Below are 64,003 nucleotides of genomic sequence, written 5' to 3'. Positions count from 1 at the left end.
ACCAGGTGTATCATTACACTCCCACCATATGGACACAAGCCTCCTGCTCCTCTAGTCCACCTGCTTGAGTTCAAGAGATACCAGTACCTTAACGTCTCTGTACCAAATGTCAGGTTTCAGAGTAGCAGCCGTGTTAGTCTGTATTCGCAAAAAGAAAAGGAGGACTTGTGGCACCTTAGAGACTAATAAATTTATTTGAACATAAGCTTTTGTGAGCTACAGCTCACTTCATCGGATGACGTGAGGTGTAGCTCACGAAAGCTTATACTCAAATACATTTGTTAGTCTCTAAGGTGCCACAAGTCCTCCTTTTCTTTCTGTACCAAATGGGGTCTAAACTCCACAGCGTCTCATTGATTTTAAGGCCAGAAGACCAGCTGTGATAGTCTAGGGCAGTGATCCTCAGACTGAGGCTCATGAGCTGCAAGTGGCTCTTTAATGTGTCTCCTGTTGCTCTTTGCAGCACATGATATTAAAACACAGTGTGATGTAATTATTAATCAGGATGCTTTTACTATGTTATTAATCAATTGTAGTTGATAAAATAATACTTGGTCAGTCATTTCACTGTGAGAATAATATATATAAAAAATAGTAAATGAACCAATGAATTCACACTACTGTGACTCTTTTGGGTAATGATGGATCATTAATTTGGCTCTTGAAACACAGGTTTGAGTATCACTGATCTAAGGTGACCTGCATAACACAGACCGTTAGACTTCCCTGAATTAAATCCTATTTCAAATCCAATACCTGTGGTTGAACTGCAGTGTGCGTATTTTATAGATTTTTTTCCCCCCCTAAAAGTCCAATCTTGATTTAAAAATTTCCAGTGATAGAGAATCAACCACAACCTTTGGTCCAAAGACAGTATACCGTTCCATTGTGATCCAGTTCACCCTATCCACCTTTTAATATGGGTTGGACATTGCACTGTCCTAAACCCACTCATATTCCTGATATTATTCAGACACCTGCACTTTAGCAATAGGTTGGAGATTCCTTCTTCTAAGCATCTGCTAGAGATACCAGTATATCTCATATACTCACTGAGGGAAAGGGCAGCTAGTGTATATGCTTAGGAGGGCTACCTACTTGTGCCTTTTGCTGCTTACTGCCTGTTCCTCTTTCCTCAGGGCAATACTCAAGTAATACGAAGAAAAGATGTGGAAAAATTCCTATTTGTCCATTCTCTATGTTCTATGCTGCACAAGCTATAAGACACTAGCACACAACTGTCATGTGTCCTCTACTGAGGCTTTTTGAACTCTGATCCTAAGGTTATGAGAATCTGCCTTTAACTTGTGCTTACATTTTCCTCATCTGTAGACAGACTCCCTCTCTCTGGTATAGGTAGAAAGGTTATGAGCCAATCATAAAACTAAAATCTGTACTAAGTTTTATAATCTATTCCTTAGTTGGAGAAAATTAAATTTAATCTGACAACTCTATGTTTTTTCAGTCAGTAGTGGGAGATTGAGTAGAGATTTGGTCAGAATTGAGATTAGGATTTAATTCTGACTTCCATGACTTTCTAGTATGAGGTGTTAACTATGACATAGTTGATAGGCCAGAAGAGACCATTATGATCATCTAGTCTGACCTCCTAATTCCCAAAGCAGATCCTCTAGAAAAAAAATCTAATCTGGATTTAAAAATTCAGTGATGGTGAATACACCATGACCCTTGGTAAATTGTTCCAATGGTCAATTACTTTCACTGTTAAAATTTTGTCATTCCAGTTTGAATTTGTCTAATTTCAAGTTCTAGCCATTGGATTGTTATACCTTTCTCTGCTAGGCTGAAGAGTCCATTACTGAGTATTTGTTCACCATGTAGGTACCTATAGATTGTAATCAAATCATCCTTTCTCCTTCTCCTCGCCTTCGTCCCATCTGTGTGGAATTGGCTCACAGGACTCATTTTATGGATGACTTTGGCAAAGTTTTAGGGTCAGCTGCTACCCTGACACCAGCCTTCCTTCTTTTTCCAACAGGCTTGGGAAGGGCTATGGAGGGGTTCAAGTCATCCTTTAAGCTTCTCTTCGTTAACTAAATATCACTATAAGGCAAGTTTTCTATTCTTTTAAATATTCCTCCCAATTTTTTTCCCGGTAGGCCATAAACTGACACTGGTGGGGGGAGGGGAGGTCAGGTTCAAAGGGCTATTAATTATCCACTTGAGCTTTCCAGCTGGTGTGTGTGTGTGTGTGTATATAATGTTTTTAATAGACAACATTTTCAAACTTAACTACATCTTAGTTTTTGTCTGGGACACTGAATTAAGACTTAGTGCTTCAATTCACATGGTCATTTGCAAGATGGTTATTTCTATATCATTATAAAGGTTTATTAAAATTATTTAAAAAAACACAAAAAACTTCAGAAGGTGAACATTAACATGCCAAACACTGAATATTTATAATTTAGTATAAAATTTCAATTTGATAAGTTCCTCTTCTCCAACAGCTGCTTCTGCACAATCACTCAAAAGGAACAGATCTCACTACGTATGCTTTAAATTTGTAGACTAACACACCCAGACCAAGATTTTAGGGAATAAATACTGATTCCCAAATTAATGGGTACCCATCTTGAGATGGTTTAACTGGGCTTTTTGGAAGGCTGATACTCAAATACATTTCCTTAAAATCACACCCCCCCCCATTAGGGTGACTTGAGTTGGACACCCAAAAGTACTAGTCACTCTTGAAAATCTTGTTCTCATTCTTCTACTCTAACTATAGAGTCTACAAACAGGCAAGTTTGCTCCGCTGCTCTGTACTTGGTTAAAGCCTCAGTGACAATGTATTGTCTTTTTCTACCCTACTTTTTATGATCGGTAAAGAAAACTCACACCTGAAATGTACTAATCAACATCTATGCTGCTTCCCGGTGTGAGTCATCCAAGCCCCCCTCCCGCCTACAAGTCTGGGATCCTTTCTCAGGCTACAGACCAGGGATGGCTAACCTGTGGCTCCGGAGCCACATGAGGCTCTTCAGATGTTAATATGTGGCTCCTTGTATAGGCACCCACTCCAGGGCTGGAGCTACAGGTGCCCACTTTCCAGTGGGTCAGGGTGTGCTCACTGCTCAGGAGTGCTCCCCTGAGCCTGCCATGCCCTCGTTCCTCCCCCTCCCTCTGAGAGCCTCCTGCACGCCACGAAACAGCTGATCAGGAGCTGCTGGGAGGGAGGGGGAGGCGCTGATCGGTGGGCGGGAGGTGCTGGGAGCCACCGGTCACTGGTCCAGAGGTGGTAAATTTGGAGGGATGGGGTTTTGTGGTCGAAAACACTCACAATTCCCTCCCTTCTTGCTGCCTGTATAATTTGCATCTGTATACACATGGACACAAATACAGGGAAGTATTTTTCAAATTTTAAAAACTTTATTATAACCTGGTATATAAATAAATAGCTTTTTGTTCAAAGATGTTTTTAACAACTATTTACACATCATGTCATTTTTCTGATAAAGAACTGAACTATGCACTTTTTTTGCACTTGTATTCTTTCTTCTCGTCAGTGAGGATTTCGTGATTGGTTCCTTCTGGAATGCAGGGCATAGGTGCCCACCTCTTGCAAGAATCACACTGGATGTTTGATAAGTAACAACTGAGAAAATGAAATCACAGAAGTTATAATGTTACACATACTTTCCATTCACTCATGCTATTCCTTCCACATGTAAGCATTACCTAAGATATGCCTATCACAGGGGTGGGCAAACTTTTTGGCCTGAGGGCCACATCGGGGTTCTGAAACTGTATGGAGGGATGGGTAGGGAAGGCTGTGCCTGCCCAAACAGCCTGGGCCCTGCCCCCTATCCGCCCCCTCCCACTTCCCACGCCCTGACTGCCCCCCTCAGGACTCCGATCCATCCAACCTCCCCTGCTCCTTGTCCCCTAACCGCCCCCTGGGAACCCGACCTCTCATCTAACCCCCCCTGCTCCCTGTCCCCTGACTGCTCTGACCCCTATCCATACCCCGCCCCCGATGCCCCCCAGGACTCCCACGCCTATCCAACCGCCCCCTGCTGCTCCCTGTCTGCCCACCAGGACCCCCTGCCCCTTATTCAACCACCCCTGCTCCCCGCCCCCTTTCCATGCCACTCAGAGCACCAGGACTGGCAGCAATGTTTCATGGCTGGAGCCAGCCATGCCACCGCACAGTCCCGCTGTCTAGAGCACTGGCGGCATGGCGAGCTGAGGCTGCGGGGGAGGGGGGACAGAAGAGGAGGGGTCTCCACGGCCGGGAGCTCAAGGGCCGTGCAGGATGGTCCTGCCAGCCACATGTGGCCCACGGACCGCAGTTTGCTCACCTCTGGCCTATCACCATGATGGAAATGTTTCCTGTTGTGGAATTTTCACAAGAATCCTGATTCCGAAGCAGGTTATGGCATGTGTTTCTGATACAATTCTATGTTTCTTACCATTGTGCAATCCTCCACTTTTCTTTTCACAACTGACAAGGTTGCAGTATATGCAGTAGTCCTCCACGCTTTCTGAAAAATCAATATAGTGCAATGAAATGCTGATTATGTTATGACCAACACTCTAAATGCAGATCCTGAGTTATTAATTACTCTCAATATTTAAATCCAGTCACTGGTTTGAACATATTTTTTTCTTTTTCGTGAGTCGTATTTTCTCAAAGTTTTACTTTACTGCATCTGGATATAAAAGTATTCAATTTTATTTAACTGGTCTAGCAATAGCAACCATTCACCCCATTCTAATTTTTTGGTACTTAAAGATATTAATGATGAATAGTCACCATTACAGAACCAAACCCGTGAGATACCCCACTTTAGGGGTATTAAGATAACGGTCTGTTATGTAACATAATTCCACTTTTCCGGTTATCTTCACACGTGCCTAACGAGTCTATAGTACATGGGAGAAAGTTATTACCCGACTCCTTCATTAGAACAATTGCTATTTGTCTTCTAAACGCAGTATTAGCCTCTTGTGATGTTTCTACTGAACGGATGTCTTTCTGCTGCAAATACGTTTCTGCAAACTAACAACACTTCTATTTAGAAAAAAAGATCATAATTACCAGAGGTGAAAGTGGGCTGGGCCAGCACGCTGGTAAGAACTGGCCACGGGTTCCAGCTTGTACATGGCTGACCTTACAGTGCTGCTGTGGCAGTGTTTTATGCTTTCAGGTTGCTGCCCCCTTTATCTCTCCCCACATCTGCGGCCCTGCCATAGGGTCCGGCAGCGCTGCTGGATGATACCAGGGCCACCAACAGTGGGGGAGCAAAAGGGGCAGTTGCCCTGGGGGCCGACGATTTAAAAGGGCCTGGGGCTCCTTGCCACCGCAGCAGCAGCTGTCAGGAAGGGCTGGCTGGGGGAATCTGGCCCCTCAGCCCTGCACCTTCGACCCAAGACCCCACCCTACACACCTTGACAAAGATGCTGGCACAGTGCGCACCAGAAATCGGCAGCATTTACTTCCACCCCTGATAGTTACACATAAATAACAGATGATAATGGCAATCTGGTATTCAAAACCTTTAAGATGAGTGGTCCGCAGTTGTGGCCATCACTTTGTTTATTATGCTGAACAATTTTACTCTTCCAATCAGATGGGGAGTTGCTTGTTAATTGTTTGATGAAGTTTCTGAAATTTTTAGAGAGTACATTAGTGGACTGTGTAAATGAACTTTTCTTCCCCCAGCCCCTTTTTTTTCCTTCTTTCTACAGTTTCTGTACGGAGATACACATCCTTTCTATCTCTATTTACTTAATGATTGCCATGACTTATTGCTCATTTTATATATATATATATATATATATATATATATATATATATACACATACACACATACACACGCTTTCATATTACTGTCGCACTCTTACACAATGTATCACCTGCTTTGCTGTGCCTCATGTTGATAACACCTTCGCACTCATGCAACATGCTACTGTTTCGTGTCCACATTCTATGAAGTAGTTTAGCCAGACTCAAATCACACAAAGTCCACTCAAAGTCCATTAGTAAGCACATTCAGTACAAGTACATGCTGTTTCAATTTTTCTTTGAGGCTAACAGGAAGATATTAGTCTCACTATTGTTACATTCCTTGAAAATATTTTCACATTAACAGTTCATGTACACTAAAAGTAAGTATCTTAAAAATCACCTCCAATTCCTCAGACATGTTCTTTCATATCTCATCTCATCACACAAGGGGTCAATTATTAACAATTCTTTTGTTTGCATCAATGCTATCTGTGAGTTTAAATATATGTACAAGTTGTATTGGTAATGTGATAATTTCAACTATTTTATAATGACTTCTCAAAAAACAATCCATTAACATATTCTCATGTGTAATGTCTAACATACAGGAGAAAAGCATATTGTGAATTCATTGATCAAATCATTACAAACTGCATTCTTTCAAGTAACATTAACAACAGAATTTCACAGTAGCATTTTATTTTTAAATACTCAGTTCTTGGAATGTCAAGAGTTACATTCACATTCCACTTTCCTGTGCATGCACTGAACTCACTGAAAACCCACAACACAGGAAATTATACCACTGCTACCCAGGTGTGTTACAAATCTCTTATATAACACCACATTTAGTGACCATAATCCAGAAGTACAATAGAAAACATCTTACCCTAAGAACCCAATGACCTGGTGTGTGGTAAGGAAGCAATAATATATCACATTGAAGAAATCCATGCTGTATGGGGAAATAAGATTTGGTGTTGAGGACTGTGTTCTGTTACTGAATGCTAGAAAGAGAACAAGAAAAGGAGGACCACTGGAACCTAGCTATCAGGGACCATACACAATTATGACTGTTGAGGGTAAGAGAGTGAAATTACAAACCATGTAAGGAAAATTGTTAGGAACCATGTACAGTATCATGCATTTAAAACCATTTAAAGAGCCACCAACATTAGCTGCTGAAAGCACATCAGAGGAAAACATCGGAACTGAAATTGCAGTTGGTAACACTGAACCAGAAACAATCTCAGCCTGCACCAGTCCACACAAGAGATCCACATCCTGGACACACTTCCTGGACACTAATAAGCGATGGTCACATAAACACCACCCTATACTGGAAACCTACTGACCGCTATTTCTACCTACATGTCTCCAGCTTTCATCCAGACCACACCACACGATCCATTGTCTACAGCCAAGCTCTACGATACAACTGCATTTGCTCCAACCCCTCAGACAGAGGCAAACACCTACAAGCTCTCTATCAAGTATTCTTACAACTACAATACCCACCTGCTGAAGTGAAGAAACAGATTGACAGAGCCAGAAGAGTACCCAGAAGTCACCTACTACAGGACAGGCCCAACAAAGAAAATAACAGAACGCCACAGCCCCCAACTAAAACCTCTCCAACGCATCATCAAGGATCTACAACCTATCCTGAAGGATGACCCATCACACTCACAGATCTTGGGAGACAGACTAGTCCTTGCTTACAGACAGCCCCCCAGCCTGAAGCAAATACTCACCAGCAACCACACACCACAAAACAGAACCACTAACCCAGGAACCTATCCTTGCAACAAAGCCCGTTGCTAACTGTGTGCACATATCTATTCAGGGGACACCATCACAGGGCCTAATAACATCAGCCACACTATCAGAGGCTCGTTCACCTGCACATCTACCAATGTGATATATGCCATCATGTGCCAGCAATGCCCCTCTGCCATGTACATTGGTCAAACTGGACAGTCTCTACATAAAAGAATAAATGGACACAAATCAGATGTCAAGAATTATAACATTCATAAACCAGTTGGAGAACACTTCAATCTCTCTGGACACTCGATTTCTGATCTCAAAGTGACTATCCTTCAACAAAAAAACTTCGAAAACAGACTCCAATGAGAGACTGCTGAATTGGAATTAATTTGCAAATTGGATACAATTAACTTAGGCTTGAATAGAGACTGGGAGTGGTTGAGTCATTATACTAAGTGAAACTATTTCCCCTTGTTTATTCCTACCCCCCCCTCCCCCCACTGTTCCTCAGATGTTCTTGGATGTTCTCGTCAACTGCTGGAAATGGCCCACCTTGATTATCACTACAAAAGGTTCCCTCCCCTCCCCTCCCCTTCCGGTAATAGCTCATCTTAAGTAATCACTCTCTTGTTACAGTGTGTATGGTAACACCCATTGTTTCTTGTTCTCTATGTATATAAATCTCCCCACTGTATTTTCCACTGAATGCATCCGATGAAGTGAGCTGTAGCTCACGAAAGCTTATGCTCAAATAAATTTGTTAGTCTCGAAGGTGCCACAAGTCCTCCTTTTCTTTTTGCAAATACAGACTAACACGGCTGCTACTCTGAAACCAGTAATACTACAGTACTTTGTTCTGTGACTGCAGAGGTATTAACAGAGCATTGAACATGAAATGATCTTTAACAATATGTTCTTGCTACTTACATTAAAGAAATCCATTCCACCTTGGTTTAGTAGAGAGACCTCTGACTGTCAAGGTTCCTTCCCCATTCTGAACTCTAGGGTACAGATGTGGGGACCTGCATGAAAACCCCCCTAAGCTTATTTTTACCAGCTTAGGTTAAAACTTCCCCAAGGTACAAACTATTTTACCTTTTGTTGCTGGACTTTATTGCTGCCACCACCAAGCATCTAACAAATATATAACAGGGAAAGAGCCCGCTTGGAAATGTCTTTCCCCCCAAAATCCCCCCAAGCCCTACACCCCCTTTCCTGGGGAAGGCTTGATAAAAATCCTCACCAATTTGCATAGGCGAACACAGACCCAAACCCTTGGATCTTAAGAACAATGAAAAAGCAATCAGGTTCTTAGAAAAAGAATTTTAATTGAAGAAAAAGTAAAAGAATCACCTCTGTAAAATCAGGATGGTAAATACCTTACAGGGTAATCAGATTCAAAACATAGAGAATCCCTCTAGGCAAAACCTTAAGTTACAAAAAGACACAAAAACAGGAATATACATTCAATTCAGCACAACTTATTTTATCAGCAATTTAAACAAAACAGAATCTAACACATATGTAAGTAGATTGCTTATTAGCCCTTTACAGGAGTTCTGACCTGCATTCCTGCTCTGGTCCCGGCAAAAGCAACACACAGACAGAGAAAACCTTTGTTTTTCCCCCACCCCTTCCAGCTTTGAAAGTATCTTGTCTCTCATTGGTCATTATGATCAGGTACCAGCGAGGTTATCTTTAGCTTCTTAACCCTTTACAGGTGAAAGGGTTTTTTCTTCTGGCCAGGAGGGATTCAAAGGTGGTTAGCCTTCCCTTTATATTTATGATATTGACCAATAAGAATCTGGTGTTGCAGGTCCCCATAGTGCAATCTATATTTGCTTCTCCATTGTCAGTGTAGCTTTTATTTTGGTGAGTTTTGCACACAGATGCAGGAATGTGGACTTGAGCATCCAAAAGTTCTGCAGCCACTGTTCATCAGCCCAAACCTCCATTATTGCGAAAGATTTTTGCCCTTGGGAAAGATGTAAGATGACACAATATAATACACATAGTGAATATCTGTGAGTCAACTTCTACACACAAGCAATGACTGTGAACATGGGACACTAAGGGCTGGATTCACAGCCAAGATAAATGCAGCAAAAGGCAATCTTCACTGCTGGATCAAATGCAAAGGAATTGTTGAAAACAGGACAGGAAATCAGTAATACTGGAAGTCACATGACCCAACAAAATAAACTTGAGCTATTAAAAGAAAAAGAAAAAAAGGTAGAATTAAAAACTCCTAATTACAAATCAAAGTACAAAAACCATAGCAAGTGCTATAATAGAAACACAGATGGAATTCCTAAAACCAATAACAATTACTTACTTAACATTTCTTGATGAGCATTAGCTATTAAAATAAAAAATAAACAGCACAATGGCATGCACTGCACAGTGATAATACAGATAAATGATAAAGTGTTCAGAGTAATAGAAATAACATTTTTAAAGGAGCAAAACTATAATTAAAATGGATTACAAGAAGAGAGAGCAATTTAGGGAATCACATCGGCAGATAAAACAAATTTGTGAACTGTTATGAGACTTCACATAGACATATAATGATAAGAGACTCTTTTAAATACTCAAAATGTGTGACACAGAGTTTGAGGGAATGTGGGTAAATTATTTCACTGCACCAAGTCTCCTGTAGCAGTAAAGTAGCACCAGGGACAGCAGGGAGGGGGTTTGGCATCAGTACCAGGTTTACAATGGTGCCAATGGCACTGTGGCACCAGGCCCACACTGGGAAGGGGCCCATTATGGACCCCTAACCCATCCACACAGCAGGGTCTGACCCCTCGCCTCCTATTAGGGCCGGCTATTGTGGACGGGGGGATCCGGGTGTGGGAGAGTAGGTCTCTAGAGGGCCTGGGGATGGGGTGCTGGATAGTGAGGGGGTGGGAGGTGCTCAGCAGTGGGGAAGGTTTGTGTGTTTTGGGGTGCTGGGGAGGGGGTTTTTTTTGGCGGCACTGGGCAGTGGGGGGTCGGGAGATCTGTGTGTGTTGGGGGCTGTGAAGTGGTGGAGATCTATGTGTGTCAGGGCACTGGGAAGCATGGGGGGGTCTGTGTGGGGCACTGTGCAGTTGTGGCAGTGGGGCTGTGGGGGGCACTGGGCAGTGAAGAGATCTGTGGGGGGGCCTCTGGGTGGGTGGGGGTGTGCTGGGCATAGTGGTCTGTGGGAGGGCACTAGGCATAGGGATTTGTGGGGGGTCTCTGGGTGGTGTGGCACTCGGTGTAGGGGGTCAGAGGGATGTGCGGGGCGGGGGTAGCATGGTGTGGCATGGGCCCGCCCCCAAGGGGAAGAAGCAGGATGGCAGCAGCGCAGGGCCAGGCGGGCCAGTGTGCATCTGGCAGCTGCCACTTTGTAAACAGTGCCCTTGTACTGGGCTGGGTGGAACAGGGCTGTCCCTGCAGTGCCATGATCCATCTCCCATTGCCCCTGGCCAGCCCCTCATTCTGAGGACTCTGCTCCATGTCCCCATTGCCCCCATGGGGGCCCAGAAATATGTTTAGCACCGGGCCCACAAAAGGTTAACCTGGCCCTGCTTGGGGCGCAGGTCTCTGGGACGGAGTTTGGGTGCAGGAGGGGTGCAGGCTATGGGGAGTTCGGGTGAGGGGTGTGGGCTCTGACCTGGGGCAGGGGATTGGGGTGCAGGAGGGGGTGTAGACATGTGGACTCTGGGAGGGAGTTTAGCACCTCAGCACATTGTATAAGAGAAAGGGGCCGCAGTGACTCCATATAGATATAGAAACTGACAGAAGACTCTTAAATACTCCAAAGGCGTGCAGCAGAGTTGGAGGGCCGGAGTGCCTGGACAATATTTCACAGCATTCAGTCTCCCGGCTGTAGCCCGGCAGCACTTGTAGACGATAGAGAGGAGCTGCGGTGCCTAAGCGTTGACTAGGGTGACCAGACATCCGGCCGCTGCCCTTTTTCTTTTCTTTTCTCCTTTTCCCCGCTTCCCCCATGTGTCCCGATATTTTGTCCGTTTCATCTGGTCGCCCCTGGCCTGGACAGTCTCGGAATTGGGAGGCCTGGGCCTTTAAGAACCCGGCCCCCGCCCTCTGCGCCGGGGCTGGCAGGCAGCTTCCTGGGAGGAGAACGAAAAAAGCTTCCGCCCCCCTCGCCCCCCGCTATTTACAAGCACAGCAGGTGGCTCATCCCAGGGGGTCACTGTTCCCCCCCTCCCCCTCCCTACACGGGGGCTTTGTCCCCGCACAGGGCTCCGGCAGCGTCTCCCGCTGGACTGAACCCTGGCGACCACCCCCGGTTCCCCCCCTTCAGCCGCTACCTACAGTAGCTTGAGTCCCCCCGCCTCGGCCAGTCAGTGTCTGCCCCCTGCTCAGACCCCGACACCCCGCGCTGCAGTCGCCCCCAGCCCCGGAGAGGAGGCAGCAAGTCGGAAGGCGAGGCGAGCGCAGAGGCAACAGCGAAGGTCACTGCGCGGGCTCAGCGCACCCCCCGTCGGGGAGCGGGCGCTGTTCGAGGCCTCCGGCCGCGGCGCCCCGGCCCGGAAGGGGACCTGCAGGTGCGAGGGGGCTTCGCGGGGCGGCTCCCTGCAGCGGACACCAGCCCAGCAAGGAGGGGGGCTGGGGCGGGCTCGCAGAAGGGCGGGGCACGAGGGGTTGCAGCCGCGGGGCGGGGCGGGGCCGGGGGGAAGGGAGGGAGCCGCAGGCTGGGGGTCAGCGGGCGGGCGGCTCCTCCCTGGCCGTGGCAACGGTGGGCTCGGGACGGTGAGCGCGGGGCTGGGCGTACCCTGCTCCTTCTCCGCCTGCTGGGCCGTCTGCTCTGCGCCTGTGGCGGGGCGCGGCAGGCAGCAGCGGTCTAGGCTGCAGCACCTGGCCTTCGTAGGTGACTGTTACTTGTTACAGTCCCATCGTGGGCCAGGGGTCAGGGGGGCCGGGACAACTTGTATAGTGGGGGTGCTGCTGTAACCCACACGCCTCCTGGGTGTGGTGTTCAGTCCCATCCAGTGGTACCGAGACCACTTAGAGAGAGAGATTAATGAGTCTGCTCTACAGGCTTAGCTAAGAGCCAACAGGCTGTAGAGCAGACTCATTAATCTCTCTTTCTAAGTGGTCTCCGTGCTACTGGATGGGACAGAACACCACAGCCAGGAGGGGTGTGGGTCACACTGAGAGTCATTGATGCATCCGATGAAGTGAGCTGTAGCTCACGAAAGCTTATGCTCAAATAAATTGGTTAGTCTCTAAGGTGCCACAAGTCCTCCTTTTTGCGAATACAGACTAACACAGCTGCTACTCTGAAACCTGAATCAAACTGTGAACCCTGTACATGATGGAAACCACTTCAAGAGAGGAGGTGCAGCAGCACCCTCGGCACCCATAGGTCCAGCACCTATGGCAGGAGCCCTTATGCTAGGTGCTATACACAGAATAAAAAGATGGTCCCTGCCCCAAACAGTTGGCAATGTAAAATCAGCACAATTCATTTTGGAATAAGGAAAATTCACCTTTCTGAGGTGTTAATTCTTTTCTTCTGAATGCTTCATATGTAAGTAGAATTCAATTTTTATTGTTATAATTGACAGAAATCAATTATTTTTAAGCATTTTTTGTATTGGTTTAAACATTTCACAATTGCAGGAAGTTTATGTGACGGGGGAAATCAGACAACGACAATAGATGCTGAGATTCAGAAAGTTAAAACTTTATAACTGTTCTCCGGCAACTTTTTTTTTTTTTACTTTGCCTCTCAATAAATTTCAGTTATTATCAATGGAAATATATTTTCATGGGTTTGTGTGTGTGGTGAAATCAACATTTACCAACAAAAATCTAATCCTTCGAAGCCTGTTTATATGGCTGACATATATGCCCTTTCATCATAAGAACACTTCCACTTCATAGGCTGCATTTCATTGTTTTTGTGTTGTGTAGGAGAAGTCATTTGGGATTCTTTAGACCAAATTACTTATACCTAGCTCTTGTATAGTGCTTTTCATCTGTAGATCTCAAAACACATTACAAAGGAGAGAACTATCATTGTCCTTATTTCACACATGAGGAAACTAAGGCATGAAGTGATGTGACCTACCCAAGGTTATACAGTAGATGAGGGGGCAGAGGAATAGAACATAAGACTCCTGAGGCCCTGTCCAATGCTCTATCCACTGGACCACACTGCAGATGAAAGGTGCTATTTAAATGTAAAATATGACTAGACTATAAACTCCTAATTCTCCCATTATAGTCTGAAAAATTTAGTTTGAACCTCATATTATTTTCACCTGGAAGAAAGTGTGATTTGATTTGTGAAGGCTCTCCAGACCCTTCCCCCAGAATTTTCTGGACATTGGTGTGAACTCTTCTATTTTGTGTTGTAGGGGTTATGGAACTGTCTGCCAGCAGTGGGCTCTGGGCCTTTGCCTTCTTCTGCCATATAGGAATCCTGGTCTCCTCAGGTAAGCAGGATCTGGACCTGGCTCCCAAGTCAAACCCTTCTCTCTGATCTTTACCGTAGCCACATGGTGGGAGAAGGGGCCACTTCTACCCAAGAACCATGTGGACAGAATCACAACAGCACCACCAAGGCATGTGGGAGGGAACAAGAGGAGTGAATTCACATAGAAATAGGGGTTGTTCACGAGACAGCTCTTGCACTGCTGTACAGTTTGAATGGCAGCACTGCATAAGAACAGAAGTCCAGGGAAGAAAGGAAGAGAGGAAAATAATTTAATCCACATTATGAAGGGCAGCTGAAGAATGGAAATGAATAATTGTAGAGCACAAGCCCTTTGGCTTAAGGAGGAGGCTGATAGTGAGATTTGTTGGGGTGGGATTGAAGTGATTAAGGAGAGCTGGAGGATAGGCAATCAAGACCACTTGTTCAGGGAATTTAGAGACAAAGGGGAAAAAGGAGATGAAGTAGTTGGTGAAGTAGAGGGAGGGTTTCTTAAGGCTATTGAGAGCAAAGAAGAAAGGAGCTGTAGGAGAAAGAGAGGATGTAAACAAGAGATCCTGGAGGTGGGAGGTTTTTTTTTTTTTAAATATATTTTTACCAGAATGGGAGTGAAAGGGGTAATTTTCCTTGTATATATTTATTTAGGTGAAACAAACAAGCAAACAAAACCCACAAAAACATAAAACAACATATGATGTTAGGTCCAAGTGCTGGTGTACGATATCAAGAACTAAAGCTGATCAAACTGTTTGTCCCTAATGTAGGCCCCTTTCTGATCAGATCCATGCATCAATCCTGTTCTGTAGCAAGGTTGAAGCAAATAACGCACATGCAAACAAACTTTTGACAGTTTGTCGTGTGATTGCTCACTTAACTCACGGCCTATTGTTACTGCCTACTGATGTTGCGAATGAACTCTTTACGTGGAAGAATAATAAATGACTGGTAAATAACCAGTAACACACCTCTACTGTGAATTTTCCGATGAATGCTCACTTATGTTAAAATTCATGACACTTTCAGGCTAAACAAGCATTTTTGCAAATGTCTGGCACTTGTTTGAATACTCGTGATTGACTGAATTTTACCCCATGAATACGAATGGCCCAAACTCTGTGCTTTTATTCCTGAAAATCAGTAGTGAATGAGTTTTCTCAATATTTGTCCATCTTTATCAAGAACCTTAATTCTTTACCAATCACCCATTCACCTCACACCTGGACATAGATCATAAACACACCTGGCTCAGGAATCACATGGCTTATAGTATTGTTGGAATTGGGCTGTGGAGCCTTTTACTCCTAGGACATTAGTTCCAAATTGGGGTGAGGAGGTGGGAGTGAATTTGACAGAGAGGATCACCCAATAATTTTACTCCATGTATCTCCTAAATGGGACAGAGGACATTTTCCTGTTCACCTGTCATTGTGAGTCTCCTAAATCAAGACAGGTGCTGGAGAATGGAGTCTCTAGAAAAAGTTTGCAAATATAGGGCTCGATCCTGAAAAGTGCTATGTGCACTTGCTGGGGGGATTGTCCAGTGCTCTTGGCTCTCCATTTTAGGAATGGGGCATACTGGTTAGTGTGGCTGGGTGGGAGAAACACATTAGTGAGCAGGAAATCTGCCTGGACCATGGCAGTGGTAACAAAAAATGTGAGAGTTGTGAGTGGTGATGTATGGGCTGTCGGCACTGCTGCTGAGTGATGGTGGGTAGGGGTGGCGGTAAGCAATTCTTGTATTTTCAGGTTATGCTCCTTCCCAGTGCTATCAGATTTAAAAGGAGTAGCTCCCACTCCACCTGTTGGATGCTCGGTTTGTCCAGGATGCTCCTCCGCATGATTTGCCCCTGTGTAATGGTGGTCATAGTCTCCTTTGTCACTCTGTTGGAGTTTTGTTTTTTGGTGATGAAGATGGTTGGTAGTAATAGCGAGGAGAACTACAGTGTTGGGAATGCAGATGGTTATAATCCAGAATGTGGTGGAGGTGGGGTTTGGCGATGTTGGAACTGAATAGGGAATAAGGTGCTGGTGTTAATACCTTTCATGATATCCCTTTCAGAAAGCTTTACCCTGAAAGGATCAGATTCTCCAGTGATTGCCACAGTTGGCACAGATGTCATCCTTCCATGCCAGCTTTCACCTAGGACCAATGCCAAACAGATGGAAGTGAGATGGCATAGCAGTGAGATTGCTGGCCTGACCCATCATTATGTGAATGGGCATGATGCCCTGCAGAAGCAGAACCCACACTACCGGGGAAGGACAGAGCTGTTCAAGGAGGAGCTTCCCAATGGCAATGTCTCTCTACTGTTGAAGAAGGTTCAGGTGGCAGATGGAGGCAGCTATGTCTGCTTCATTGGCAACAAATTGAATTATTTGGAAAGCCTTGTGGAGTTAAAGGTTGGAGGTAAAGTAGGCTCTTCTTGTCAGTGAAATGCTCTCTGTTTTAGCAGGTGACATGTATCCCTTCACTGATGTGTATCCCCCGCAAACACACACATTTTCCTCTGGCATTTTTTTGTTTCATTTCAAATCTCTGCCAGGTATCTAAGCAGTTATTATCCAGTTCTAATCACCAAGATGCCATGGCAGCTGGCAGCAGTTACTGAGAGGCCTTGGTGACTGGCTGTGGCTATAGAGGGCCATGATGTTCCCCTGCTGGCTACACATTATCATAGAGCATCAATGCACATGCTAGTGATACCAACATGGTGAATCCTTTCCCTCCCAATGGGAACAAAGTAGTGGGGTTTCCATGTTGAGTAAGCTAATACTACTTGGTTTGCTTTGACACAGCTGTTGGCACAGGCCCGACAATCTCTGTGCACCGTTCCCAGGACCAGGGAGTGACACTCACTTGCAGTTCAGAAGGGTGGTATCCAGAACCAGCAATAATGTGGGCTGACAGGCATGGTCAAAGACAGAACTCAACTATGTTATCTGTAAAAGATGTTCAAGGTCTACACAATATTCAGAGTCACGTGGATGTGAAAGATAACAAAAGCCAGGTCCTGGTGTGTCGGCTCCAAAGCAACTTCTGGGACCAGACAAGACAGTCGGAGCTGCAACTTTCCAGTAAGGCTTTCCTATTTCAAAGAGTTTGTCTGGGCAGTAAAAGACAGGGTAATGGTTTGCTGAACATAACTGGTTAGGGCAGGACAGAACCACAGGAAGCAGGAGCTTTACAGTTTGCCTTCTTGGAATTTCTTGTTTCTCTGAACATCCCCTCTTTATTTTGTGTATGGTATTTAAAATACATAGTATCATATGTTGTAGCTGGGGCTTATGGTGGATGAGGGAATCTAGATGAGATGCTTGTAGTTTGGGGGAGGATGGGGGAACTTTAGAGCCGCTTATGGAGCGTCCTAGATGTGGACACCTGGCATGAAGGATGTCAGTGAGACACCCTGAGACTCCTTCCAGTTCTAAAGTTATTTTCTTCCTGAACTAACAACCCCATTCTCTTTCATTTCAGGTGATTTATTCCCATATGATAAACACCCATATGTAGTCACCACAGTAATATTATGTCTATCGCTCGTTATATTTGGTGTGGTTACAGGCTTCATATTCAAAACAGAGAGAGAATCCAAAGGTATGTTCCTGGTCCTTTCCCAGTGTAGAATATTCTCCATAGACAAATGCATCCTGAGCTAGAAATTAAAAGCAAGAATTAGGTATGGAATGTGTGATGGGAGAAAAACATCAATAAAATGTTACTATTTTCAGCTCCTGTGAATGATTGGTTCTGCCCCTTGGCCCTGAGAATTTTCTCTGTTACATTTAGATTTCCCAGACTCACCAAAAAATGCTTATTTTTTCCAACATTTGTCCTATTTCGCTGAAATAGATCTCTGTGGGAAGGAGACCCTTTGGTGATGGGAATGTAGCATCAACACAGGATGAGGGTATTGCATAGGTTGGCTGAGGATGGACACATTGGTGTAGGTATAATACCAGTTGATGATCTCTTTGCACATTCATCTCTTCTCTTTTTTCTTCCCTCAGGAAAGCTTCAAATTGCAAAAGGTATGGAATTTGTTTTTCTAGAATGGACTTCTTTGGTCTCTCTCTGCATCTTCCTCTCTTTTCATTACTGTCTGTCTCTCCCAGTCCTTGCTCTTCTATTGTGTTTGTCTGTGTTTCTCTCTCAGGAGCCTGAGGATTCATTCAGAAGGATAGTTGTCTGTCTCTTCACTAGTGGGTGCATCACCCCCCTCTTGGGTTGTTGAGTGAGACAGTTGGTGATTCTCCTTTTCAGTGTGGGATAACAGGTATAACTTGTAACATGTTCAGGTTCACTAATGTTTTACACATGCCCTGCTGATACGCACCCCAACCACACTTGGAGCACACGGGTGTCTTGGTATTGCTGCCTGTGACTGGATTTCTATGATCCTGTCTTTCTGATGTGGTGTTTTGGAGCTGCTTTAGTGACACCATAGTTAAGGTTCTAAGACAGTTGTCATTACGTCTATAACTTCCTTAAAACAAACAAACAACTCAAATTTACTTTCTTCCTGAAATTTGGCATATGTGATCTCGTAGCATGAAGGTGTGTTTTTATGTATATTTTTGAAAGTTTGAGGTTAATCTGATAAGGCAGTTTGGGGAATCTGAGACTTTGATTTGAGTGATGACAGCTGTTCTACTTTTTGAAAAATCTAACATTTTGTATCTCACTGTGATCTAGAAACTGCACATTTCTTTTATACGCTAGTTTTTAGTGAACTCTATCAGACCTTAGAAAGTCCGCTCAGAGGTGTGTGCATGTGTGTGTGCGCACGCAAGGGGAGGATATGTACTTCTCCCCATGCTGTCTTGACTTCTCTGTTCTTCTTGCTCCCACATACTCCTCCATAAGAGTTGCTCAAAAACGGGGGGGGCCTCCTTCTGGCATATGTCAAAGTGATCAGTAATAGTGGGCAAAGTGCACGCTGGATAAAGTTGGGGGCAAGGGGAATTGCAGCATGCTGAAAATGGCATTTCTTCCAACCTGCTCCCTGAGTTCCATGCAGGAGACATGGGGAGTGAAGAACTCCTTCTCTGGCTGCTTCCTGCTGCTCCCTGGTTTGGTCTCCAGAACTTCCTATCATCTGAACAGATGTGAACATTCCATTCTGGAGAACTTTATTTAAAATATCAAATTTAAAGTAATCTTTGGTCCTGTGCACTAGATCTCAACTAACTGAATTCAGTAAATTATGTTTTATCTCCCTGCCTTGTTCTGTTTTCTTGATAGATAATACACAGATATTTCTATATCTTTATTTAACTCAACACCTAAGGACCATATTTTTAAGTGGGTATGTAAAGTTAAGTTTCTAAGCCCATATTTAAATACCAAAATAAGAGGCCCAACTTTTCAAAAGTACTGACCACCCAGCAGCTCCCATTGACTTCAGTGAATCTGCTGGGTATACAGCACTTTAGAAAGTCAGGTCATTTATTTAGGTATTTCAGTGTGTGTGTATAGGTGGAGTCTAAGTGTAAATATGAACTTTTGGAGTTGGCCTTTTAAAAAAAAAAAATATATATATTTTTTAAGGTGTCACAACCAATGAACTCCTTGTCCAGTTCATTTCAAATCTGGCAGAAGAATTCTATCTCAATGACATACCTAACTTACCAGTTTTGAGACTGATAGTTCTTTTTCTGTGGATTGTAAGAAAAGGGTCACAATTGGGTTTAGAGTGCAAACTCCGTTAACTTTGGTATTCTTTCCTAACTTCTCTTGTTTCACATTTCAGAGCTATTGAAGGCCCGAAACTCAGCTGGTGAGTAACCAAAAAAACAGTTACTTTATTTATTCTTCGGTATCTCAGTGAAATTACCTCCTTTTTAGTCCAGCACCATGTTCTGAAGGTCTGTCTTCTGCTCAGTGTACATGAAGAACTTACCTCAGTAATGGAGGTGGACAAGCTAAATCCAGTGTCTTGCCTTCTTGTTGGAGAGGAATGATCATTCAAAGAATGGGTGGGAGGGAACTATAAAAAGGAGAGGAACTTGTGAGCCTTCCTGAAAGCTGTGGCTCACAGTCCCAGTCTCTGTCACCACCGTGTCAAATTCCTTTTTCTTATTATTGGAGTTATTGGGGACCTGAGTAGACCTCATTGCAGAGGGATAAATCCACATGAAATTTAGTAGTTACTCTAATTTACATTGGTGTCACTGAGAGCAGAGTTTGTTTCTAAATGTGTGTGAAATTGCACACTACCTCCCAGAGTGACTGAAAGGGAGTCTCTGCCAATCAAAGTGTGATCCCTCCCCCTCCCCCCCCAAATTGTCTTTAAAAAATAGTCCTGTGGGATTCCATAGTTACTGTCTGTCAATGATTTCCAGAGGAAATTTACTTATTTTACAAATAAAAAGATACCTTTTCTAGCCACCAATTATAAAATACAATCTGGGCTTCCTGCAACCTGAGTGTCTCCAAATTTAAGCCATCACTGACACCTGTGCAAACCCCATTCAATGGATTTGACCAGGTGTAACTGAGATTTAATGAAGACTTCTGTTGTTAAACTACAAGAAGGAATGGAATCCAGCTAACTTTCTTATCTGTGTGGCACTCACAGGCAAAACCCTGCAAATCTGCAGGTATCCGCTTTATATCTGCCAATCATGTTTGCGGATCATGGATTGGATGCAGATATAAATTTTGATCTGCGCAGGGCTCTACCCACAGGAGCAAGAAGCAGTCTTAGTCAGTAAAGTAAGCAGATATAAATTTGGATACACTCAGGGCACAATTCTGATGAGTAAGGAGAAACAATGCTTACTTAAAATGTGTTTCTAATCTGAAAATGATTTAAGGCTGTAGAGGGACCTCAGGGAATCAGGAAGACAGGTAGTGAATGTAGGGGATGCTTCTGTGAATTGGGTGATGCAGGAAGTGAAAGTTCACCCGTGCTTTTTTGTTTTGTTTTTTGTTCTCCCCCCTTCCCCTGCCACCATGTGTCTCCATTTAACTGTACAGTGCAAATCAGAGCGGATCCTAACACAGCCCATCCCAACCTTCATATTTCATCGGATTGCCTACATGTAAGCCACAGTGACCAGAAGCAAGAGGTGACCGATACTCTGGAGAGATTTGATGGATGGGCCTGCGTGCTGGGATCTGAGACCCTCAGAGCTGGGAAGGAATATTACTGGGAAGTGTATGTGGGAAATAAGACAGACTGGGATCTTGGAGTTACAGATGGGAAGGCTAATAGGAAAGGCTGGCAGAATTTGAAGCCAGAGAATGGGTACTGGGGGATACGATTTTTTAACAGTACTGATTATATAGCCTTTGAGGATCCTGAAGTTAAACTAAAACTTGGCAAACAGCCTAAAGTAGTTGGGATTCACTTGGATGGTAAGGCTCAGAGGTTAGATTTCTATGATGTTTCAGACATGTCTCACATCTACACTTTTAGCCTGAAATTCCCTCTGGATGTATACCCCTATTTCTGTCCTGGTCTGAACAAAAATGGGAAAAACAAAGACCCTCTCAATCTTTGTTTTCTCTCGCATGACTACTCTGACCTGATGTCTTCAACTTCCATTTCTTCACCTCACATCTCCACTTCAGAGCTCTTGGAAGGCACTAATGGAAAGGATGTGGCCGTAGAACACTCCAACCTCAAAAATAGTGACGATGCCACCCTTCCATTTCTACACCAGGCTCCTTTCATACAGAAGCAGGAGCCATCCCCTCAATCTGGCAGTATGCACAAACTCTGTATAGGTTCTTAGTTCTTTAGTTAGCTGTTGGACTGTGGGGTTTATCGTCCACCCCAAACGTGTTTCTTTGTGGGGGCTTAAATTCCCAAGTCCCAGGGGTTTAAGGCCTGCAAGTCCTGCAATCAACCTATGCCAATGGGCGACGCCCATGACGCTTGTTTAAAGTGTCTGGGGGAGGCTCATCGAGCAGACAAGTGCAGGATTTGTAAAGGGTTTCACCCCGGAACAAAAAAGGAGCAAGACTTTCACCTCAAGCAGCTCCTTATGATGGCGGCACTCAGACCACAACCTCCAGTGGCATGGCAAGACCCGGCACTGAGCTCATTGGTGCGCAGTGCCCTGGTGGCAGTGGTGGAAGCAATCTGGCAAAGACCCATGGCACTGCCACTCCCCGGCACCAAAGCCGGCAGGATTCACCTGGCAATGCTCCCATTCCCAGGCGCAGAAGCAGCACAGGAAGCAAGGGAGGAGTGGATCTCCATCCCAGAGACCCACCTGTGATGTTGCATCCTATATGTTTTAAGGAAATATGCTTATGAGTGTAAATCATGTAACTGGACTATGCTTTATGCAGAAGGTCTCTTGTAAGGTATCATTACAAAGCTTATGATCTACTGCATGTGTTCATCCTGTTTGTTTGCATGTATTATTTCTATCTCTGGAGTTAGGATAATAAGATATAAACGTCTATTACTGATGTAAACATGTTAAATGGAAGCCATTAAGGGTGCTTCAGAATCAATGACCTGTGAAAGGGTTTGTTTACCTGCAAGCCTTCCTGGGTAGTCGGCCTGTTACCCGAAACTGGGCCAGCTGGTAAGCTGAGGGAGGACTAATGACCCACCAGAGTTTGGGAGAAAGCAGCACGTTTATTATATTGATAGCTAAGCTCAAAAGAAGAGAGGTGGGGGTCACACTCACGTGCTCACGCTCCCAGGACAGGCACAGCACTGGAGATTTCAGGATCCTTCAAGGTAAGTGTCCCACAGTGCAGCGATGGATGGTGCGATGAAGGTAAGTCTTCCCAAGGCACGATGGAATGCAACGCAGTGAACCACTGGCCAGGTGGTCCGGGCAAAGGGCCTTCATGGGAGGTACAAGCTTGTGAGTGCACTCCTGAGCATGTGGCCCCTTCCCCTTTTAAGGACTTGCTCCTCAGGGCCTGCGATGAGAGATGACTTGGCCGCGTCTGGTTGGTCACACTCCACCCAGGGCAGTGTCCATGCATTGGGTGTGTGGGTGCTGCCTAATTAGAGTCCCAGATGCCTTGTCTACCTGGGAGCTCTTCTGATCTTCCAGCTATTCAACCAGCCCATTCATCTCACAAGCATTCCACGAGGGAGGGGGAGGGGGAAAGCTACTTCACAGGTATTCAAAGTGGGAGAGGAGACAAAATGGGAGTTGGGAGAAGTGTAACAGACCTTTTGAGCATACAGGTTACACAAAGCATAGTCTTACAGAGCATCCAGATCACTGCTGCTCCTATAACACTCCGCCCTTTGATCTATGATCATTACAGTTGTTTGTTTATATGTCAGAGGTGGTCAGCTGCAAGCAAACCAAACAATCATAACCAGGTGAATATAACTAAAACCATTACAATTGACTAAACACCAGATATAACATAAACAATCACAATCATACTAATTGGGAATATAGTAAAACCATCATCATTACAATAATTGGGTACATTGACAAACAAAATGAGGCCCAAGTTTGATGCTGCAATAGCTATCAAACAATAAAAGTCAACCCTAACCCTTAAGTACACACAACAAATAAGATTTGTAGGAGTACCACAGTTGTAGAATGGAATTAACAATACAAGAAAATGTAACTAACAGTACAAATGTAACAATAACAAAACTTAACAACAAAATGATTATTAGAGAACATAACAAAAAATAAACCTGATGTATTGGGGACTAAAGTCTTTTGGACAGAGATGGATGTGTTTGGTAATTTGGGTGGAGACGGGGCACATAGAGAGTGGAAAAGGCATTTACCCTGCCTAGCATAGTATTCCCCTCTCTCTCTGGACCCAGTGCTAGCACAGGGCACTTACCAGAGGCAGACACAGAACATGGAACACGCAACACTGAACACAGACTTTGTCATGACACTATAACCATGGTATTTCTGTAACTCTTCAGCGGATACCCGCTCTCCTGATGTTCTGGTTCAGAGGCTGAAAGATAGAAGCTTAGAAACAAATTAGCACCATGCTCCCACTGCGGCAGACCCTGCTCGTTTAAGTTGTCCGTGGTGTACCCGTTTTCACTCCAGGGTCCCATGGCCAGTCAGGGTATCCAGGGTGCTAGTCATGGCTTGGTGGGCTAGCATGGGGGAACTGTGGAAGGCCTGGGGAACCCAGGTGAACATATACTGGGTATTGCAAAAGGTAAAGGCAAATTGGTCTTGGCTCTCTGGAACCAGGGGCAGGGGGAAGAAGCCATTTGCTAAATCAATCACTGAAAACCACTGTGCCTCAGGCAGAATACTTTCCACAAATGCAGTCGTGTCTGCCACTACTGGAGCCCACTGGGGGGAGTGCAAGCCTTGATCTGGTGGTAATCTATAGTTAATTGCCAGGTCTTCCCATCTGCCTTGCGGACTGGAGCACCCACAGGGAAAAATTAGTGGGTATTCTGCACCTAGCAGCAGCCAAGGTCCCCTCACTCCCCTGCCCCACTTCCTCCTCCCCTGAGTGCGCCATGTCCCCTCTCCTCCACCTACCTCCCAGTGCTTCCTGCCCAGCTGCCACCAAACAGCTGTTTGGCAGCGTTAACACACTCTGGAAAGGAGGGGGAGGAGCAGGAACATGGCGCATTCAGGGGAAGAGGCGGGGCTGGGGTGGGGATTTGGGGAAGGAGTTGGAATGTGGGTGAGAAGAGGTGGGACTGGGATGGGGCCTCATGGAAGGGGTGGAGTGGGGGTGGGGCTGGGGCTGGGGCTGGGGCTGGGGGGCAGAGCTGTCATGGGAAAGAGGGGAAGTCGGCGCCTATGAATTGTGGCACCACTCCCTGGGCCAGCTCTGCTCAGCACCACCCTGGCCATCATGGTCCTGGTCCATGTCTTTGGACTCAGAGACAGAGTCTAGATACTCAGAACGGGTCCGGCACTGGTCAGTCCGTGGAGGGCCTGAGGTGGGAGCTGGGCCATGGCCTGCACAGTGGCAGGGACCAACGCAGTGGCCATTTTGGATCCCATGGGCATACCACCAGGCACAGGGCACCCAATCTAAAGGTTCCTGATTGGTGACCTCTGAACTGAGGGTGCAGGAGGCTTCAGTCAGTCGCCCTACCCCTAGGGGTGGGGAGGAGGTACCATTTCCTCATACACACCCTGGAGCCAACCCCAGTTCCTGAGCCTGATCCAGGTTTGCCTGGCCCAGTCAGCGAGACAGGACAGGAGGTCACTGGAGAGCAAGAGGGTCAGAAGAACATTGTTCCCCCATAAGCCTCCTCATCTTCCTTCCCAGACAAGGTAGTTGCAGGCACCTCTGTCTCAGGACCACCCCCCATAGACAGATGCACCCACCAGGACCTCCTTCCCAGGGAGGCGTGAAACATGGGCCTGCAGGCCAAGGAGGTGGTGGAGTCGGAGGCCCCGATGGTCGAAATCCTGGCCCTGGAAGGCCCATTGAGGGTGGCTCTACCCCTCATCAAGACCATACAGGCCAATGCTAAGACCATTTGGCAGACCCTGGCCTCCATCCCTCCCACCGTGAAGGGCGTGGAGAGGAAGTATTTTGTCCCATCTAAGGGGTATGAATACCTTTTCACGTGCCCGCAGCCTTACTCGGGGGTGGTGGCTGCGGTGAATGAGAAGGAAAGGCAGGGGCAATGAGCCCCAGCACCTAAGTCCAAGGACGCCAAGCGCCTGGATTTATTTGGTCACAAAGTGCACTCTACGGGGGGGGTTAAATATCAGGGGGGTAGCCGTATTAGTCTGGATCTGTAAAAGCAGCAAAGAGTCCTGTGGCACTGTATAGACTAACAGACGTATTGGAGCATAAGCTTTCGTGGGTGAATACCCACTTCGTCAGATGCATGTACTCTATGGTGGGGTTGCAACTCAGGATTGCCAACCAGAAGGCAATTCTGAGTAGATACAGCATCAACTCCTGGAACTCGATGCTCATATTTAAGGAGCTGATGCCAACTGAGTCCAGGGAGGAGTTTGGAGCTATAGTGAAGGAGGGCAAGGTGGTAGCACAGACCTCTTTACAGGCCTCACTGGATGCTGCAGACTCAGTGGTGCATACCTTGTCCTCCGGTATCGCCATGAGGCATAGCTTATGGCTGCAGCCTCGGGACTCCCGCCTGAGATTCAACAGATGATGCAGGACCTGCTTTTTGATGGGTCAGGTCTGTTTGTGAAGCAGGCTAACTCTAGGCTCCATAGCCTAAAGGACTCAAGGGCTACCATTAAATCCTTGGGTATGCCCACCCTGGCAACCCAACACAAACATTTCAAGCCTCAGCAGCAACAGTAGCAATCCTATCCTCCTCGGCCGAGGCAGGATTTTTATAGGAGAAGGGGCAGGAATGGCAGAAGAAAGCTTTCCAACCCCCTGGCTAGAGAGAGCCAGGGCCCAACTAACCCATTGCTGGGTTCCAAGCAGGCCTTTTGAAGGGGCGCCTGAGGATGGTACACCAGCCTCACTTCCGCATCCTTCCCCATCCTTTTTTAATCGTTTGTCCCACTTCTCCATGCTTGGTCCCAAATAACTTCGGACCGTCGGATCCTCCATATGGTGGAAGTGGGATATTCTCTTCAGTTCTGCTGCTGCCATCCGTCCCACCCCCTTTTCCCGTCTCTCTTCAGGGATCCCTCTCACGAGCAACTCCTTATTCAGGAGGTGCAGGAGCTCCTCGCCATGGGAGTGGTGGAGGAGGTTCCTCAGTAGCATGTCTCCCCTCTCTACCAGCTATGCTATTTACCAGTTATTTAATATATTACAAGTCAAAATCTCCCACTCATCACATTTCCTCCTCCCCCATATCTCCTTTAGTGCACCCCAAGTCCCTGTTCAAAAAAAGTATTTGCTGTTTTCCTAAATCAGGGCGGGCAAACTTTTTGGCCTGAGGGCTGCATCAGGTTTTGGAAATTGTATGAAGGGCTGGTTAGGGGAGGGGGGTGTTGCCCGGCCCCCATCCTCTATCCACCCTTCCCCCTGCTTCTGGCCCCTGATGCCCCCCCCCTCCCCTGGACTCCTGCCCCATGCACCCCCGCTGCTCCCTGACCATCCCCGGAACCCCTGCCCCTCACTGCTCCCCACCACCCCATCCAACCCCCCCCCTTCCTGACTGCTCCCCAGGGGACTCCTGCCCCCATCAACCCCCTGTTCCCCACCCTCTGACCGCCCCAACCCCTATCCACACCCTCGCCCCCTGACTACCACCCCAAACTCCCCTGCCCTCTATCCAAATCCCCCCCCCCCACTCCTTGCCCCCTTACCACGCTGCCTGGAGCACCGGTGACTGGCAGCACTACAGCCGTGCTGCCCAGTTGTAGCCAGCCACGCACCGCGCAGCACAGAGCACCGAGTCAGGCCAGGCTCTGCAGCTGCGCTGCCCCAGGAGCTCGCTGCCCCGCGGCCCAGAGTATTGCGCTGGTGGCACAGTGAGTTGAGGCTGAGGCGGAGGGGGAACAGCAGCGGAGGGGACGGGGGCTATCCTCCCGGGCCAGGAGCTCAGGGGCTGAGCAGGAGGGTCCCACGGGCCAGATGTGGCCCGCGGTCTGTAGTTTGCCCACCTCTGTCCTAAATAGTCAACATTGTGCAGCTATCCAAGCGGGGAAGGAATGCATTACAAAGCTGAGGAGCACTTATGGAGAATGTCCTTCCAAACTCCTTATCTTAAAGATCAACAGAGCTCCAGTTTGAATGCCTCCTCTGTTCACAGTTGCAGGAGCATGACACCAGAGAGAAGTGATCCCTCATAAAGGGAGATGCCTGTCCTTTTAAGGCTTTGTTACAACAAACAGAACCTTCACATGAATGTGTATAGGCCACCAGTGCAAAACTAGAACACTGGTGTCATGTGCTCATTGTGAATTAACCTGCTTAACAATTGAGTTACCACATTCTACACAAGTTTCAGTTCACAAATGGATTTAAGGTGTAGCCCTATGGAGAGTGCATTGGAAGAGTCCATCTAAAAGGTGCCCAAAGCACGGGTTATGGAAGGGAGGTCTGCATTTAAAAGGTCACAACTAGAGCTGTATGAGAATGGGATTTTCTCTTCCATGAAAAATTCAGAGGGTTTTTTTTTTTTTGAGGGTGGGGAAAGAAGGGGGGATATTTCTGTAGTGAAACAACAACAAATCTTGGAACTTTTCATGGAATGGCTGCTCAGCTGCCTGCCCTCCAGGATGGCTCCCAGAGCATCTTGGCTTTTCAGTGGTCTACCAGGTAGGCTGCTAAGGAGCCAGGGCCTTGATGCCCTGGGAACTTGCGCTTCTGGGATCTCTGCTTCCCATCAGGTGAGCTGCCAAGGAGCCAGACAAGAAATCAGGCAGGTTTCCATGGCACTACTAATCAGAAACCTGCCAGTATTTTGACAAAATTGACACATTCACCAACAATGCTTGAATTTTAATAAATTGGCATTTTCCAGTAGAAAAATGTTCGATCAGAAAATTTCCAGCCAGCTCTCGTAACAACCCATGGACTAGATTCAGATAGAAAAACAAAATAGAACAGCCAACCAACCAGCCAAAATCATCTCAAACCAAAGTTCCTGGCCAGTATTTGGTCATTTTAATGTAGCTGGGCATCTAACAATGCTTTTCTTGGGCACCTAGGGAAATGGTGGGCAGTGACGTCAACGTACTGTTTAATGTATGAAAGTTACTAATAAAGCCATCACTTTTCACCTCAGATGTAGGATGGGATGCTCACCCTTGTTTGTATTACTGAGGTCTGGCTGGCTGAAACAAATAATGATTTGGCATAGCTCTGTCCAAGAGCATACTCACTTCAAATTAATTTGCTGAAGGGCCAGGGAAGGGGAATGGATTTACTATCTGAATTAGACTTTGGGATTAGGGATGTCTCAATCTGAAGGTGGATTCATTGAGGTGTGTCCATCTACTCTGAGAGTTCCAGGACAAATTTAATTTAAGAATTACATACTATCCTCTTTTGACCCTCAGGATTTCAATCAAATCTAATTGAGTTGTTTACAGGCCTGAAGAAGTTGTAAATTATTAATCATTATTTTAAATGCATTTTGTGGTAGCATCTAAACATCTCAGTCAGGCCATGTCCCCATTGTGGTAAACATATCAGAAATGACAGTCTCTTTCTCAAAGACCATTACTGTTCTCAGTAATTTCACTATCTGTGCTGATGATGACTCTTATATGTTGCTCTTAAACCACATATGGTTGCTCCCATAACAATGAAGGTCCTCTCCCAGGTGGCTTCTGACTCAGATTTGGTTGATAGCTAATATTCATGGTGGGACTGGAAATACTGAATACAGGAGGCACAGTGATGACACTTCTAACATGGGCAGATCATTACAACTGGGTGGAGGTTAGGTTCTCTGTTTGCTCCAACTTGAGGTGCTGAACCTATTTAATGGTTCTCTTTTAGGGCCAGATGGTGATAGCCTTATACCTGGAGAAATCCTACTGAAGGCACTTGGACTACTTATGTAGTTAGATATTTTTCATTTTGTCTAATGGTATCACATACTGTTCCTCAGAGACTGATAGACCATATTAGGGTTCCAAAACATTCAAAGGGATAATGTTGTCTAGCCTTGACCAGTGTAAAACTTAACCTGGATGATTTGTTTCCAGAGTAACATACTCTTATTTGGTTACTTATTTTTGTAAAAAAAACATTTTCCAATCCCACCACATTTGTCACTGTGATGGTCGCAAATATTGTTGATTTAACTCCCTTCCTTCCTCAAAGAAAAATATCTCAACTTCTTGTTTAGCTTTTCTTGACAAACTAATCACTTTTTGTGATATTCTAACTAAATATGTCAAGCTAAACACAGTTTACTCAGAATTATTCCTAAAAAGATATACATTATTGCCATCGAAGACAAACTGTTTCCACTTCTAAATAGCTGTACATTTTTGCTACCAAAGAATGGCTGCTGAGCTTTCCTCACAGCAATGGTATTTTGACTGTATACATTTTAGATAGCATGCATCCTATTTTTTTTTTTTTGGCTGAAAATATCTAAGTGCTATACTTGGATCTTCCGGTAAGATGTTAAAAAGACATTAATTATCCCCTTTTTATTCACGTGGGAGCAAGCAGCAAACTAAATACAAGTATCTCATTTATGGCAAGATTCATGCAAGGGGGAAAAAAACCATTCTACTCTGTTCTCCTTTTAATCATCCTTGAATCAATTATTTTATAATTAACTAGATATCCCACACCACACCAATGTGGAAGGACCAATTATTACTTCCGCGGACAGAAAAGCATTAAAACAGTCTAGGAGACACATACTCAAAGTACATACTGTAAAAGAAAAGCCTCAGGTTTACAAAGACAGGTTAATCAATTAAGAAGAAAAGGAGTACTCGTGGTACCTTAGACACTAACACATTTATTGTCACTACTGAGGGCCGTTTAGATGAAGCGAGACAGCCTCTGAGAAGGGCGGGACGGGGAGGGGGCGCAGAGGGAGGAAGGGTAAAATTACAGTAACTACTGCCTAGCCATTGGTCAGATTCAGATCCGCATCACCATTGGTGGAACAGACCATATTCATTTTTTAGCCAATCACAAATTACATTAAGAGTCACACGGACAGGATAAAAGGACAGAAATCGAGGGGCTACTACGCGCTCAGGGCAGGTTTATCAGATTGTGGGCGTGGTAGTTATTGCTAGAGAGCGAATTACAATGTCGGGCAGAGGAAAGCAGGGAGGTAAAGTGCGGGCTAAGGCAAAGTCTCGCTCCTCGCGGGCTGGGCTGCAGTTCCCCGTGGGCCGTGTGCACCGGTTGCTTCGCAAAGGTAGTTACGCGGAGCGGGTGGGGGCTGGCGCCCCGGTCTATATGGCTGCGGTGCTGGAGTATCTGACCGCTGAGATTCTCGAGTTAGCCGGCAACGCTGCTCGGGACAACAAGAAAACCAGGATCATCCCCCGTCACCTGCAGCTCGCCATCCGAAACGACGAGGAGCTCAACAAGCTGCTGGGGAAAGTCACGATCGCTCAAGGGGGTGTCCTGCCCAATATCCAAGCTGTGCTGTTGCCTAAGAAAACCGAAAGTCATAAAGCCAAGAGCAAATGAAACTGACCAAGAAGAAAGGTGAATCCTTCAACTTCAGAGCTAACCCAAAGGCTCTTTTCAGAGCCACCTACTGTCTCAAAAAAAGAGTTACATCTCATTAAAACAGAAGGAGCAGCCTTGTTTGTTAAGTAGAAACCGCCCGCCCCTTTAGTAGGGATCGCCAAAAACTTAAGCACTTAGTGATTCTCCTCTCCTTCGCCCACCCCCATTACTTTTCATGAGTAACGGAAACCCCTTTTGGGGAGGGAAAACAAGGCACCAAGCCTTTGTTCTTCCAGGTTCCATAAATATCGATGGGGCAAAAACAGATTGTAAACAGTGTGTGTATATATAATCATAGGAAACCACTGAGAAAAATAAATATTCAATAGCACCAAGTGATTATGGTGCATTCTATGTTGAACCCATCCTGTTCTCTTAGAGACGAAAGCATTTTTTTAATGTTGCTGTGACAAATCAAACAAATATACACAATTTTATCCAAGTTATCTTTCACCTGCCCTGGGGTTCTTTATACTCATATTTAAAGAACTGTCTCCCAAATATTGATTGGTCCCTTTGAACCCAAAATAATAGTGAAACCCTAATTCCTTTAAAAGGGGGTTTCAAATTCTTCAAGTACACAGAACAGTTTTTAACACGTTTAATTTCGAACACATACAGCACATCATACTGTCTAACCCATTCCCTCTGTAGTTTGGATAAATTAGGGGTTTGTGGGAGATTGAGGATATTGCCAGTTACTGACTGGTTAATTTGATATAGCAAAAGAGATTTGGCCCCCATTTATGATTAGATATTGCATATGAAACTGGTCTGTGGGTTCAAAAATGTCACAAATGGAAGGAAAAAGTAGTAACAGGAAAAATACCTTTTTAAATGGCTACTCTTGATTTAAAATCTAATCTCATATAGTACCATTAGGAATCACTTGTAACAACACAAGGCAGAACCGTGTGATTTATTAAAGGGATGTGTCCTTACCTATTATGGAAGAGCTCTGCATTTGATTTAATAATATAAGGGAATGTTTTCTTCTATTTCTTCACTGTGTGTGTTAACGTTATTGTATAATTTTGTTGTGAAAGTTTGCATCAAGCCTTTCTATCTTGTAAGAGAGATGTGTGATTGTTATTTCTATTTTAAATTGTTCCTTATTAACATAAATCCATCACTAATTGAACAATAATGTGTAATATGCAATGTTCTAGTCCTAAAGCAAAGATACATGTCAGTGGCAATTTGCTGAAGTTTGTAATGCACAAGAATGAAAAGACCTTAGCAATAGCCATGCCCTTTAGACAATGGATCAGGATTTCAAAAGTTGATTACTGGATCAATTCAGAATGCAGTGTTGCGTTAATGAATGTTAATATTTTCTTCATAGTCTAAGAAAACCTCGCCAATAATTCTTCCACCTGAAGTTACTATGACCTTGTCTATTAGGATAATGAATGTTCCTGTTAACACAGGACTAAGATATAGCTAGCAGCTCTGTATTGTACACAGAGCAGCACCCTATGAACCACTCTGCTTTAACAAGTCATCCACTTTTGGGGCACAAACAGTCCCTCACGGGACTTCAATCTGCTTCTCGCATTGTTCCATGGTGTGCTAATTTAACATTTCATGTTTTAAGGAGGGTAAAAGATTTTGGTCAAAGAAGCTAATTTCTAATCCATATTCAACGCTCATGGACGAGTTTGTGTTACTTCCTTCTCTTTGAAATCAATTTACTATGAAAACATTGATTCAAATGTCTGGCTTTGAGCCTGGAGTGGGAGAAGACCCTTTAAAGAATAACGTTTCATTACTTTGGAAATTTCATTGAGCACGGTGCAGTTTTTATTTAGAAGGAAAAACAAAAGTTTCTGTCTCCCGAGGTCTCTCCAGGTCCAGGACTCACGGTTTATTGACTCTTTTAAAACTCATCTTTTGTTTCTCCAACGGGAAACTCTACTGAATGAAAATACCCTCTTTCCCCTTCAGCACGCTATAAAGTGGGGGTGATTCGGTGGCGGATATACTGCAAAAAACACACTTTTTTGACTTCCAAGAAACACAAACTGAACGGGAAGAAGAGTACTTTCTGGCTTGCAGCTGGGCGGGCTCTTTAGTGCACCAATCACAGAGTAGCTCTTCTCTATAAATACCAGGCATCTGACTTACTCTAGCCCAATTGTTTTCTTCTGATTCGTGGAAAACGTCTGCTAGAATGTCGGAAACTGCGCCTGTTGCCACTCCTGCTGTGTCCGCTCCTGGGGCTAAAACCTCTGCTAAAAAGCCGAAGAAGGCGGCAGGAGGTTCAAAAGCCCGTAAAGCCTCGGGTCCCAGCGTGACCGAGCTGATCACCAAGGCGGTGTCCGCTTCCAAGGAGCGCAAAGGGCTCTCTTTGGCCGCTCTTAAGAAGGTTTTGGCTGCCGGAGGATACGATGTGGAGAAGAACAACAGCCGTATCAAGTTAGGACTTAAGAGTCTGGTGAGCAAAACGATTTTGGTGCAGACAAAAGGTACCGGTGCCTCTGGTTCCTTCAAACTCAACAGGAAGCCGGGTGAGACCAAGGAGAAGGCGCCGAAGAAGAAGCCAGCGGCAAAGCCTAAGAAACCAGTTGCCAAGAAACCCGCCAGCGCCACCAAGAAACCTAAAAAGGCTGCGGCTGTGAAAAAGAGCCCGAAAAAAGCCAAGAAACCAGCTGCTTCCGCAGCCAAGAAAGCGGCCAAGAGCCCCAAAAAGGCCAAACCTGCCAAGCCCAAAAAGGCAGCTAAGAGCCCGGCTAAGGCCAAGGCGGTGAAGCCCAAGGCTGCCAAGCCCAAGCCCACCAAACCTAAAGCAGGAAAGGGTAAGAAGGCAGCGCCCAAGAAGAAGTAAAGGGATTTGAAAAAGAAAATAGAGTCTAACTCGTGCAAACAAACCCAACGGCTCTTTTAAGAGCCACCCACCTTTTCTAAAAGGAGCTGAAACATTCGTGCAGTCACCGTCACAGCAGTAATAAATTTCCCCCCCTTTGTGACTAAATGTTGGAAATAATACAAAGTAACTTAAAAAGTTACTTTTGTCGTTCTGAGGGAAGCTAAGAGGAAATATTTATGGATACTGTTTCTAAGCGCTTACTCCTCTTTGGAATACTCCCCCCTACATTTCTAAGTGGTGCTCAGGTCATTCTTTGTTCTGCCTACAGGGGGGGAGGGTAGGAGATCTAGTGAGGGGACAAAGAGTAAATGTTTGACTTAGAAAATCACCTGACTGGCTGCGGGAAGCAGGACTAAATTGGTGGAGAGTTTGAAAAGCCCGCGCTGTGCAATGATTGGTCCGTTTCCCGCCCTGGGTTTAAAGCAGGGCACCGAGAGCTGACATACAAGTTTAAAAGCTGAACACGTATATCTTGATGGGGAGGGTGCACGTGAGTCTTTCGTAGTTTTGTTTTCACTGTTTAATACACAGCGCGTTTAGCCATTATTTTATGTTTTGTCTCCCTCCCCCCCCCCGTGTTAGATATGCCTTCTCCCGCTCCATGCCTATGGCGGCCTAGTTAATATTAGAAGATCAAAACCTTTTTTCGGTTCGCTAACCGATAGTGACGTAGTGAACCATGCTGCCATTTACTAATTTAAAGCATTTATAAAGAGGACATGTAGGGTGAAGAACCTTAGAGTGCCAAGGTTTTAAAAGCCCACAAATTAGGAATCACTGCACAACTGACTCATTTGAAGGTCACATCTACCACACAGAGGATGAAATCCCTATATACATATGTGCAATGCAGGCGTCGTTTCAGGAACGCTTCAGGATCACTACACATTTACTGCACAGCTGTGCTCTTCACCAACCAGTTTTCACTGTGATACTCTAGACACATCTCCTCAGTCGGGTTTTACAACTGTTCAGCGTACCTTGCAAGGATATGCTTTTCAGTAGTCGTGAGAACAGCCTCCCCGCCAATTTCCCTAATGCTCAAAGATGCCGAAAGCAGTCTGTGTATTAGCTATAACTTTCAGAAAGTTATGAAGTTGAGAACAATAGAAAATCTTTTGTTGGGTATACACAGTAAGTCTATACTAGAAGCTCTAAGCAAAGTTATATGGATTAAACTCTCCTGAACTGTTTTTAAAAACCTGCTCATTTCCCACTCTAAATATTCAGTAAAAGGCTCTGGAGAATTCCTCAAATCAGGAACTGGAGGAAAATGAAGGAATAAATTAAGTCAGTTTAGACTTCAAAGACCTTATTCTTATCCGCACTTGCCTGCTCTACAGTATTTCCACTACGATATACCCTGGAGATTAAGATCAAACACAAACCTGTAGTGCTAGAAGGTTGCCTTCGTGCTCCTTGGTGAGGGGTGGGGTAGCTTTTGGAAGGGAAGTTTTAGTGTTCTTTAAAGCAGTACACACATTTAACCATCCTATTTAACCACCAGGAAAATTAGTAACTGAAATAGAGCAAATAAAGCTTTAGATTGTAGTAAAAGGTCTAGTTAGTGTTTGTCTGAAAATGAAAGCCTACTTTTTCTATACACTAGTTCTACGTAGGAGATAAATAAAATAGTAATACAGCTCCTCCGTGGAGAGAGTGGGTGGCTCTTAAAAGAGCCTTTGGGTTATAGCCGAAAAAAAGATTTGAAAGTTTACTTAGAACTAGTGTACTTTGTGACGGCCTTAGTGCCCTCAGACACGGCGTGTTTGGCCAGCTCCCCGGGCAGAAGCAGGCGCACAGCGGTCTGGATCTCCCGGGAAGTGATGGTCGAGCGCTTGTTGTAATGCGCCAGACGAGATGCTTCCCCAGCGATACGTTCGAATATGTCGTTTACAAAGGAGTTCATGATCCCCATCGCCTTAGAGGAGATACCGGTGTCAGGATGAACTTGCTTCAATACCTTGTACACGTAGATAGAGTAACTCTCCTTCCTAGTCTTTCTCCTTTTCTTATCCCCTTTCTTCTGAGTCTTGGTCACAGCTTTCTTCGAGCCCTTTTTGGGAGCAGGAGCAGATTTTGCCGGCTCTGGCATAGTAGCAATTTCTCGTTTGCTGTATAGCTCAAGAACAATAGCATGCGGATGGCACAGCTACCCTTGTATATATAGGGAGCGTATGCAAACGAGTAGCTTTTGCAGTCTGACTTCCTATTTGATACAAGAAACAAATGGTGTCAGCACCGGCACATACGACTTCATAATTGGTCAGCTTCAGATACCATGTCACCATTGGTTGTTATTTTTTTCAGCCAATCAAAAAGCAATTTATCAACCAATAGTTGGAAGCAATATTTGCAAATGTTTCGCTCTAGGTGCAGTCCTACTAAAGCTTTTAAAACTGTAAAGCTAGAGCCGAAGTCGAATTCAGGAATGGCTTATAGCTGTTTATATTATAGGGGAACACAAATCCCTGTAGACGCTACTCTCAATCCCCAAGGATCATTGGGGTCTACTCCTAAATTAGTAATGAAACTAAAAAAAAAATTATGATCTTTCTCTATTAAAGGTACAAATTATACAAATGTACTCTAAATAGTGCATTTGTGAAAAGTCATTATAAAGTTCCATATTTGTTTATCAATAATCTTGAGGTTAAATTAATCCAGTCTACAGGTTACTTTTTAAAATTAGGTTTCAGAGTAGCAGCTGTGTTAGTCTGTATTCGCAAAAAGAAATTGTGACTAAGGTGCCACAAGTGCTCCTTTTCTTTTTTTAAAATTGTGTTTCCTTAATACTTGCCAGTGGGATCTAAAATTCACCTCGATTCTTTCCTTGTTTGTTGTCACTGGTAATTATATGTTTTTACAGGCCAAATCTGTGGCTTCAGTTGTAGCTGCACATGAAGACATTGTAGGCTAATGAAATCACACAATTATAACTGTGATCAGAATTTGGAGATGAGGTAACACAAGAGCAATTAAAGAAATAATTTGGACTGTAAAGTATTCATTATTGTTGATGATCATTGAGAATAAAAAACAAAACTATAAAAACAGTTTTTCAGAATAAACGATGAATTTAAAGTGGTGGCAGTTGGGTGAAAAAAATTGTAAACAACAAATTTGATGTGGAAATATTTGAGATGCAATAAAATGGAAATCCTTCATAAGAACAATAGGTGAAGGTTAAAATGACAAAATGATACTATAATTAGGACCACAGGGGTCTGCCTGTGTGTAACTCATTGCAGGACCAATGAGCCAGGGAATATCTAGCTTTATTGAAGTCAATGAGTTTTTGGCCTTGACTTCAATGAGGCCAGAATTTCACCTCTTATCTTGCAAAGACAAAATGCTTAATGCTGTACTTTCCTATTGACTTCTTGTGATTAAAATTAAATACATCCCATGTGCTTTCAGGATACAGCTTAGTTAGCACACACTTGGTATTTTCTTTTGTTTTATGTGGACTGTGTGCGTCATGTAAAACAAAGTTAGATTCAAGACCTCTAGATATTACTAATCAAAATGTAAATTTGTTTATTGAAATCTATCACAGGGTAGCTGTGATAATAAAAATAATCTGTAAATTCAACATTGAATAATAATATTATTATGAATAAGAAAATGTAATGATTTAATACAATCAAAGTATCTTCAAAGTGGACATCTATATTTTTATTATGGAATTGTGGAGAGTTGATTTTATACAAATATATATTCTTTAATGAGTCATTCTAAACCATAGTTGGGTGTTGTTATCCTACACTTTCAAATCCAAAGGTTAGAGCCATTCCAATTTTCAGTCAAGCACTGTAGCAATAGGTTAGTCTATTTTATCTACTTTCTCTACATTGTAAATTATGTTTAAATTGTTTAATAAAAGCCACTGCTGTTTGGTTCAGTTGTTTACATTTGTCAAACAGAAACTGAAGTGATCTAACATTATTATTGGACTATGCACATTTTCCTTTCTTCCACCCAATTTTTCTAGAAAATAGACTTTGTCCTTAACCACAGTAAATGCTCATTGCCTACATCATTAGTAATTCATGTTCATGATGCAGGTTTGTCAAAATCACTCACCTATAGACTAAACTCAGTGCCAACTGAACTCAATAGAATGGGATTTTTTTTTTTACCAGTTACTGCAGTTGAAGCAGTTAGGCCACATCTCAGTGCTTTTGAGGAAAATCCCACCCTAAAATCCTTAAGTGATGTTATCAAACCAATATGGAGTGAAAAATCTATTTACAAATTGAGGTTACTGTTTCCATCACCTTTCTTTTTTTAATTTATATAGTTTACAAAGTCTATTAGGATTTTCTATAACTTCATCCTGAAAACATGTGTTTAATTTTCATATAAATAATACCATTTACTTCATAAAGCTTTTTGTTTAGTGCCTTGTTTTGAAAGAGAATTTAAAAAATATATAATAAATGTGTCTGAGGAAGGCATTATTTGGTGATAACACCCAAAATTGTAAGAAATGTTGAGAAACATAACTTCTGCCCCTTAAATTAAGGGCGGCTGAGAAAGCTTCTGTAAAAGTTTTCTGCTGATGCAAGGAAAACAGGGACAAAAAGATTAAAAATTAGAAAATGCACAAAGAAAATATGATACTAACAAATTATATGACAAATATCTTTTAATTGAAAAAAAATCTGTGACACCTTTATCTACCTCTGGTTATATTTACTTCTATCTTTATACTGTAAACTCTCAGGAATTATATAAATAATCCATCACTATTTTGATCAGCTGTAAATATTAAATATTTTTTAAATAAAATCACTGTTTTCAAAGGTGAAAGTGGGATTTAAAAAACAAAAACAACAATCAATAACAAAACCAAGCAAGCAAGCAAACAAACAAGCTTCCCTGGGCTCTCTTTATATAACAAATACTATATCATAATAAGGCGATAAATCCCCTCCCCAACTCTTTCTACTCCACTTTTTTTTAAAATTACTCTTCTAGGTTACATTGTTGCATCAAATTGGGGAGAAAAAACCAATCAACAACAAGAAAAAACAAAACAAAATGCAGAGATAAGGAAAAGTAAAAGTCCTGTATATTTCATGACTGATTTCAAGAAAATCAATATCACTTGTGATTTGTGGTGATCAGCAGCCAAACGCTAGCCTGGGAGTGGGACCAGTTTGCTGCCCCCCCCTCACCTGTAGGGTGGGTTTTACCTTGTGATTCTGCCTTGATGTGCCAATCTAGTTGGTTTGTGCCCTGGGCCCATCACTACTCCGGTAGGGCAGTGTGGTGGCTGGACTGATCACCCTGATCTGGAGCTAGGGCTGACACCCCTTGGCTTGGTTCTTGCTTCTGATACAGTTGGAGACCCTTTCTATTTGAGCATTCCCCTATGGTTGCGATCTCTCCCTCATCTTCTCTGGGACACTAGCCATTCTTGCAGCCTGAACCTATACACAACATAGCAACTGGTATTTGTGGAAGTGAAAATGGAAACCTTCAACCACTGGCAATAGGTGGTATGCCCAGTGTTGATGCTGTTGGCGACTTTATCCCTCTGACATGTCATCTGATATAATGAGAAATCTATTGAGGAGCGGCCCGTCCCCCTCCACATATAATATTCAACCAGGGTCCTTTCCTACAGCAGTTTAATGGATTGAAGCCCTGCTTCAGCCTTATAAACTTTAGTTTGAGGTTTGCACACTTATAGCTATATTAGGGCAAAGCCCTAACTGGAGCAAAGGGGCAGGAGTCTTTATCCATGAGAGTGCAGCCTTTTACATTCTAATGTACAATACAAGCTAGGGGAACACAATAAACAGTTACTATTTCCACACCTGGCTGAATCCCACGCTTCCCAAAGGAAACCAAGACAATGAGGGTATGAATAGATCATCTAATGAAAGGTGCTTGAAAAACCCTGTGAGAACAGTACACTAAGCAGACACTGGTATGAGATGTGGGAAGGGGCTTGTATGTGAAGCTGTGCAGAACTGTGGTTTTTAGTTTATGTTGTCTGATGTAATGTCTCAAGAGAGACTTCTCTTTGCTTACAGAGCTAAAGCAACTTTGCTTTTCAGTAAGGAGCCACCTCTATGTTAATATTTCTGTCATGCTGGAAATATGGATAAACATGGTAGCCCCTGATGTCCTCTGTTCCTCCATGGTCATGAGACAGTAAGCCATGTCTCCAAAGCATGATAAAGCGCAGCCTTCAGCTTTGCAGGCCTGTAGTCTTATCTGTTAAATGGGAGAATCTAAAGTAGAATCCACTGAGCCTGATGGCCTAATTGAGTCCTCATGGCAAGGCATTAGTGAAGGTGGTAGTTTAACCCCTCCTCCCCCCTTCCCTGCCAATGTCTGGATTAGTAGATTATGCCTTAGAAGGTATTAAATGGGTCCATTAAATGAGAGCACCAGTCACTTACTGCATGAATTGAACACTCTTTACAAGATTCCTGAATGGGGAAAATGGCTCAAGTTTGGAATTTCTTCCGTATCACTCCTTGTGTGCCCTCAAGTGGGCATCAGGAGTGCAGACCTCATGCTGAGCTGAGCAGAACTACCTTTGGGATGGAATCCTACTTGCCCTAAATGGTCCATACTTATGACGTGCACACTGTAATATGAACAGAGGCTTGTTTGACCTCCCTGACAGGAACTGGAATATACTTAACTCCTCTTGGTGGAAAGATTTAAGGGCAGGACACCAGGGCTTAATCTATCTCATGTCTTACCCTGTGGAAGTGAGAGATTCCGCTTCCTAGCATGGGGCACAGCAACCTTTACAGGGAGGGGAAGGAGTCAGGCATTATCCTATAGGAACCACACTGCCAATACGCTTGATGTAGTGCTAGCTGGGGTTTGAGGTCCCTTCTCATCTCAACGACTGAAAGAGAGAGGGATGCTAGTGGGTGAGTGGAAGTGTCCAGAGACCTTTCTAGTGCGATTGGCTTCCTGAGCAGTGGAGGGTCCAAGAACTGGCAAAGGATCAGTGGAGTGGGAGTGACTGTGGTGATCTGTTTCCCCATGGGGACCTTGGATGTAATTTGAATAATAAAATTGCTGCCTGGTTAAAACTCATACACTTCCTTGTTTTCTTCCATGTGGGGAGCACACCAAATGAATGAATTGGGGAGGGGGGAACCCAAACCAACCAACCAACAAAACCACCACCTCCCACGATGGAAACAAAGGAAAAATAAAAATAAAACAGTGCTGTATTTCATGACTGACTTTAAGAAAACCTTTATCACTCGTGATTTGCAGAGATCAGCAAACCAAAGACAACCTGTTACTATGTAATTCATTAATTACCGTGTACGTGTACCTGGGCAAATATACATAGATTGCATAATTTTCGGTAGATGTGGATATTTTTCCCAGTACCTTGGTTCAAGTAAAAACCTAGCCCTTACAAAATCACACACAACCCCCCCTCCTTTGTGCCCACTTTATAAAAGAAAGGCTACCTATATTCCCCCCACACTCCCACAACTCCCTTTGTGAAACAGATTAATTAGATTTCATAGAATCATAGGAGTGGAAAGGACCTCAAGAGGTCATCCAGTCCAGTCCCCTGAACTCAGGAGAGGAGCCTGCTTTTCTGAGTGCCGGTTCTGTAACCATTCAAATCAGTAGTCACACCGTGGCAGCGACATCATTCACATTATGTGAGGAGACAGAAAAGAGAACCAACGTAGGTGCTCAGCCTCGTCGCTTATGATTAGATCTGAATGTAGCAGATTTTAAATTCTCCTTTGTTCAAATTTTGGAAAATGGCGACGAATGTCGGAGAGGCTTAGAGAGAGGGGGAGAAAGAAATCTGTCAGTGAACCCGATTGGTCATATTTTGCCGCAGATTCCTACTTGAAACCGGGAAGGAGGGGAAGCTTTACAAAGCCACACAATAGCAGCCACCCGCACCCCACGGGCAGCCGCGTTATCGAAAGGGAAAATATTCAAAAGACAAGCAGAAAAGATATTGTAAAGAGATTCCTAATTTGACCAGCAGCACGCTGAGAGAGGCCCAGCAGTGTCAGGAAACGTGGGCTTCCAGGGCAGTTATAATGATTAGCGCTAGCCTGAGTCTCCTAATCCTAAAGCTGTTAATTTTTTTTAGGCTGCTTGCTAAGGGAAACCAGTGGGGAGAAAAAAAAAAAAAAAGCTGGAATGTTTTGCCTGCCTAGCGCCGTCCCATCCCAACCGCCGCATGCATGGACAGCGAAGAGCGAGGGGGGAGGAAAGGTGCAAATAGCCCGCCCTTTTTCCTCTGCAGTTCTCAATCAGGTCGTACTTCAGGCAATATACGGAGACGGTCACCCGTTCTCGCTACACAGCTTTGTCTGTAATTCTAGCGAACATGTCTGGTCGTGGTAAGGGAGGCAAGGGTCTCGGAAAAGGAGGCGCTAAGCGTCATAGAAAGGTGCTAAGGGACAATATCCAGGGCATTACCAAGCCAGCAATTCGCCGTTTGGCTCGTCGTGGGGGTGTAAAGCGCATTTCGGGTCTCATTTACGAGGAGACTCGGGGAGTGCTGAAAGTATTTTTGGAGAACGTGATCCGAGATGCTGTTACTTACACCGAGCATGCGAAGCGGAAGACTGTGACTGCCATGGACGTTGTTTATGCGCTGAAGCGTCAAGGTCGTACTCTGTACGGATTTGGAGGTTAAACTCGTGCCTGTAATTGACTGTCAGAAAACATTTGTAACCCAAAGGCTCTTTTCAGAGCCACCCACACTTTCATGAAAAGAGCTGTTGTTGTCGGAGAACTCTTGGCAAGTGGTATTCATGCCCTTGTTTATATATTCCTTAACCAAACCAATAATTATCTAAGGTAAAGTGAAACTTACAGAACGATTGCACTATTTGCACTATAAATAAAGTGTAAGGTAGTCCTTTACTTTTCAACTGGGGAAGTACTTGCAACACCCCCCCCCCCCCCGTCAAGACTCCGTGAAAGCCGCACACACGGCTCAAAACGTAGGCGAGCGTACCTACATGCAAGAGGAACGATGGAAGGACGATGTTGTATGTTAGCCTGCGGGAGTTATAAAGAGGAACTACCCCGACCCACGAACTACAGGGAAAAAAGAGGGTTTCCGATAATAAAGCAGAGTATAACACCTTAAGTGTTCGTGCATTAAGCTTAAAAAAAAAGCGTCCATGAATATCCTAGGCCAACAGCGAGCTGTTTTACCTTCCACAAGGATAACATACTATGTATGTACCTTTCCAAGCCACTTAAAATATTAAAGCAGGGATACAGCTCTTTTCCGTGTAAACGTGGTGGCTCTTAAAAGAGCCTTTGGGTTTTTAAGTGGTTGCAAAAGAGGGGCTTTACGCTCTTTCCCCACGGATGCGCCGGGCCAACTGGATATCTTTAGGCATGATCGTGACTCTCTTAGCATGAATAGCACACAGGTTGGTATCCTCGAAGAGACCAACCAGATATGCCTCACTAGCCTCCTGCAGGGCCATAACAGCCGAACTCTGGAAGCGCAAGTCGGTCTTGAAATCCTGGGCGATTTCACGCACCAGGCGCTGGAAGGGCAGCTTGCGGATGAGCAGCTCAGTAGATTTCTGATAACGGCGGATCTCTCGCAGGGCCACAGTACCGGGGCGATAACGATGGGGCTTTTTCACTCCCCCAGTGGCAGGCGCGCTCTTCCGAGCAGCCTTAGTAGCCAACTGTTTACGAGGGGCTTTGCCACCGGTAGATTTACGGGCGGTCTGCTTGGTCCTGGCCATTCTGCACAATCACTTCTCTTAACTCTGAAAACAAGAAGCAAAATGAATCGAGCCGAGCGCGCTGACCGCTCTTTATAGACAAACTCTGTCTCATGATTGGATGAGAAGGAGACGACAACTCTCATTGGACTATTCAAAATAAATTTGAAAAGCCCGCGTTATTCACAGAAAGCTCCGATTAAGGCACGGCAGTAATACCCCCGGAAGTGTGGATGGGGTAGCTGTAGAGAGGTATTTCTTAAGTGACCGATCGATTGAATTATATTATATTATATTCATGGATCTCATAAACGCATGGCCATCACAGAAAGCTCCGATTCCAGCACTCCTGGGAGTGCTGTGAGGGGGACACCTCACGGAATTGCCTCCCTGCTGCCCTACTTTCTGGCTCACAGAATCTTCTCCCCGCCAGTCCGCTCTGTTTCAAAAAACACTGGTTCATGCGGTTTCTTTCCATTTGCAAAATAACGAAATTATCACCCTTGAAATCAGTCTTTAACATTTAAAATAATTTTACTCCTTTCTCCTTCCAAATGTTCAGTGAGGAGGCGGTCAGAAAAAAAGTGGCCATGCGTTTATGAGATCCATGAATATAATATAATATAATTCAATCGATCGGTCACTTAAGAAATACCTCTCTACAGCTACCCCATCCACACTTCCGGGGGTATTACTGCCGTGCCTTAATCGGAGCTTTCTGTGAATAACGCGGGCTTTTCAAATTTATTTTGAATAGTCCAATGAGAGTTGTCGTCTCCTTCTCATCCAATCATGAGACAGAGTTTGTCTATAAAGAGCGGTCAGCGCGCTCGGCTCGATTCATTTTGCTTCTTGTTTTCAGAGTTAAGAGAAGTGATTGTGCAGAATGGCCAGGACCAAGCAGACCGCCCGTAAATCTACCGGTGGCAAAGCCCCTCGTAAACAGTTGGCTACTAAGGCTGCTCGGAAGAGCGCGCCTGCCACTGGGGGAGTGAAAAAGCCCCATCGTTATCGCCCTGGTACTGTGGCCCTGCGAGAGATCCGCCGTTATCAGAAATCTACTGAGCTGCTCATCCGCAAGCTGCCCTTCCAGCGCCTGGTGCGTGAAATCGCCCAGGATTTCAAGACCGACTTGCGCTTCCAGAGTTCGGCTGTTATGGCCCTGCAGGAGGCTAGTGAGGCATATCTGGTTGGTCTCTTCGAGGATACCAACCTGTGTGCTATTCATGCTAAGAGAGTCACGATCATGCCTAAAGATATCCAGTTGGCCCGGCGCATCCGTGGGGAAAGAGCGTAAAGCCCCTCTTTTGCAACCACTTAAAAACCCAAAGGCTCTTTTAAGAGCCACCACGTTTACACGGAAAAGAGCTGTATCCCTGCTTTAATATTTTAAGTGGCTTGGAAAGGTACATACATAGTATGTTATCCTTGTGGAAGGTAAAACAGCTCGCTGTTGGCCTAGGATATTCATGGACGCTTTTTTTTTAAGCTTAATGCACGAACACTTAAGGTGTTATACTCTGCTTTATTATCGGAAACCCTCTTTTTTCCCTGTAGTTCGTGGGTCGGGGTAGTTCCTCTTTATAACTCCCGCAGGCTAACATACAACATCGTCCTTCCATCGTTCCTCTTGCATGTAGGTACGCTCGCCTACGTTTTGAGCCGTGTGTGCGGCTTTCACGGAGTCTTGACGGGGGGGGGGGGGGTGTTGCAAGTACTTCCCCAGTTGAAAAGTAAAGGACTACCTTACACTTTATTTATAGTGCAAATAGTGCAATCGTTCTGTAAGTTTCACTTTACCTTAGATAATTATTGGTTTGGTTAAGGAATATATAAACAAGGGCATGAATACCACTTGCCAAGAGTTCTCCGACAACAACAGCTCTTTTCATGAAAGTGTGGGTGGCTCTGAAAAGAGCCTTTGGGTTACAAATGTTTTCTGACAGTCAATTACAGGCACGAGTTTAACCTCCAAATCCGTACAGAGTACGACCTTGACGCTTCAGCGCATAAACAACGTCCATGGCAGTCACAGTCTTCCGCTTCGCATGCTCGGTGTAAGTAACAGCATCTCGGATCACGTTCTCCAAAAATACTTTCAGCACTCCCCGAGTCTCCTCGTAAATGAGACCCGAAATGCGCTTTACACCCCCACGACGAGCCAAACGGCGAATTGCTGGCTTGGTAATGCCCTGGATATTGTCCCTTAGCACCTTTCTATGACGCTTAGCGCCTCCTTTTCCGAGACCCTTGCCTCCCTTACCACGACCAGACATGTTCGCTAGAATTACAGACAAAGCTGTGTAGCGAGAACGGGTGACCGTCTCCGTATATTGCCTGAAGTACGACCTGATTGAGAACTGCAGAGGAAAAAGGGCGGGCTATTTGCACCTTTCCTCCCCCCTCGCTCTTCGCTGTCCATGCATGCGGCGGTTGGGATGGGACGGCGCTAGGCAGGCAAAACATTCCAGCTTTTTTTTTTTTTTTCTCCCCACTGGTTTCCCTTAGCAAGCAGCCTAAAAAAAATTAACAGCTTTAGGATTAGGAGACTCAGGCTAGCGCTAATCATTATAACTGCCCTGGAAGCCCACGTTTCCTGACACTGCTGGGCCTCTCTCAGCGTGCTGCTGGTCAAATTAGGAATCTCTTTACAATATCTTTTCTGCTTGTCTTTTGAATATTTTCCCTTTCGATAACGCGGCTGCCCGTGGGGTGCGGGTGGCTGCTATTGTGTGGCTTTGTAAAGCTTCCCCTCCTTCCCGGTTTCAAGTAGGAATCTGCGGCAAAATATGACCAATCGGGTTCACTGACAGATTTCTTTCTCCCCCTCTCTCTAAGCCTCTCCGACATTCGTCGCCATTTTCCAAAATTTGAACAAAGGAGAATTTAAAATCTGCTACATTCAGATCTAATCATAAGCGACGAGGCTGAGCACCTACGTTGGTTCTCTTTTCTGTCTCCTCACATAATGTGAATGATGTCGCTGCCACGGTGTGACTACTGATTTGAATGGTTACAGAACCGGCACTCAGAAAAGCAGGCTCCTCTCCTATTTCAGAAAGGGAAAGTTGGGAGTGGGGGTGGCTGGAAGAGGCCCTTATCCTTGCTTTAATTTATAAAGTCGAAACAAAGCTTTCATGTTTATTATTGTAAAAGGGCTAGATTTTGAATTACTCAGTAGAATGTCGGGGGGGGGGGGGGAGGGAACCACACATATACTGTGTATATATATATATATATATATATATATATATATATATATATATATATATATATATATATTTGTCCAACTAATTGGAAAGCTAGCCCATATATATATTGCCCAGGCCCCAAGACAAAACCGTGAACGTTCTACACAATAATGCGTTACCTTAGCTTTGTTGATCTCTGCAAATCATAGGTGGTAATGATTAAATGTTTTATCAGTCATATAATATTAGCACCTTTTCCTCCCAGTTACACACACACTGCTGTGTTAGTCCCTCTCTCTCTAGTCTTTTTTTATATGCTATCCAGCACTTCCAGCTTCCGGGTAAAATCAATAACTATAGGAATGAACTTGAAGGCCTCTGGCTTTTCTCCCTTATTGACCTGCTTGGAGTAAGTTTTGTTTCTGGTTGGTTGGTTCATATTTGGGAGGTGTTTTGTTGGGTTTTTTTTGGTGCTGTGAAAAACACAACAAGCTGTGACACTGCTTACTGATCATTTGGTCTTGTAATTATATGTGAAATACAGCAGCAGTTTTTCCATCCTTATCTTTTGTTTCTATTTTCATGGATGTTTCAATTTGTTCTTTCAGAGTTGCAGAGATTACAGTATGAAATTAAACTGCACAGGAGAAACTGAGACGCATGTAGCTAGACCTCATGGTGGTTTTATTTGTGTATTGTTTCCTGTTTGCCTTTTTGAATATATTAAATATATAGTAGGATAACTTTTATTTTATTTAGTTATTAAATTACTTATTTATAAAATATCAATATTATTATTAATATTACAATCTGATTCTGATAACAGAATAATGATTTTTAAGAACAAGGTCTTTTCTCACAACTGTCAGGAGCTAAAATAAACAAATACAATTAAACTAGCCATAAAATGAAAATAAAATAAAAATTTAAATGACTGACTATAAATCCCTTTCCCTTCCAGTTTCTCAAATCATTCCCTTGCCCAGGCAAATTGAATGTATACATATATTTTTTCTCTCAAAACTGTACATTAATAATTAATAATAATTAATTAATTTAATTTAATGCCCCAAAACTTAGGTAATATAGAGTTAAGGTTGCCAAGCATTACCTTCTGCTTTTCCAGAATTTGGAGAGTGGACAACCTGAAACCTCTGAAAACCAGAAAATGGTAAATTAAAGTTTATATTGCTCCCCCAATGCACCCCTAAAGCTTGAATTAACCACTGGAAATGGTTCAATAATGATAATGCCTTAAAAAGTAAACATGAGGAATGAATAAGAGAATATGCTCATGTTTATGTTTGGTCTTATCCTGGGGATTGTTAGCAGTCTGGTGGCATACATAACAGTGGTCTCCAGGACTTAGTGGGGGATAGGTGAAGATAATGGTCATAGGAATTGTTAGGGCAAAAAAGAAGGGGTGGTAACATTTTGCAGGTTTGGGATGGCCTGTTTGGAGTAGGCTTTGAGTGTCAGCCATGTGTAGGTAACTCCTGTTGGCTATGCCTGAACTAAATCAAAGTTTTGCCTTAGTGAACAGAAGTTGTTAGACTTTGTCATATAGTGCTCATTGTGCTCTGTTCCCACCGTGTTCTGAAGTATCTATGAGTGTAGAGTGCTAGTATGTTTGTTATTAACATTTTGGGACATCAGTCAAAGAGGGCACAATAAAGATTGTGTTGTGTACCTTGACTTTTTAACTTCGGCTTTCAGAGGTTTAAGTTTACCAACCTTCCACAATGTGGAGGGGCACTAGGCAGTGCTGGGCAACCTGTATTAACAAAGTTTTTGGATAGTAAATTTCCTTGTTTTATTAAAACGTAATTTCTCAGCATCCTCATATTTTACAGACTCTCCCTCCACTTCTTCTGGTTCCTTGGCAATAGTTACCCTGGCCAGAGAAGGCACTGGCTGCACATTAATCTCTTCATTGTCAACGCATCATCTCAAGGACTTTTCACATGTCCAACACAGCTTAGCCCTTTCTCCCCAGCATGCCTCCCTACATAGGAGCAGGCTGAGGAGTTCAGAAGCAGATAGAGGAACAATGAAGGGGCTGACATACAGTCAGTAGCAGCAATTTTTGAAGGGGGACAGAAATAGGGGCAGGGGCATGGCTGTATTATTTTGGAAAGGGCAGAGTTGAACCTCCCTGTGTCATCCAATTCACACCTCCGACTCTTTAGACTCTCTTTGTGCACACAATTGACTGCACTGCTCTGACTTCCCCTTCCCTCTAAGAGCAGCAGTATGGGGGCCTGTAGGATTAACCTAGAGCCTCCTGCTAATGGAGACAGCATGGAGCATGAGGGGAGTTCTGTGTTATTCCTGTGTTCAGAGACCAGTAGAGAGAAGGGGAGCCAGATACTCCTCCTTCAGCTTGGTGAAGCAGCCATAGGCTATCTAAATAGCCTCATAGGTAGTGCTGAGGATGAGATGATGATCGTGGTACATGTGGGTACCAGTGATATAAGGAAATGTAGGAGAAAGGTCCCGGAATTTTGGCTGCTAGTTAAGAGATTAAAGTCCAGGATGTACATGGTAGCATTCTCTTAAATGCTTCCAGTTCCACATGCAGGGCCAGTAAGAAAGGCAGAACTGCAGGGTCTCAATGTGTGGATGAGGCAATGGCATAGAGATGAGGGACGTAGGCTGATTAGAAACTGGGGAACCTTATGGGAAAGGAGTGGCCTATACAGGAGGAATGGGCTCCTCCTTAACCAAAAGGCAACCAGACAGCTGGCACATACAGTTAAAAAAAAAGTGCTGGGGGAATGCCGACAGGTGCAAAGGAGCACACAGTTTGAGTGGAGATGTCCCTTAGGGATGAATTTATTAAAGGGGGAACACTATATCCTAGTAAAGAGGACAGAAAAGAAGTTGGCAACGTACAGGTAGGACGCAATGAGGAACAGTCAAATGTAACAGAGTTCCATTTAAATATAACACCTGAAGGCAAGCAACTGAATACTGACAAAATGTATAAATGCTAATATATAAATGTAGAAGTCTTAATACGATGGGTGAACTAGAGTGCCTGGCATTAAATGAGAATATTGATATCATAGGCATCACTGAAATTTAGTGGATAATCAATGGGACATGGCAATACCAGGATATAAAATAGATAGGAATGACAACAGAGTAGGTTGTGCTGGTGTGGGAGCGGAATTATATGTTAAAGAAAGAGAAGAGGCAAATAAGATAAAAATCTGAAGTGATACAAACTGTACCATAGTATCTCTATGGATAAAAATTCCATGCTTGAATAAAAAGAGTATAGCAGTGGGAATATAGCACTGGCCAAGTGACCTGGATGGTCACAGAGATTGTAAAATGCAAAGGGAGGTTAGAGAGAGGTTACAAAAGCAGAAAACACAATAATAATGAGTTTCAGAGTAACAGCCGTGTTAGTCTGTATTCGCAAAAGAAAAGGAGGACTTGTGGCACCTTAGAGACTAACCAATTTATTTGAGCATAAACTTTCGTGAGCTACAGCTCACTTCATCGGATGCATAATGAGTGATTGCAACTGTACCCATATTGACAGGATGAATGTAACCTCAGACCATGATACAGAGATAAAATTTCTAGACACTATAAATGACTGCATCTTGGAGCAGCTAGTTCTGGAACGCACTTGGGGAAAGGCAATTTTTGATGCAGTCCTAAGAAGAGCAGAGGATGTGGTTCAAGAGGTAACTATAGCTGAACTGCTCAGTAATAGTGACCAAAATGTAGTTAAATTTAACATCCTTGTAGCATGGATAATACCAAAAAAAAAAAAGAGAGAGAAAAAGAAAAAAACCAGCCACAGAAACATTTAACTTTAAAAAAGGAAACTACACAAAAATGAGGACACTTGTTAGACATATATTAAAGGGACCAATCACAAGTGTTAAATGCCTGAAATCAGCATGGGGACTATTTAAATATACCACAACAGAGGCTCAGACTAAATATGTACCCCAAGTCAGAAAAGACAACAAGAGGATCAAAAGAATGCCACGGTGGCTAAACAACAGAGCAATGGAGGCCATTAGAGGCAAAAAGGCGTCCTTTAAAATTTGGAAGTCAAATCCTAGTGTGGATAATAGAAACAGAGGTGCACAAACTCTGGTAGGTTAAGTGTGAAAGTATAATAAGATAGGCTGGGAAAGAATTTGAGAAGCAACTTGCTAAAGATGCAAAAAATTAACAGCGAGAACTTTTTAAAGGACATCAGAAGTAGGAAGCCTTCCAAACAGGCACTGGGGCCACTAGATGACAAAGGTGTAAAAGGAGCACAGAGGGTATGTCTACATAGAAATTAAACACCCACAGCTGGCCCATGTCAGCTTACTCAGGCTTGTGGGGGTTGGTCTATATGGGGCTGTGTAATTGCAGTGTAGACATTTGGCTCTGGCTGGAACCAGGGCTCTGGGACCCTCCCCTCTCGCTGGGTCTCTCTCTTGTCTCTCTAATACCCTAGAACTAACATGGCTACAACAACATTGCATGTAACAATGGGAGATATTGATTTTTGCCATCTGAAATGGAAAAGTCACAACGTGAAGCAAATGAAGAAAAACTTAACAGCAACATCTATTTCCTGAGCAAATTCAAAAAATAAAACATCATCCCCAGAGGTTTCATCACCTGTAACCCTCTGACCACTAAATAAAAACTACAAATATGCTGAACAGCTCTGCAGAAGGACTTCAGAAAAACGGAGGCCTTGTCTACACTGCCACTTTACACCGCTGCAACTTTCTCGCTCAGGGGTGTGAAAAAACACCCCCCTGAGCGCTGCAAGTTCCAGCGCTGTACAGCACCAGTGTAGACAGTGCCCCGGCGCTGGGAGCTACTCCCCTTGTGGGGGTGGTTTTTTTACAGCACTGGGAGAGCTCTTTCCTAGTGCTGGTGCCACGACTAAACAGCCATGTTAAAGCGCTGCCATGGCAGCGCTTTAACGTTGCTAGTGAAGACATACTCTGAGGAACCACTTACTGCACCCCACATAATCAAACAAGAAATCATCACAGGCTCCCACACACTGGAAAACAAAAATAATCTGGGAACCAACATGGAGATCGTGCAAAAATCCCAAAGCAACTATAAAAAAAAATTAAAACCAACACCAAAATGAAAAGTGGAACCAACTACAACAACTCCACAACCCACAGAACACCACCTCCAGGAGAAACCATGGCACCAGGACCCACCACATGAACACTATGTGACACTCCAACATCATCAATTTATCACGACTATCCCTAACTGGAGCTGAATTAACTGTACTCTCCAAGGGACTGGGCTTCTGCCCCACAACAGAAACTGTTACCATACTAACATGTGGAGCACTAAAAGAATTTGTCTGCCAACTTCATCTCAAAGAACTCTTTCATAACAATGATGACACCACACACAATAATCACATTTCCACAAACAGTCATAAGAAAAAAGAATCATCTTACTGGACAGTGGACAACCCACAATTGATAAATCCACGCTATTGATCACTAATTGCTCAGGAAAGAAAAAAAAAAGACTGTGAAATCACATACACCACAATCTCTCCACCATTGACAGGACAGCTATACAGTCCCTGAAATCCAACCAGCAGATAGTGATTAAACCAGCAGACAAAGGGGGTGCCATCATAGTCTTCAACAATGATGTCTATGTTAATGAGGTCAACTGACAACTCTCTGAACTACCAACTATTATAAAGGACTTAAAGAAGACCACACCCCTCAGTTTACCCAGGAAATAAAAGATATCATCAAATACTTTCCCAAACAACTCCAAGGGAAACTCTGTAACCTAATCCCCCACAAACCCAATTCAGCAATCTTCTACATCAGTGGCTCTCAACCTTTCCAGACTACTGTACCCCTTTCAGGAGTCTGACTTAACTTGTGTAACCCCAAGTTTCACTTCACTTAAAAACTACTTGCTTACAAAATACAATCAGTTGCACACATACAAAATGGGAAATGACACCCTAGGAAGGAGTAGTGTGGAAAGGGATTTGCGGGTCATAGTGGAGCATAAGCTAAATATGAGTCAATGGTGTAGCACTGTTGCAAAAAAGCAAACATCATTCTGGGATGTATTAGCAGGAGCGTTGTAAGCAAGACATGAGAAGTAATTCTTCCGCTCTACTTTGTGCTGATTAGGCCTCAACTGGAGTATTGTGTCCAGTTCTGGGTGCCACATTTCAGGAAAGATGTGTACAAATTGGAGAAAGTCCAGAGAAGAGCAACAAAAATGATTAAAGGTCTAGAAAACATAACCTATGAGGGAAGATTGAAAAAATTGAGTTTGTTTAATCTGGAAAAAAGAAGACTGAGAGGGAACATGATAACAGTTTTCAAGTACATAAAAGGTTGTTAGAAGGAGGAGGGAGAAGAATTGTTCTTCTTAACCTCTGAGGATAGGACAAAAAGCAATGGGTTTAAATTGTAGCAAGGGAGAGTTAGGGTGGACATTAGGAAAAACTTTCTGTCAGGGTGGTTAAGTACTGGTATAAATTGCCTAGGGAGGTTGTGGAATCTCCATCAGTGGAGATTTTTAAGAGCAGGTTAGACAAACACCTATCAAGAATGGTCTAGATAATATTTCGTCCTGCCATGAGTGCATGGGACTGGACCAGATGACCTCTCGAGGTCCCTTCCAGTCCTATGATTCTAAAATCAGACATAAAAATATAAAAGTGTCACAGCACACTATTGCTGAAAAATTGCTGACTTTCTTATTTTTACCACATAATTATAAAATAAATCAATTGCAATATAAATACTGTACTTAAATTTCAGTGAATAGTATATAGAGCAGTATAAACAAATCATTGTCTGTATGAAATTTTAGTTTGTACTGACTTCGCTAGTGCTTTTTATGTACCCTGTTGTAAAACTAGACAAATATCTAGATGAGTTGATGTACCCCCTGGAAGACCCCTGCGTACCCTCAGCGGTACACATACCCCTGGTTGAGAACCACTCTTCTAGATGTTTCCCAAGACACACAAACAAAGGAACCCAGGCAGACCCATCATATCTGGCCAACACACTCATACTAAGGAATATTGGGACTCATTGAAACTATCCTCAAAACACTCACTCCACAAAAGGCTACCTTCTTCCAGGACACAACCAACTTCTTCCAGAAACTCTACAACATTAACAACCTACCTCAGAACACTATTCTTGCCACCATGGATGTCACTTCTCTTTACAACAACATCCCTCACAAGGACCCCATGATTGACTGCCACAAATATCTACAAGATAATGGATAACATTCAGGTATCCACCCCAAAAACATCTTCAAACTCATCCATTTCATCCTCAACCACAACAGTTTTACATTCAACAACACTTTGTCCAAACCATGGGAACAACCAAGGGTATTAGGATGGTTTCCCAATATGCAAACTTTCTCAAATGCACCACAAAACCAATGATATATTTGAGATATATCAATGTTGTTTTCATCCTCCAGACAGATGCCTAAACTTCTTCATAAATTTCCACCACAACTTCAACAACTGCTACCTCTCCATTTTAACTCTCTGTAGAACACACACTAACTTCATGGATACCACAATCAGCTTCAACAATGGAATCCTACAAACATCTATATACAAGAAACTCATGGATCACCACACTTACCGTCACAGAATGACTAACCACCCCAACACACCAAGACATATATTATCTACAGCCACTCAGATACCACAGAATATGCTCTGAGGAGAAAGTCCAGGATATATACCTTAACACCCATAAAACTGCCTTCACCAAACAAAGGCCCTCCACCAGAGAAGTAGATTGCATCATGGAACGGGCCATCCAAATACTCAAAGAGAAACTGCTTCAATATGGAAATAAAATCCTCTTTGACTGCACACCCCTGGTTGTCATTTACCACCCCACACTGGAACCCATATGGGGCATCATTAAACAGTTACAAACCATACTCAACGGGGACCACATCCTGAAAGAAATTTTTCCTGAACCCCCTCTTCCAGCCTTCAAACAACCCCTAACCTCTCCAAGCTCATCATCAGAAACAAGCTCTCCCACCAGGACATACCAACTCAAAGTAGCACCAGATTCTGCCACAACAACAGATGCAAAACCTGCAGACATATCTCCACTGCTATAATGATCAACCCACGCCCCCCCTTTCCAGATCCTTGGGTCCTATGCATGCCTATCACAACTGTGGTGTACATCATCCTATGCACTAAATGCCCCAATAAGAACTGTGTGGGTGAAATCAGACAATCACTATGCTCTCGAATGAGCTCACACAGAAAAATGGCAAAAGACGAAAACATCATATTACCTGTGGGTGAACACTTTTCACAAAGAGATCACTCTATATCTGACCTCTCAGTACCCATCCTCAAAGGAAATTTGCACAACACTTTCAAAAGATGAGCCTGGGAGCTTACATTCATAATTTTTCTAGACACTTTTCAATTTTTCAATCATGGACTGAATAGAGACGCTGGATTTATGGCTTATTACAATAATCTATACCTTTGCCCAGCTTTTGCCCCCTCCCCCCTCACTTCCCCCTTATGACTGGAGAGGTGTTAACTGGCCACTTCACCTTGAATGGTCCCTTGAAATATCTGTTAACTGCTTATGCTAAACAATCTGTTCCATCTTGTATTTAGCCGTGACATTTCCCAGACCTGAAGAAGATCACTGTGGCTTGAAAGCTTATCTCTCTCACCAAAAGTAGTTGATCCAATACAATATATTATTAATAAGGGTTGTCATGTAGGGCCGTGCTGGCCCCTCAGAGCTCAGAAGCTGTGCCAGATCACAGACCTAAAGGGCAAAGATTGGGAAAGGGACAGTGTTCCTACCCTGAACTCTTGCAGCCCCCTCACCTTTTGCAACACTCCAAAGCTCCTCTCCCACTTTTATCTACTTCAGTCTCCAATTCATGTACTTCCCCACCACTGCTCCAATGTATTTCCTCTTTTATTCCCTTTGTTCCACATTTCTCTGACCTCCTCCACATGCCTGTTGCTCTGAGCCCTTATACCCCCACTCCCAAATTCAACCACCAATTCCACCCTCTTTGACATTCCATGCCCCTGGTAAACCTGGAGGGACTATGGGAAGAGGGAAGGTAATGGGCCTGTGAGAAGTGCATGTAACAGCTGAAGTCAGGAGAGTGTAGACTCAGGCCTGGTCTACACTTAAAATATAGGTCAATGTAGGTACAGCTCCCAGGGCTGTGAAAAATCCAAACTGTTCAGTGCTCTAGCTATACTGACTTAACCCTGGTGTAGATGCAGCTAGGTTGATAGAAGAATGCTACCATCAACTTTACCTACCATTACTTTTGGGGGGAGGGGAGGGCTTGCCCCTGGGAGAGTTCCTAAACTGATGGAAAAACCTCTTCCATAACTGTAGTCTGTGTCAACACAATGGGGTTATGTCAGCATAGCTATGGCACTTTAGGGCATGGCTACACTTGTGAATTAGGGCACATTAAAGCAGCCCCGGGTGCCCTAACTCACGACGTGTCCACACTGGCAAGACACGTGAGTGCCCGGACTCTGCAGCTGGAGTGATCTTGGTAATCCACCTCAGAGAGAGGCATAACGCTTGCTGCATCACAGCTGGAGCGCCACGGCACCAGTGTGGATGCCCTGGTCTGTTAATGTGCTCCGATCGGCCTCCAGAAGTGTCCCAGAATGCCTGTTCTAGCCACTCTGGTCATCACTTTGAACTCTACTGCCATGTCCTCAGGTGACCAACCATCAGATCCACCCTTTAAATTCTCTGGGAACTTAAAAAACCCTTTCCTGTTTGCTCAGCAAGGCGTGGAGTGCTCTCAGCAAATCTTTCCAGGTGACCATGCCTCCACATGCCAGGCGATCCCCAGTATGGAGCAATGGCGAGGTTCTGGACCTCATCAATGTTTGGGCGGAGGAAGCTGTCCAGTCCCAGCTGTGCTCCAGCCATAGGAATTATGGTACCTTTGGGCAGATATGAAGGGACATGATGGAAAGGGGCCATGACCAAGGCTTACTACAGTGCAGGATGAAAGTGAAGGAGCTGCGGAATGCCTACCACAAAGCCCTTGAGGCAAACCGCCGCTTCGGTGCTGCCCCCGCAACCTGCCATTTCTACAAAGAGCTGGACGCAATACTTGGAGGCAACCCTACCTCCACTCCAAGGACCACCATGGACACTTCAGAGCCCAGTTCAACAAGGCAGGAGGGGGAAAGCAGGAGCGAGGGTGCTGAGGAGGAGGGAGACAGCCCGGCATCCCTAGATGCATGGAGCCAGGAGCTGTTCTCAAGCCAGGAGGAAGGTAGACAGTCGCAGCGGCCAGTGCTTGGGGAAGGACAAGCACCAGAGGAGGTGCCCGGTAAGTGGCTTTTATTTTGGGAAGGAAGTTATTCGATGCGGGCTCTTGGGGCAAGGAGGGTTAGGGCTACTTGCATGCCTAGATGCAGAATAGGGTGTTGATGTGCTCTCTCACATCGCGGTAATTGGCCTCAGTGATCTCTTCAAAGGTCTCATGCAGAAGCTGTGCAATGAGCTTGCGCATGTTCCTTGGGAGAGCTACTGTGCTCCTTGTCCCAGTCAGGCTAACATGTCCACGCCTCTGTGCTGTGAAGGGCAGGGAAATCATTGCGGCACACAGGCAAGCTGTATATGGGCCAGGGTGGAAGTCACATTGTAGTAGAAGACCCTCCCTTGCTTCCCAGGTCACCCTCAGCAGTGAGATATCTTCCAGGACGAACTCCTGTGGAAAATGTGGGGACAGTGTTCAGTATAGGGGCCTCCTGAAGCTGTTAGCTCTCCCCAACTCACAGAAACCCAGAGGACAGTAAGGCCATGAAACAATCAGTCCCCCTTGCCCCTGTGCTTACTCACCATTTTGGAGCTCCTGTGGGTTATGTGCGCTCGCTTTGGGATGGGCAAATTCTGCTATTGTGTAGACTGTGCTTGTCTTTAAGTATAGGCGAATCATTGCTCTGTCTGGTGTGAACAATGCTGCCCCGGTAAGTGTTGCATTTTGCCTTTACAGATGTGACCTTGAGATCTCAACCGTCTGTGTTATCACCGGCCAAAAGACTCCACAGAATTAGGAAGAGGCCACGTAGAAGCAAAGAGGACATGCTGCATGAAGTAATGCAGCAGCCCCTTAATGAAAATCAAAAAGCACAGGAGTGGCGGGAAAGTGAAAGGAGGGTCCACCAGCAGAACGCAGAATGCGGGCACCAAAGTACGGAGCAGCTTCTAAGTATTATGGAGCACCAAGTGGACTCGATACAGGCGCTTGTAGCCATGCAGGAGGAGCACTACCGCGCCCCGCCCCCCCAAAGCCCTTGTCCCAAAACTCTTTCCCTTGTGCCTCCATGTGACCTCCAACCCACTTTCTCCCACATCTGGGTTCTTATTGCCACCAGCTGCCTCAAAAACCTGTAGTTTCACCACCCAGCTCGGCAAATTACGACCCTTACCCACTGCACTCAACCCCCATCACTATGCATTTTAGCCAGCCTGAAGTGCAGCACTCACTGCACAGCATGCCAGACAGGAAAGAAGAGTATGAGAACAGGACATATGGAAATCTGTGATTGAACCATTCCCCACCCTACCCCCTTGCCCTTTCTGTTTCCCAAGCAGTTGTGTTTCTTTTCAATAAATTAATTTTCTTTTCAATAAATGGATTTTTTGGCTTTGAAAACAGTCTTTATTATTGCATTAAGTAAAAGACACCTTAGCCCAGGAAAGCAACAGGCACTACAATTCAGTGTAGCAAACTCTATTCCTACTAACATTGGAACCACTGCTCTTCACTCCCATGCAGGGCACCAAACATTACTGGTGGCTTTCAGCATCAAATTGCTCCCTCAAGGCGTCCCTAATCCTTGCAGTCCCACACTGGGCCCCTCTAATAGCCCTGCTCTCTGGCTGTTCAAATTCAGCCTCCAGGTGTTGAACCGCAGAGTTCCATGCCTGAGTGAATCTTTCACCCTTCCCTTCACAATGTTATGTTATGGAGGGTACAACACGCGGATATTACTGCGGGGATGTTGTCATCGGGCAGGTCCAGCTTACCATACAGAGAGCGCCAACGACCCTTTAAACGGCCAAAAGCACACTCCACAGTCATTCTGCACCTTCTGAGCCTGTTGTCGAGCTACTCCTTGCTGCTGTCAAGGCTCCCTGTGTAGGGTTTCATGAGCCAGGACATTAAAGGGTAAGCAGGGTCTCCAAGGATCACAATGGGCATTTCAACTTCCCCTACGGTGATCTTCTGGTCTGGGAAGAAAGTCCTGGCTTGCAGCTTCCTGAACAGGCAAGTATTCCGAAAGATGCATGCATCATGCACCTTTCCAGGCCAGCCTGTGTTAATGTCAGTGAAACACCCACGGTGATCCACAAGCGCCTGGAGAACCATAGAGAAATACCCCTTCCGATTAATGTACTCAGAGGCTAGGTGGGCTGGTGCCAGAATCGGAATATGTGTCCCATCTATCGCCCCTCCACAGTTAGGGAAACCCATTTGTGGAAAGCCAGCCACAACGTCATGCACGTTACCTAGAGTCAGGGTTCTTCTGAGCAGGATGCAATTAATGGCCCTGCAAACTTGCATGAACACGATTCCAACAGTTGACTTTCCCACTCCAAACTGGTTCGTGACTGATTGGTAGCTGTCTGGAGTTGCCAGCTTCCAGAATGCAATAGCCACCTGCTTCTCCACTGGCAGGGCAGCTCTCAATCTCGTGTCCTTGCACAGCAGGGTGGGGGCAAACTCAGCACACAGTCCTATGAAAGTGGCTTTTCTCATCCAAAAGTTCTGCAGCCACTACTTATCATCCCAGACTTGCATGACCATGTGATCCCACCACTCAGTCCTTGTTTCCCAAGCCAAAAAGTGGTGTTCAACAGAGGTGAGCATGTCTGTGAATGCCACAAGCAATCTCATGTCATATGCTTTACGTGAATTGACATAATCGTCGGACTCCTCACTGTCAGTTTGTAGAGTAAGAAGTAACTCAACTGCCAAACGTGACATGCTGGCGAGACTCATCAGCATATTCCTCAGCAGTTCAGGCTCCATTCCCACAGACTGAAAGGGAAGACAGAGCACGCAGTACAAAAAACATTGAAAGATGGAGCCAAATGTGGACGGAAGAACAGGGATTGCTGGGATGCAAAACGATGCATCACGGAGTGTTGGGAGAGGACCGAGAATGCCCTGCACCCCGTCATCCCCTTCCCACAAACCACAGTGCCAGAAAGGGAAGAGGTGCTCTGTGGGATAGCTGCCCATAATGCACCACTCCCAATGCCGCTGCAAGTGCAGCAAATGTGGCCACGCTAGTGCGCTGGCAGCTGACGGTGTGAACACACTGCAGAACTTTCCCTACTGCGCTCTCCGAGGGCTGGTTTAACTCACAGCACTCTACATCTGCAAGTGTAGCCATGCTCTTAGCTGTGCCACATAGTTCTCATAGTGTAGACATTGCCCCAGAGACCCTACATGTGGACTAAGTGCCTGGGGAAGGGCTTTACACATCCACCTGCAGCATAGGAGGCTGGCAGACATGTGAAGTGGCCCATTCGTCTTAAGGAGATGTTCTTAGATTAATACAAACTCCTCACGGAGAAGAACAGAGCCTGAACAGAGCCTGAAACAGAGCCAGAAACAATGGCTCTTTGAGAGGTGTGAACTGCTCCATTCATCTCAATGGATGTTCTCATTCTCCTTACCCCAGTGTCAGTGCTTGTAGCTACTGCCATGTAATGAGCATGACTGTTCTCAACTCCCCAACCTGTCCAGTGCTGTGTGACTGTTCTGTTCCACTCATCCAACAAGCCTAGTCCCAGCTCCGGATTCCAGACTAAACATTTTTTGCCTGCTCCATGCACCGAGCCTGAACATTTTTCAGCTCTCCACCTTGTCCAACTCTGTGTGCCTGTGTCATGGATCAAGCCCCAGTGCCCCACCCTGGTCTCAGTATCAAGTGCCTGAGCCTAAATACCATTGAGGATAAGGTCTATATGACCACTTTAGCTTCTCTGCATAACCAGAGTAGCCAGATACACCTGACTGAGCCAAGTATCAGACTGTCATGAATACTACCAGACTGCCAAACATCTCCACAGCAAAAATACACCATTAGATTCCTCTACAGAATGGCCTCGGTCCAAAGAGGAAGGATCCCCAAAAGACAAACATCCACCTCTTTTTGTAGCTCAGTGGCAGCTGTAGTAACATGCTGAACTAATCCCCAGCGGAGCTCCCCATCCCTGGAGCGGATGCGGCTGGAATGGGAGAGGGAGATGAAAATGAGGGAGCTGGAGGATCATGATTAACAATGTCAACATGAGGAGAAACAACATCAACATGAGCAGGAGGAGAAGGAGAGGGAACGTCAGGAGAAGGAGAAACAAAGACACCATGAACTGGAGCTGGCCAGGCTGAGGAGCAGTGGGGCCCTGGCTGCGGTGAGTGAGGGGGGACCCAAGACTGCAAAGAGCTTTGATAAGTGCTTCTCGGCCCAGTGTAAGGAGGGAGAGGACATAGATAGCTTCCTGATGCCCTTTGAGAATGCCTGCGAGATGCACAGGGTTGACCCTGCAGACAGGCTCCAGTTTCTCACCCCCTTACTGGACCCCAAAGCTGTGGAGGTGTACAGCCGAATGACAGGGGCGGAGGCAGGGGACTCTGAACTGTTCAAACAGGCCCTGCTCCGTGAGTTTCAGCTGACCCCCGAGATGTACCGGAGAAGGTTCCGGAGTCAGCGTAAAATGCCTGAGGTCACATACCTACAACTGGTCAACCGAATGCAGGGATATGCCCGCAAGTGGACAGCTGGGGCCCAAGCTAAAGAGGACCTGCTTGACCTAATCATACTGGAGCAACTGTATGAACAGTGCCCTCCCGACCTGAGGCTGTGGTTGGTGGACAAAAACCTAGAGAACCCTCAGCATGCAGGGCAGCTGGCAGACGAGTTTGTGAACAGTCGGTCAGGGGGTAGCAGGGAGGAGTCCCAAAAGAACAGGCCCCCCCCGATGCAGAGAGAGAGTCACCATAGGACCTCCCAGCGTGGAAATAGGGAGAATCCCCTCCAAAGGGGAATCCCCCACTCGAGGGGACCAACGTGACCTGAGCTGCTATCACTGTGGCCAGAGAGGCCACGTACGGACCCAGTGCCCCAGTCTCAGGGACAGACTGAGCAGATCCAACCTACCCAGGGTTAACTGGGTAGGGACCCAGCTGGACGAGGGGCAGATGACCCAGACAAGGGGGGCTGCCAGTTTACCACCTGCTCAGGAGGGAAGAGTACCCCAGGCCAGCTCCGCCAGAGGGCTGGATGCTTGGGACTCAGGGTGCTCGGTTTACAGCGTGGGTGCGGGGCTGTCCCTCCGGAGAGAGTGCCTTGTTCCCCTGGAGGTGGATGGGAGGAAGGTCAATGGATACTGGGATACGGGTGCGGAGGTGACGCTGGCCCGGCCTGAGGTGGTGGCCCCAGATCGGGTGGTGCCCAACACCTACCTGACCCTGAGGGGGGTGGGCGGGACCCCATTTAAGGTGCCCGTGGTAAGGGTACACCTGAAATGGGGGGCCAAGGAGGGCTCCAAGGATGTGGGGGTACACCACCATTTGACCACTGAGGTGTTGATGGGGGGAGACCTAGAGGACTGGCCAAGCAAGCCCCAGACCGCCCTGGTTGTGACCCGCAGCCAGAGCCGGTGAGGGGCACTGCACCCTGACCTTGGGGAGGGTACCACACCAGAGGCGCAGGACCCTACCCTGGTGGGGAGGGAGCGCCGAGGGGCACGGCTCAGAGAGGCTGTGGCCTCAGACCCGGCCAGTGAGAGGGAACCGGTCCCCATTCCTTCCCCAGCCGCTGAGTTCCAGGCCGAGTTGAGGAAAGATCCCTCCTTGCGGAAGCTCAGGGACCTGGCCAACCTCAGTGTGGGACGGACCATGAGGAGAGGCTGCCAGGAGAGGTTCCTGTGGGAGAAGGGGTTCCTGTACCGAGAACGGGCTCCCACAAGGGAAGTAGAGTCCTGTGGGATCAGGAGGTAGCTGGTGGTCCCCCAGAAGTATCGCCGCAAGCTACGGTACCTGACCCATGACATCCCCTTCTCAGGGTACCAGGGAATCTGGCGCACCCGGCAGAGGTTGCTACAGAACTTTTACTGGCCCAGGGTCTTTACCACGGTCCGGCAGTATTGCCGATCCTGTGAACCCTGTCAGAGGGTGGGGAAGGCCCGGGACAAGGGGAAAGTGGCTTTGAGATCTTTGTCCATCATAGAGGAGCCTTGCCAGAAGGCGGCCATGGACATCGTGGGGCCTCTCAGCAAGACGACCCGGTCAGGGAAGAAATACATTCTGGTGGTGGTAGATTTTGCCACCCGCTACCCCGAGGCAGTGCCCTTAGCTTCCATTGAAGCAGACACCGTGGCAGATGCGCTCCTGACCATTTTCAACCGAGTGGGGTTCTCCAAGGAAGTCTTGACAGACCAAGGGTCCAACTTCATGTCGGCCCTGCTCCGGTGCTTGTGGGAGAAATGTGGGGTCCGGCACAACTGGGCCTCAGCTTATCACCCCCAGCCCAATGGGCTGGTGGAGAGGTTCAATGGGACGCTAAAGATGATGCTGAAAACCTTTATGAACCAGCACCCGCAGGATTGGGACAAGTACTTACCTCACCTGCTGTTCGCGTACAGGGGGATGCCCCAGGAGTCTACTAGATTTTCACCTTTTGAACTGTTATAAGGAGGGTAAGGGGCCCCCTGGACCTGATGAGAGACGAGTGGGAGGGGAAGGCCACTCCCGATGGAGAGTCAGTGGTGGAGTATGTCCTGATCTTCCGAGAGAGACTGGCTGAACTCATGGGCCTGGCCAGGGAGAATCTGGCCAGAGCCCAGAAGAAGCAGAAGGTCTGGTATGACCGCACGGCATGGGCCCGTGCCTATGCCACCGGGGATCAGGTGATGGTTCTCATCCCCGTGAGAAAGAACAAACTACAGGCCGCCTGGGAGGGCTCTTTCAAGGTTGTCAAGCAGCTCAAAGAGGTAAACTATGTGGTGGAGCTGTCTAACCGGGCGCACCACCACCGGGTGTACCATGTGAACATGATGAAGCCATATTATGCCAGAGGGAATGTGGTGTTGGCCGTGTGTGGACAGTGGGAGGAGCAGGGAGATGACCCTTTAGTAGAT

General features: G+C 45.2%; 7 protein-coding genes and 1 long non-coding RNA gene across 11 annotated transcripts; 4 read left to right on the top strand and 4 right to left on the bottom strand.

Moving 5' to 3' along the window:
* Positions 1 to 9,266: 9,266 nt before the first annotated feature.
* On the bottom strand, positions 9,267 to 11,963 carry LOC122465436. The gene is made up of 2 exons (XR_006290295.1): positions 11,831 to 11,963; positions 9,267 to 9,730 (listed from the first exon to the last, which is right to left on the bottom strand). It is a non-coding gene; the product is annotated as an uncharacterized LOC122465436 (long non-coding RNA).
* LOC102944760 (butyrophilin subfamily 1 member A1) lies at positions 11,932 to 22,300 on the top strand. 4 transcript variants are annotated; one of them, XM_037883792.2, is made up of 8 exons: positions 11,932 to 12,063; positions 13,882 to 13,959; positions 16,018 to 16,365; positions 16,755 to 17,033; positions 17,434 to 17,553; positions 17,967 to 17,987; positions 19,709 to 19,735; positions 20,938 to 22,300. In XM_037883792.2, the coding sequence occupies exons 2-8, from the start codon at positions 13,887 to 13,889 to the stop codon at positions 21,696 to 21,698; spliced, it is 1,629 nt and encodes a 542-aa protein (XP_037739720.1). In that variant the 5' UTR covers positions 11,932 to 12,063; positions 13,882 to 13,886; the 3' UTR covers positions 21,699 to 22,300. The 4 variants fall into 4 exon arrangements, with proteins under 4 accessions (XP_037739720.1, XP_037739746.1, XP_043400916.1 ...); XM_043544981.1 differs by lacking the exon at positions 11,932 to 12,063 and adding an exon at positions 12,229 to 12,268; XM_043544980.1 differs by lacking the exon at positions 11,932 to 12,063 and adding an exon at positions 12,783 to 13,049.
* Positions 22,301 to 30,479: 8,179 nt separating this feature from the next.
* On the top strand, positions 30,480 to 31,049 carry LOC102932523 (histone H2A.J). The gene has a single exon (XM_043544996.1). It carries the CDS (start codon positions 30,574 to 30,576, stop codon positions 30,961 to 30,963), a length of 390 nt encoding a protein of 129 aa, XP_043400931.1. The 5' UTR covers positions 30,480 to 30,573; the 3' UTR covers positions 30,964 to 31,049.
* A 139-nt stretch (positions 31,050 to 31,188) lies between these two features.
* Positions 31,189 to 35,532, top strand: LOC119564292 (histone H1). The gene has a single exon (XM_043544987.1). The coding sequence runs from the start codon at positions 33,179 to 33,181 to the stop codon at positions 33,830 to 33,832; it is 654 nt and encodes a 217-aa protein (XP_043400922.1). The 5' UTR covers positions 31,189 to 33,178; the 3' UTR covers positions 33,833 to 35,532.
* LOC102932975 (histone H2B 8) lies at positions 35,533 to 36,057 on the bottom strand. The gene has a single exon (XM_007064031.4). It carries the CDS (start codon positions 35,967 to 35,969, stop codon positions 35,589 to 35,591), a length of 381 nt encoding a protein of 126 aa, XP_007064093.1. The 5' UTR covers positions 35,970 to 36,057; the 3' UTR covers positions 35,533 to 35,588.
* Positions 36,058 to 42,088: 6,031 nt separating this feature from the next.
* Positions 42,089 to 42,602, top strand: LOC102933196 (histone H4). The gene has a single exon (XM_007064032.4). It carries the CDS (start codon positions 42,228 to 42,230, stop codon positions 42,537 to 42,539), a length of 312 nt encoding a protein of 103 aa, XP_007064094.1. The 5' UTR covers positions 42,089 to 42,227; the 3' UTR covers positions 42,540 to 42,602.
* Positions 42,603 to 42,946: 344 nt separating this feature from the next.
* On the bottom strand, positions 42,947 to 43,657 carry LOC102933430 (histone H3). The gene has a single exon (XM_037883599.2). It carries the CDS (start codon positions 43,615 to 43,617, stop codon positions 43,207 to 43,209), a length of 411 nt encoding a protein of 136 aa, XP_037739527.1. The 5' UTR covers positions 43,618 to 43,657; the 3' UTR covers positions 42,947 to 43,206.
* A 1,840-nt stretch (positions 43,658 to 45,497) lies between these two features.
* On the bottom strand, positions 45,498 to 46,017 carry LOC102933891 (histone H4). Its single transcript, XM_007064033.4, has one exon. The coding sequence runs from the start codon at positions 45,870 to 45,872 to the stop codon at positions 45,561 to 45,563; it is 312 nt and encodes a 103-aa protein (XP_007064095.1). The 5' UTR covers positions 45,873 to 46,017; the 3' UTR covers positions 45,498 to 45,560.
* Between the last annotated feature and the right edge of the window lie 17,986 nt (positions 46,018 to 64,003).

Source organism: Chelonia mydas, chromosome 1, assembly GCF_015237465.2.
Source record: "Chelonia mydas isolate rCheMyd1 chromosome 1, rCheMyd1.pri.v2, whole genome shotgun sequence".
Classification (NCBI taxonomy): domain Eukaryota; kingdom Metazoa; phylum Chordata; order Testudines; family Cheloniidae; genus Chelonia; species Chelonia mydas.
The sequence above is the reverse complement of the archived record's forward strand: the minus strand, read 5'-3'. Positions and strand labels throughout refer to the sequence as shown.

Coding starts and splice junctions, on each gene's coding strand:
- LOC102933430 (XM_037883599.2), bottom strand. CDS start 43,617: ATGGCCAGGACCAAGCAGACCGCCCGTAAATCTACCGGTGGCAAAGCC.
- LOC102944760 (XM_037883792.2), top strand. CDS start 13,887: ATGGAACTGTCTGCCAGCAGTGGGCTCTGGGCCTTTGCCTTCTTCTGC. Junction 17,554..17,966: donor AACAGAGAGAGAATCCAAAG/GTATGTTCCTGG, acceptor TTCTTCCCTCAG/GAAAGCTTCAAATTGCAAAA. Junction 19,736..20,937: donor GAAGGCCCGAAACTCAGCTG/GTGAGTAACCAA, acceptor TTAACTGTACAG/TGCAAATCAGAGCGGATCCT.
- LOC102932523 (XM_043544996.1), top strand. CDS start 30,574: ATGTCGGGCAGAGGAAAGCAGGGAGGTAAAGTGCGGGCTAAGGCAAAG.
- LOC102933196 (XM_007064032.4), top strand. CDS start 42,228: ATGTCTGGTCGTGGTAAGGGAGGCAAGGGTCTCGGAAAAGGAGGCGCT.
- LOC102933891 (XM_007064033.4), bottom strand. CDS start 45,872: ATGTCTGGTCGTGGTAAGGGAGGCAAGGGTCTCGGAAAAGGAGGCGCT.
- LOC119564292 (XM_043544987.1), top strand. CDS start 33,179: ATGTCGGAAACTGCGCCTGTTGCCACTCCTGCTGTGTCCGCTCCTGGG.
- LOC102932975 (XM_007064031.4), bottom strand. CDS start 35,969: ATGCCAGAGCCGGCAAAATCTGCTCCTGCTCCCAAAAAGGGCTCGAAG.